At 43.2% G+C, this 72,089-nt stretch overlaps 2 protein-coding genes and 1 pseudogene across 2 annotated transcripts; 1 reads left to right on the top strand and 2 right to left on the bottom strand.

The window, feature by feature from the left end:
* On the top strand, positions 36,890-37,934 carry LOC8062717 (RNA polymerase II transcription factor B subunit 5). Its single transcript, XM_002440936.2, has 2 exons — positions 36,890-36,924; positions 37,026-37,934. Exons 1-2 carry the CDS (start codon positions 36,890-36,892, stop codon positions 37,201-37,203), a joined length of 213 nt encoding a protein of 70 aa, XP_002440981.1. The 3' UTR covers positions 37,204-37,934.
* LOC8062716 (40S ribosomal protein S4) lies at positions 37,753-40,369 on the bottom strand. The gene is made up of 5 exons (XM_002439633.2): positions 40,215-40,369; positions 39,223-39,300; positions 38,951-39,131; positions 38,759-38,856; positions 37,753-38,406 (listed from the first exon to the last, which is right to left on the bottom strand). Exons 1-5 carry the CDS (start codon positions 40,215-40,217, stop codon positions 37,975-37,977), a joined length of 792 nt encoding a protein of 263 aa, XP_002439678.1. The 5' UTR covers positions 40,218-40,369; the 3' UTR covers positions 37,753-37,974.
* LOC8062715 lies at positions 49,148-50,530 on the bottom strand (annotated as a pseudogene).

Here is a 72,089-nt window from a genome sequence, read left to right as displayed (position 1 = left end):
CTCGGCAAAAGCCCATATACACACGGCAAACAATTTGCCGTGTGTGACCGACAACAAACACTACACGGTAAATGTGGTCACGGCATAAATCCACTTTGCAATCCGTCGGCGACCCTCGGCAAAAAAAGACTAACGGACTTTGGAGGATCAGGAGGTATACCTTATGGAAGAGCATGTATGGCTTATGTTTGGAGCTGTACAAATTAACTTGTTTACATCCAAATTAAACACATACTGATTTCAATTTTTCCTATAAAAAGAGATCTAGTGGTCCTCCTGAAGCCAATGATGTGTTGGAGGAGGAGAAAGATGATGCTACAAATGGTAATAACAACTATTGTGCTAGTTGCAGTAGTTGTTACAAGGCAAACAAATTTTAGATTAGCTGCGATGAGTGTGGAAAATGGTACCATAGAAAATGTGTAATTATAACATCTAGTGAAGCGGAGCATACGGAACGCTATGAGTGTCCTGATTGCTACAATGAGAGGGTTGGTTAGTCATGATTACTAGACCCTATGGTATCAAATTTGCCCTAGAGATACTAGACAGCTTGGGTTTGTATGAACTCTGGTTGACAAGATTTTGTACAAAATTTCTCTAGTTTGCATATGTCTTTGCATGTGCTATATTGAGAAGCTAGAAGAAACTAAAAGATATAAGAAGCTACCAAGTCGTATTGGCTTCTTGTCATGGTCTCATGTGTGTGGTTGTAGGAATGTGCTTATGACACGCTAATTAACACAAGTATATACATGTATGGCAGCATGTATACGTGTGCGCCCACGTGACACTACCAAATTCTAGGGCTTTGTCGTGTGCCCGAAGCACTCGGCAAAAGCCCATATACACACGGCAAAGTCTTTGTCGTGTGTGACTGACAGCAAACACTACACGGTAAATGTGGTGACGGCATAAATCCACTTTGCCGTCCACCGGTGACCCTCGGCAAAAATAGACTAACAGACTTTGGAGGACCAGGAGGTATACCTTATGGAAGAGCAGGTATGGCTTGTGTTTGGAGCTGTACAAAATAAGTTGTTTACATCCAAATTAAACACACACTGATTTTAATTTTTCTTATAAAAAGAGATCTAGTGGTCAAATGAAGCGTTGGAGGAGGAGAAAGATGACGCTACAAATGATAATAACAACTATTGTGCTTGTTGCAATTGTTGCTACAAGGCAAACACATTTTGGATTAGCTACGACGAGTGTAGAAAATGGTACCATGGAAAATGTGTAAATATAACATCTTGTGAAGCAGAGCATAAGGAACGCTATGAGTGTCCTGATTGCTACTATGAGAGGTTCGGTTGGTCATGAGTACTAGACCCTATGGTATAAAATTTGCCCAACAGATACTAGACAGCTTGGGTTTGTATGAACTCTGGTTGACAAGATTTTGTACAAAACTTCTCTAGTTTGCATATGTCTTTGTATGTGCTATATTGAGAAGCTAGAAGAAACTGAAAGATATAAGAAGCTAGCAAGTCGTATTGGCTTCTTGTCATGGTTTCATGTGTGTGGTTGTATGAATGTGCTTATAACACGCTAATTAACACAAGTCAATACGTGTATGGCAGCATGTATACGCGTGCGCCCACGTGACACTACCAAATTCCAGTGCCTTGTCATGTGCCCGAAGCACTCGGCAAAAGCCCATATACACACGGCAAATTGTTTGACGTGTGTGACCAAAGGCGAACAGCACACGGTAAATGTGGTGACAGCATAAAGCCACTTTGCCGTCCGCCGGTGACCCTCAGCAAAAAAAGACTAACAAATGGAGAACTGAAGGCCGTGACCACAGCTTTGTCGTGTGCCGCACACGGCAAAGTTTGTCATGAGCGTGTCGCAGCACTCGGCAAAACATGTATCTAGGCAAGAAAAAAAAGAGAAAAAAAATATTTTGTCGTGTGCCACGTTTGCGGCACACGGCAAACCTTGAGCTTTGCTAAGTGTTATGGTTCGTACACTCGGTAAACCACCTTCCCAGGTTCGTAGATATTGCCTCTTTGCCGAGTGTTATCGCTCTGACACTCGGCAAAGAGGCTGTTTGCCGAGTGTTACACACGACAAACCCTGTCGAGGAAACCTTTTTTTGTTTCTTCACTTCCAACCAGTCAAACAAAAAATACATCAATATATGTCACAATATATCACACCATTCCACAAATATAGCAACATTCCACACATATATCACAATATATCACACAAACATCACATATGTCACATAACCCACAAGTTCATCTACAAGTACCATACAATCACATCAAGTCCATCAACAAGTTCATAACTAAGTTCGACCATAAGTTCATCACCAATCCACAAAGTTCATGACCACAACCATGCAAGTTCACCAACCAAAAGTACCATTTGTATTGCCCCAGTTCGATGGAGGTGTTTGCTCATTCGCATTGGCATCCCACCCACCGATTGAGGAGTTTGCTCATTCGCCACATCTTTTGAAGCCGCCGACTGATTCTTCGCAAAGTATAAGATAAACATACGCGGGCTGTCCAAGAAACATGGACAATCCGAAACAGATACGATCGGATACACACACTGATCTATATGCATCCAATCGTATCTCTTTCGGACGGGAGACGCCTAACTCATTAACGCATTCTACGACAAAGACAAAGGAGTAGAGCTTGTTTATACCTAAGGTGGCGGTGGAGAAAGGGTAGCGAGGCAGTGACGAGTCGGGGCAGTGGCGAGTAGCAGCGGTGCAGGCAGACCAACAGCACCGACGTAGACGATCAGCTCCTCCGAAGCTCCTCTCACGTCCTCTGCTCTGTAAAATAAAAAAACATTAGTTACAAATTTCGGCAGAACCTCCCCTGTACGGGGAGGTTCCCAAACCCTGCAAAACAAAATTGACTCGACGGCCGACACAGAAACACGGCACGACGGCCGATATATTATCTATAGGAGGCACGAAGGTCATCCGCATCAAAAAAACGGCGCGATGGCCGAGAACCTACTACTACTACTAAAAATAAATTTTTGAACCTAACTAAAATTTCTAACTATACTAACAAACTAAAAATTCCAACTATACTAACTAACTAAAATTTCTAACCTAACTAACTAACTAACTAAACTTTCTAACCTATATACTAAATCAAATCAACAGAGGGGCTTACCTGAGCAGCAGGGAGGGAGATCGGGCCGGGCTCCACCAACGGCGGGGTGGAGCTTGGGCGGCCGGCTGCGGGCGGTGCTCGGGTGGGCGGCTGGCGGCGGCGTCAAGGCTCCGGCGAGCGGCGGGCGGGGGGCGCGCGGGCGGCGGGCTAGGGGCGCGCGGGCCGACACGGCGCGCGCTGGGCGGCCTGGCGAGTGCGGGGCGGCGAGCGCGAGCAGCCGTGAGCGGGGCGGGCGCGAGCGCGGGCCGGCGAGTCGGCGTGCGGCGAGCGGCGGCGGCGGGCGAGCGGGCGCTGGGAAGTCAAATGACCCCAGCGCCCGCTCGGGCGTTTTATTACGGTGGACCTCTTTGCCGAGGGCCTAGATCCAGGGCCCTCGGCAAAGAGTTTTGTTATTTTTTATTAATTTCTTTGCCGAGGGCTTGACCTAGGGCCCTCGGCAAAGATTATTTTAAATTTTTTTCCCCCGAGTTAGTCTTTGCCGAGGGCCTTGAATACGCGCCCTCGGCAAAGATACTATCTGGTGCCACGTGGAAACTCTTTGCCTACATGGCAAAGTTTGGTTCATTTTGAAATAACTTTGTATATTTTTTGGATTTTTTTAAATTTGTTGAATTTTCGACAAATTTCAAATTCAAACTACATGTGCATTAAATAATATTATTTAATTATTTCAATCTTGACATTCATGATTGTTATTGTATTTCCAGGCCGTATGCAGAAAGACACATGAAATATCGAACGTTTACCCCGCGAAACATGTCGATCAAGTTGCGTGAAATCGTTTTTTTAAATATATAAAATGAAAACAAACTCAGAAAATCACGAAACTTGGCGACATAACATGTTATCACATGTGGATGCTATGATAAAAATTTCAAAAAATTCTAAGTCTGTGGTAACGTCTGGTGCATAAAACCCAAACATCTCACATGTGATAACATGTTATGTCGCCAAGTTTTGTGATTTTCTGAGTTTGTTTTCATTTTATATATTTAAAAAAACGATTTCACGCAAGTTGATCGACATGTTTCGCGGGGTAAACGTTCGATATTTCATGTGTCTTTCTGCATACGGCCTGGAAATGCACTAACAATCATAAAATGTCAAGATTGAAATAATTAAATAATATTATTTAATGCACCTGTAGTTTGAATTTGAAATTTGTCGAAAAATTCAACAAATTCAAAAAATCCAAAAAATATACCAAAGTTATTTCAAAATGAACCAAATTTTGGCATGTACTTGTAGGTGTGCCACATAAAGAAAAAAACATGGATCAAAAAAACAAAAAGAAAATTTGCCGAGGGCCCACGCCAGACCCTCGGCAAAGAGGGGAGTTGCCGAGGGTAGGCTGGCGGGCCCTCGATAAAGTTGGACCTCCGGCAGTGCTTTGCCGAGGGCTTAACTACGGGCCCTCGGCAAAGCCTAACGCCCAGAGCCACCGTTACTCTGGGCCCACACCGCTGAGCGCCCCTTCTTTGCCGAGGGCCCGGCCCTCGGCAAAGATGGGCCTTGACCGATGGCGTTTCTCTGCCGAGGGCCCGGCTGAGAGTCACTCGTTGTCGAGGGTCGGCCCTCGGCACAGATGGCCTTTGCCGAGTGCCCGATATCTGGCCCTCGGCAAAACAGAAAACCCTCGGCAGCGTTGCTGTTTCCAGTAGTGACGAAACCGGCTCTGGTCAGTGTAGGACTGTCACGAGGCGGTGTTGTTGGTGTAGTGGAGGCACTCTTTGGTGATGTCGTACCAGAGCATCCTTGGTACGACGGCGATGCTTGTTTCGTCTGGACGTCTCCTGTCTCTCACAGTGCACTTGTTAGCCGCGTGAGTCTAAGTGTCTCCCTCCGGCGCAGCGTACTCATCAGCCGTCGGGGCGTGTCCTCTGGCCCAGCGTCACTCATCCAGCATCAAGGCATCTCCTTTAGCTCGGCGTAGTCGTTAGCCATCGCTGACGCCATCTGATCTCGCTTCCCTGGTGCTGGAGCGATATTTGCGTGTTACTGGTTGCTTCGTGATCAGGTTGAAAAGATCTAACTTATCATGATTCCAGGCTCTGTAGATATCCATCGAGGTTATCCATCCATCCATAGGATTATCAGCCGTGCATGTCTATGCGTATTTGGAAGACGTATCATGTGGGTGCATGCACATACATGCTGCCTGCTGCCATGTATATATACTTGTGTTAATTAGCCTGTCATAAGCACATTCATACAACTATATACATGAAACCATGAAACAAAGCCAATACGACTTGGTAGCTTCTTATATCTTTTAGTTTCTTCTAGCTTCTCAATATAGCACAAACATATGCAAACTAGAGAAATTTTGTACAAAAACTTGTCAAACAGAGTTCATACAAACCCAAGTTGTGTCTAGCATCTCTTGACAAATTTCATACCATAGGGTCTAGTAGTCATGACCAACCGACCCTCTCATTGTAGCAATCAGGACACTCGTAGCGTTCCTTATGCTCTGCTTCGCTAGATGTTATATTTACACATTTTCCGTGGTACCATTTTCCACACTCGTCGCAGCAAATCCAAAATGCGTTTACCTTGTAGCGACTATTGCAACTAGCACAATAGTCGTTATCATCATTTATAACATCATCTTCCTCCTCCAGCACTTCATTGGCTTTAGTAGGACCACTAGATCTCTTTTTACAAAAAAAAATTAAAATCAATATGTGTTTAATTTGAATAATGTAAATAACTTATTTTGTATAGCTCCAAACATAAACCATACCTGCTCTTCCGTATGGTATACCTCCTGTTCCTCCACCACCTCATTGGCTTCATCTGGGCCACTAGATCTCTTTTTAGAAGAAAAAAAAATTAAGTAAGCCCATGTTAGATTTGAACTTAAACAACTTAATTTGCACAGTTCTGAAGAGCTAGGTACCTTCTCTTTCTCTTCCTCAACCACCGCATTGGCTTCTGGACCACTAGAGCTCTTTTTTATATAAAAAAATAAAGTTAGTCTGTGTTTGATTAGACCATACAGCTTAATTTGCACAACTATGAATACAGACATGTACCTTTTCTTCTATATGGTACATGCATCTGGACATGTCGCTGTTAGCCAGTAATATTTCTTCAATTGATGGCAGATCGGCGAGCATAGTGAACAGCAGAACCCTACAATACAAAAACATTTTTATTAGTGAATTGGCAATAGCCAGAGTTTCACATACACAAACTTGAAATAAAAGCATGGTCAACCATTTAGTTGATCAATGAAAGATCACAGTTCTTGAAGAATACATATGACAGAATAGTTTCTCATATCCATGTAAATATCAAACTCCAAAAGAACCACTTAGATTTCGAACTAAATTTGTAGTGATGTTTAGTCTAATAACCTATAAAAAGTTAAGCATAACAATAATCCAAATAAAAGAACCAAAGAACACTACTACAGAATAGACAATCCCTGTTAGCTCTCACTGTTAGACAATTTTAAACTGATAGTAAAGCGGTAGGTCAATCAGTACCAGATTTAAAAATTAGTCGGCAGTAATAGGTAATTATCATATTCGGTTGGTAATACAACTTGTAGGAAAGCATTGGTGCACTGCTTGGATATATTGCAAATTGACAGTGATCATTTAATCCTATATACCTGAAATAACTTTTCAACAATCCCATTATCTCCCACTAACGTCCGCATAGCACAATCCACAATCCACACTATCTGATTCTCTCTCCCCTCTCTACCTCATTCTCTCCCCAACCCCTTTTCTAGAATATTATCTCTCCCCTCCTCCCCATCTCCCTCCCCAAATCTCCTCCTCCCCTCTATTCTCCTTTTTGCGAGCGGGCAGGCCCCCATGGGTAGCCTCCTCGTCCTCCTCCTCTTATGTACCATCCTCCTCGCAAGCAGTAACCCTAACATAGGGATACGAGCGTGACTACATCCAACCTGGAGGTCTCCTCCTCCTCGCGGGGAGGTGGCCTCAACAAGGGCGAGTGGGCCATCAACTCGGGTGCAACGACATCCTCACCAGCTCTCTCCTCTCCTCCGATCACTTCCTCCTTGCAAGTAGGTGGCACTGGCGTGGGAGCACTAGTGCAGCGGCTTCCGCCCCCCCCCCCCCCCTCTCTGCTCCTCTTCTCGGGCGTGCCAGGCCGCCTGTGCAAAGTAGCAGTAGTGGTTAGTAGACCAGGCGCAGGAGCGAGCATGGACTTTACACAGAGTAGCGGGCAGATCTAGTTGATATTTTTGGGAGCTTTTTTTATTGTTTTTTTAAAAGCTCGACACTAGCACTGCCAATGATAGCTTCACCATCATTGCCGATTACATGCTACCAGATGCAAAGCCATTATAGTAATAGTAGGCATTCTAGAACCCGGTAGTTTTTCTAATATAGTTTTTCCTAACTATGATGAGCATAAGAATTTATGATGAATGAAAAAATTCTTGCAAACATAGATTATACTGTCACAACATACACGTACACGTATTCTTAATCCTATGAGTGCACACGTGTACAACCAAGTGATCAGTTAGAAAGAAACAATACAATAATTGTATATAAACGTTGTAGACAAATATGCTAATAATTGGTGTGAGCAAGTTGACAAGAAGTGTTGTAGAAAACAATTATCCCTTTCAAATATGAAGAAATCATATAGATCTAATAATATTAAGATACAATCCATATTCTATGGAACTATGTCCTAGTATCATTTATATAGCAGGTGAACATGCAACATTGTTCTATAAGCAAAGCCAACTATCTACACAATTATATAAGCTACCCCGTTTTATAATTAACATACTATTATTAGGCCAGTCTTAGTGGGGTTTCACCAGAATGTCATGCATATTTATTAGAGCGCCATGTCAGCAAAACTGTACTTTTTGCATGAAACAAAGAGGAGAGAGAAGGAAATAGTTTCACCATGGTGAAACTCTGCGGGCGTTGTTTCCCACGCAGTGAAACGGGATGAAATCCCCACTGAGGGCCAAATCGTTTCACCATCTTGTATGTGATCCAATCATTTTGCAGTAATTAAATGCTTTGCTTAGTTTTGGAAACAACAAAGTGAAATGCTTCATTGCTGGGGTTATTTCATTGATGGATTCATTTCAATCTTGATAACGTGTTGATATGTGAAACCGTGCAGTCACACTGTCCATTAAGACTGACCTTAAGTGTATCCGTGCAAACAGAATGCATTAATATATCATGCTCCAATGCAGATGTTGAAAAACTAAAATGATATCATGTACGAAGAATAGTTAAATGCTAACATGAAAATTAGAATCTAGTTTCAACACATGTTTATTAATAAGTTCTTACATTTCACTAAATAACTGTATATAATCAATTAGCCTTGATACCACACATGTGGAAAGATGTTTTCTATCCTGCTAAACTATACATGACTATATGATTGCAAACATTATACATATATAGAAATTGTAAGGAAGCAAGTTTTCAGTTTTCATATATATTCTGTTTATCAGTTTTTTAAAACAAAAGATAGAGTTGTGTACCATTTCATTAAAGAAGATTATAAAGAAATTACAAGAGGGGTCCCAAGGACATGACCACACTACAACAGAGACGCCATAAAACAAATTACCATCAGACAAACACCCTTCCTATCACTGACAGAAGGAGCTCAAGGGTAGATGTTGAAAGAGATAAAATGATAGCATGTACTAAGTGTAGGTCTAAATGCTGACATGAAAAAGTAAAATCTAGTTGAAACATATGTTCCTGGTTGTTATACTTATTCATAAATTATATATTTTAATAAAAGAACTGTATACAAGGGTTATGATGTTACCACAGGTGGCAAAATGTTTTCTGCCGTCCTGCTAAACATTATAGAGATAGCATAAGAAAGCAAGTATATTATTCTGTTTTCTGTATATGATTAATTATGTTTAGCATTTTTTTCTCAAACATACAAGAGAGTCGTTGCATACCATTTCATAGAAAGTAAAAAAACTACAAGAGAGGGCCACCGGATGACAATATATATACAACAGGCGTGTGCCATAGAAAACATATAACAAATCATAACCCCCTCCTTTAGGACACTGATAGATGCACATTACAGCTCTCGATCCCCTGCTATTGCTTTTGTTTAATAGGATATATGAAACTCACCTATGAGAGCAAACTATATATGAACAAGGAACTGATGCATGTGCTGGAACCATTTCTACCTAGAATAATGTGCACCTGTACTCCACAAAATATTTTTAACATAGTAAAAAATACTGTTGTGATACTACATTTAAAATTTATTAATCTACTCATATCATTTTTCAAATCTGAACGTAGAGAAAAATGTCAGCTGCTTGAAATTGTTGGGGGCGACCAAAACGTCTATGACTAGAGGCAATACTAGCTAGACAATGAGATAAAAATCAATAGATGTTTTTAAAAAGTATAATGGTCTAGAAATTTCATCTAATCAATTGATTATCATAATGCATCAGATAACAATATCACTAGCTAAGTCATAGATTCATGTCTAATTAATTATCGAAGTAATAAAATACCGTTCTGTAGCTGCTATATATTTAGCAGCGAAGCCGGAAATCTTCATAAGCCATTCATCACAGTGCACAGCAACTTTTTGCAGCCACTTCTGCCGTTCCATCGTGTCCCTCCATATATTGATGCCAGGTGTTGGCTCAGGCAACGCTGGTGCTCGCAGCTTCAATGCTGGTGGTTTCAACTCCCAGTTCCCATTCGTGCCGCCATATAAGTGTAGGGGCTGCATACCTACAATAGTATAATAACAAAATAATACAATAAAAAGAAAACATCATGTTCACTTGATCACCTCATTTCATGCTCTAGAGAATTGATATTGATCCCCCAAGCACTTACCTGGATCACATTTCTGAAAGAACGCCTCTTCATCTGCATACCCACCACAAGGCTCCCATTAGATAGTAAATATTAAAATATTTTTAAAATGACTATATTTACTTGACAAAACAGGAAAACAACTATGTGCGAGTATTAAAACATTCGTACGTCATCAGTGTAAGTGCATAAAATAAAGGCCATCAAGGTTTATATATATTTATTCACATAATTGTTGAGATGAAGTGAAAATTTAGAAGGGGGCATGCAAATTTCTGGCAGACAAGCATGTAAAAGAAAAGAAAACAGAGAGAACAATCTAGTAAGTAGTAATGTGGACAACTCAATAATCAAGAGCTAGCAATGCATGTAACATTGTATCCTAGAAGCTCTGAAACTACTACTGTGTATATATTCCTCACACCCAGGCAATTGCCCTTGCACTGCCTCCATCAGAATATGCCAAAAAATATGCATGAAAACCTATGAGGTTTGTAGTGGCAATGTGGCATTGATGTTCCGGCAAGGACAGCATCGCTGGTAAACTTTTGAGGTATCCTCATGGATAGCAAGTGTTTTGTGTGCTCAAGGTAAGGGGGAGTGAAACAAATGGATGGTGATCTGCCATTTTTGGATTTAGCGAGCAAGACGATGAACGAAGGCTTTAGTGTTGTTACTGCTAGCTGGCTGGCATACCTTAGGGTTTAAGTAGCATGAAAAATACATGGTCAAGGAGGTAACTTGTCTCAGAGATCCAAGCACTTCCAACTTAAAAATTGTCAGCCTAAAAGAACTGGTGGATGAAGCTTCAATCGAAAAAAAAAAAAGAATTGCACTTTGCACTGTTATTAGTACCTGGATGCATACATCTGCACCAAAGTAGTGGTAGAAGAACTAACAAAATAACATAGATCGAATAGTCGATTGACAAAGTAAATATCATGCCATACTTGATGGGTGTTGGATATGATCCTTATATCATGTCATACTCATGATCGGATAGTGTAATCTTGCTGTTAGAGTGTAAACCGGCCCTAGGGTCTGCTGACCTAGGCTCCCCACCGTGCCTATATGTATGCACCTTTATTCAGTGAGTAATACATCAAGTATTGCGCAATTCCTATGTTCTCATGGTATCATCGAAACGATTCACTCCTGCGATCTCTCTCCACTTTCGCGAATCCTAATTGCACCGCCGTCGATCTCTCGCCGGCCGATCTACCAAGCTGTCATAGAGCTCCACCTGCTCGCCGGTCCTTCCCATCCTCGCGTCATTGCAGACTCATTCGCTGGCCCGACCACCTCCCATGCGCGATCCGTGCCTTGCCACCTGACCTGCCACCGCAGCCTCGTGTGCTCTACTGCTATTCCCGTATCCTCATACTTTCATCGCTAACTATCGTGACTCAGCCTCACATACCCGCACGCGCACGTGAGCCACTGCAGCGCCCCCACTTGTCATCGTGCCAGAGTCCCCGCTCATCATCGCACTGCAGCACCGGGCGCCTTCCTGCTGTCGTTGATCCTCCACTCGTCCTTTGTGCCATCACCCATGGCTAAAATTGAGGTCGAACTCCAAGTGCGGGAGCAGCACGAGGAGCGCGAGCGTGTCCTCGAGGAGGCCTTCGTCACGCCACCACCGATCACACCGCCGCCCTCGTCGCCTACGAGGCCAAGCATGCCGCTATCCACGCCCAGGCCATTGCTGTCGTCGACATCAAGGTCCTCGTGCCTCTCATGCTGGATCGTGCTGCCAACAACTACAATCGGTGGTGTGGTCTCTCTTCCTTGTCATCTTGGAAAAATATGCCCTAACCGATCACGTTCTCGATTGCACCGTCCTCACATGGATCTACGGCACCATCCACGCTGACCTCCAACAGTGGGTGGTGCTATGTAGGCCTAACGCATGAGGCGCCTAGAATTACCTGGAACATGCATGAGTTCCTCGGCTAGCTTGAATTGTGCGCCCTACTACTCTCTGCTGAGTTCCACATGGCCAAGCAGGGGGCATCCACGATCACCAACTTCTACTGCTGCCTTGAGATATGGCGGCTACGACCCTCACCGAGTTCAGCGACCCCATCGGTGACTGTACATGCGTCTTCACGCTGCTTCGTGGCCTCAACAACAAGTTTCGGCCTATGGTGTCCATCTTGAAGATGTGTCAGCCCTTCCCCACCTTTGACGCATCACCCGCACCCTCTGCCCTTATTGCTGCCCCAACATCACCCCACACACCTCTACAGGTGGTGGCCATTTGGGTGGCACCTACACCGGGCAGGGCAGCCAGGGCGGACAACCTTCCCAATGCTCCAGCTGCCACCATGGCAAAAGTGGCAAGCAGCAGCAGCATGGCTCCAACACCGAAGGTCCTCGTCCACTAGTGCCCTTCTCTGATCCATGGGCGGGCACGATGCAGTATTGGCCGCACTCGTACGGAGCCCCCGGGCAACATCAGCGGCCTCCACCTGCTGCGTTCGCCACACTATCCCAGCAACGGTCGGTGCCTCAGCAGCAGTACTTCTACTCTGGGCCACCGCCGTCACCTTGCGGCCTTAGCGTCTCTCCCGGTTTTGGCTACGGGGCATCCCATTTGCTTCCTATGACGCACATGCACCACCACCACAGCAGCCCTCCCCATGGACACCGATGCACGGGGGACCTAGGATATGACATTGCTCGTCAACAACTTTAGCACCATGTTGCTGAACTCACCGAGCGCATACTGAGTGGTATGCTGATTTCGGCGCCGGCTCTCATATGGTCAAGAACGCTGGTATACTATCTTTCCTTCATCCTCCTTCGTCATCCAATCCTTCATCTATCCTTAACAGTAACGGAGCGTTGCTTCCAGGTTGGTCACGCTCCTTTTTTCACTTCATGATATCCTCTTTTTCTTTCTAATGTTCTAGTCTCACCTAGCATTATTAAGAATTTGATTTCTATTCGTCGTTCCACCAGAGATAATAATTGTTCCATCGAGTTTGACGCCTTTGGCCTTTCTGCGAAGGACCTACGGAACAATGATCGCCAGGTGTAATAGCACGGATGACTTCTACCAGTTCTTTCCACAGCACCAGCCAGCACTGCTGTCCTCACTATTGCCGCGTCTTCCACCACCCTCTGCCATCGCCGCCTTGGTCACATCCCCACCTTACTACACGTTCCCAATTCATCCTAGTACATCGACATCTTCACCAAAGGTTTGCTGACATCCATCTTCACAGTCTAGGTTTTTGCGGTGCTCCCAGTACTAATTGCGGGGGAATGTTAGAGTGTAAACCAGCCCGTGGGCCTGAGATTCCCCACCGTGCCTACATGTGTGCATTGTTATGCACTGAGTAATACATGGAGTATTCCCTAATTCATACATTCCCACTTGCTAACCAGATCCACGAAATTTCAGAGGGATCGGATGTGCGCTAGAAAAATATAATCGAGACATGCACATAGGCTGTTTGTCGTTCATTACCTTCTGTGAGCGCACGGATAAGGTCTCCACGGCGTTTCTTGAAGTCGTCGAAGATACTCTCCACTGTGTAGTGCGGCGTCGGAGCCCGGCGTGTGGTCGGCTGGCGCCTCGGGCGGGCACCAGGTTCAGACCGAGGACTAGGGAGCGGCGACAGCGCCGCCATGGTGGGGGTGAGCACGTACCCGGCATCGGCCGCACCATCGTGATCCTGATCTGTGTCTGGTTCTGGTCGCGGCTTCTTGCAGCGGCGAACGACACAGAAAGCCTCTGCCGACAATTCGTCGTCGGAGTCGGAGGTGTCGGACTCGGGGCGGGAGCCCATGGCAGGCAGGCGAACGACGATACGGAAATTCTCTGCAAAGAACTCGTCGCCGGAGGTGTGGGAGGAGCCGCCGGAGTCCATGGCAGGCTGCGAGCGAGAGCAAGCGAGTGCGACTGGTTCCGAGGGAGGATTTGGGGGCACTCTCGGTAGGGACAACCTGTGCTGTGCCACGCTTCACGAGGGAGTGGCAAAGGAGCGGGGCCGGGGGTGCGTGGTGATAGACTGACAGGGTGGCCAACACACTCATGCTTTCCATGCGTAGCACCCGGCGGAGGGCTGAGGGCCGGGCGGCGCGAAGCTGCTGGGAAGGTTGGTAGGCCGTAGAGGAAGGCCCGTTGTCTGTGGTGACTGGTGACCTGCGTGCTGCCGTTTCTTCTAGGAGTAGTAGACGCCGAGTTTGGGCTGTGATCACATGGATTTGCCCTCCGTATAGCAGCTGGATTACAATAGGCTCCAAAGTCACATACGAACGTTAGAGTATAGTTATTATGGCTGTAAATTTAGTTAGTAGAGTTAGGTGGCATGTAAAAAATTATTCGCACAAAGCAAAGTTTGAATTATAAAGTTTTATATGTCATCGAGTCGAGTACTATAACTTTGGTTTAGATTGTATCTCTATCTGAGGTCATTTGAAAGATTCAAAAAATTTAAAGTTCAAAATTCTAATAATTTAAAACATATTTTATGGACCTCAAATAATTTCAAATGAAAATTTCATCAACTAAGAAGTTGTATATCTCTTCTGACTCTATAACTTTGACATAAACTTTGCCTCCATACGATATTAGTATGTTACATTTTAGATTTAAAATAACCAGGCATCTCAAGCTAAGTGCTAGTATATGCATTCTCTAATGCATAACAGCACAAAATTATAACTTTTATTGGATTAATTTACTACCAAAAAATATATATCATTTTTCAAACATGTCAATGGAGCATTTATGTCTATAAAATGCAATAACTAACTAACAAGAATGCAATGAGTTCACTATATTGGTGGTTAAGAGAAATATGACTATAAACTATTTTTTTCTTGGCAGCTACAATAATTTACTTGAGGGTTTGCACCCAAAGAAACTAAAACTTCCTTGGCAGTTTCTAGTTACACGCAAAGAAATATGAATTACCTTTGGTGGATTATAATAACACTCAAGGAAACATAAAATTACCTTGGCGGTTTCGACTAGCACTCAAGGAAATACAAATTTAACTTGGCGGTTTGGTTTAGCACTCAAGAATATGCATTTTCTTGGGGTTTTTATATAACCCTCAAGGTAATTGTATATCCTTGGGGGTTTAATTTCGCCCCTGAAGGATACTCAGTTTTCTGGTAGTGTCACTACTGCAATAAAGATTTGTAGTCAATTCAGGTTTTTAGAGGCTGTAGGTGAAAAAAAAAGCCCCCTTCCGCTCGCCATGGAGCCCTCGCCTGTGCTGCCTCCTTCGAAGAACCACAATGTGGTTGTTGTCCCGGTTGAAGCTCATCCCTTCCTTAGCCCACCCCTAACTACCTAGTGCCACGCGGTCTAGTCCCTACAAGCACGGCCGCCACATCATCCACATGTGTCCACTGCTTGTTCCTGATTCTTGGACGCCTCCACCATGAGGCTGCACATATGAGAGAGAGAGAGAGAGGAAGAGAGAGTGAGGGCCACAGTTATGAGAGGAGAGAGGGATGTATGGAGAGAAGAGATGAGGAGATCAGCATGTGAGGAAGATGATAGGCGCTCAGATATCGCTACCCCCTATAGGAAGATGCTTTCGATACTTCAACCTAAGAGTCAAGAGTGCAACACCCTCACCTGTGGCCTGATTGATGAGGGACGGGCCAACGCCATACGTGGGGAGCACAACAGTGGCAGAGATGGTAGCAAGGTCAGGAGATAGGAGCATGGTCACCGGTCGGGAGCATGAGAGCCGTAAGAGAGACAGGGCAGGAGAGAGGTGTGGTGCCAATGAGAGCAAAAGGGATGTGAGAGGGCAATAGCTGAGGGACTTGTGAATAGTGTTGCTGCAAACGACCGTGTAGACCATGTACACAACGTGTAAACGCTACTCAATGACATACCATGCAATTTAGGTCCTAAATGGTTAATTACATCGTTTGACTGTTTACATGGGTTGCATGGTCTACATGGAATTGGAAACAACGGTTTTACGCGGTATGTAATGGATCAATTTGGTTATGGAGTACTTGGACAGGATATTGAAAAATTGCTCACTCTCATTATTATGTTATATGTAACATGCTAAGCCTTTCTTATGATTCTTTGATACTACAACTATCGTTTTTCTTGATAGTACTAATATCTGTTGATTTTTAGTTGCATAACAACACAAGTAAACCATGTAATCCGAGTACACGTCGTCTATTACACACCATGTACACAGCCTACTCATTACTCGATGGGTGACTGAATGACTACCGTTTAGCATTTATGGCAACATTGCTTGTGAATTTTGATGATGGGCGGTTAGGGTTTGTGAGCCTAATGGGCCTAGGCCTAGCTCATTTGAAGAGGTTGGCTTTGATAAGGTGTTGTGCCTCTAAAAATGGCATTTATTTTTAGAGATGAGTCTCTTAAGAAGCCCGACTCTCTTAATCAAATTTAGAAGATGATATTTATCAAACTATCTCCTAAAATGCTCAGACTGCCAATGGCAACGCTAGCTCCGCCCCTAGCTAGGACTGGAATACACTCTTAGTTTGTGTTACCAACCAAAAGTGATACTTGGAGTATCATCGACTACTAGCACAAGGCATCAATTTATACCCGAGGTTATTTCAAAATTAAAGTGCATCCAAATTAATCATAAACTTCAAATACAACTTTCAGGTTTAAATTAACATTTATGGACACAATTGAAGTTGACATGAATCTTTTACACCCCAACTTTGTACACACACACACAAGGTAACATTCAAATATACACATGTCACTTATACACATAAGATCATCCATAGTTCATCATCTCCCAAATGATCCAAATAATGAAAATTTTGAGTTTGAAGCTTCTTTGTGTTACTCTAGGTATCCCTAGTGGAAACCGTCCATTTTTGTGTCCTGTTGAAGGTGGAAGAACCAGTTTGATCAAAGGTCAAATAACTCACCATTTTCAATGATAATTTGATCAAAGATGAATTCGATGAGTTGTTCTGATACTAAATGATGTTGATTTGTTCCCGCGCAAGTTAAGTACTATTATGTCATGTTTATGTGCTATCAATAGAATCAGTGAAAACTCCATCAATTTGTATATGCATAGAAAGTGGAATATTATGCAAGAGAGTTATTACTTATATACACTTTTATGTTTTATCTATGGGTGCATCTCACTATGTCAAATTATGTATGTAGTTCTATAGAGACCTTGCATTGGCGAAGACCAGCTTTACCAGGAAGCAATCGTGTATTGTCCCCAGTTGTGTCTGTATAATTGTTCAATAAATATATATAGGTCAACTGGTTAATTTTGTGAGGTTCATGTGTGTTATTTGTAGCTCGCATGGATACCCTTGCGTGATACCATCCATGGGATAAAGACTCATGTCCACCATAGGCCGGCCCCCACACATAATATTGGGCATTGAGACACAGCTGCTTAGCTTTTCAAGGGAACTAATGGTCGCAGGATTGTTGCTATCATGTGTCCTACTGGTGTTGTGACATTTGTCATTCCAAAACACTGATGCGTTAAATATGGAATACATTATACTTCTCTGGGCTACCTTGGTTCTCTTGCGACTCAGATAAGTGTTGAAGTCCCCACTGAATTATCAGTCTTTAGTTTGTAATTTTGTGTAATACCCGATTTTAAGGACAAAACCAGATATATACATATGTGAGTCTTAGAAGCCAAATCTCACATATAGCTACAAATAGGGGTAATATCAAAAGACAATGTATAAATATATAACGTACTTAGTATAAAAAGGAGATAACCTTTGATAGCAAACACTCCAAACTTCGGGTATTAACTTCACTCTACAGGATCCAACTGACTGGTTGACCACAAGCCTAAACTTCTCCTGAGGTTTGGGGGAAATAGCAAGAGTGAGTCCATGTCGAACTCCACAAGTATAGCAACTAGATTGTATAGATTCCACAATCTCATGATCAATGTGACATAAATAATGTAGAGCGCATTAAATAATAAATAATGGGCATATTTAACACACAAGAATCATCATCGTCGATGCAAGAATCCCCAAGGCCGCTCATGACCGTGAGCACGGCTAGTATACCAGTTTTACACTCTGCAGAGGTTGTACATCTTTACCCATGAGTCATGATTTACCCTTTCGCCCGAGGTAGCTAATCTCTTAACCCCCTTCCTAGGGAGGTCGGCAGGGATCACTATGAAGCCTTTCAAAGGTTTCGTCTAACAAGTTAGGGCCATTAGATTCACTCGGCAGGCAGATATAGAGCCCCCCTTCCATGGCACATAACTCGCAGCCTATACACACGAACAGAGTCCACACTATACCCAACGTGTCTAGCCATTCTTACGCCATTTAAGGTAGCCGCTAACAAGCTAGAAAAAGGTCCTCATACTGAGCTAAAGCCAGAGCCATTATAGCTCTCATGGTTGCACTGTTGTCCCGGTTATCACTTACAGATAAATCATCAAGTGGCTAAAAAGTCATTTTTATCATCTATTACTTATAATGTTTTAAATAGCGGGCTATAGAAAATAGCGTCTTCCTGTCCCAGACGCTATTTGCGCTATAGCGAACGCTATAGCGGCGCTATAGCCCCGCTATAGCGGCTACTATACACAGTAGCGTGTTGTAGCTATCCACGCTATAGCGACGCTATAGCGGCGCTATAGCGTGCTATTTATTTGGAAACAGACAAAATATATAATAGACAACAACAAGTTCAAACAACCATCATATTTCACAATCACAAATCACAAATCACAGGTGTTTCACAGTTTAATACATAACTCCTAAGCATAATGCATGACTGCAAAGTGCATAACCATAAGTGCATAAGCACATCACAACAAATAAGTGCATGACAACATGACACATATCACTTAACTACTTAACCACAACAAAAATTAAGTGCATAACCACAATAAGGCAATAGCGCGCAAATAGCGGCGCTATGGCGCTATTTCAGTTTAGCGGCGCTATAGCGCGCTATAGCGCCGATAGCGTAAAAATGAGGTATAGCTTCGCGTCGACTTATTCTGGCCGCTATAGCGGTGCTATAGCGCAAAAATAGCGCACTATTTAAAACATTGATTACTTAACATCAATCTAGTCACAGGATCATGGTCACATAAATTAAAACCCAAATGCTATACTTGCCTTAATCCAATTGCTCTTGCTGATCCTTTTGGTTCTGCTGGTCTTACTAGTTGTCCAAAGCTCTGATCTTGATCACCAAAAACTGCTCTCTGTCTAAACTCGATCATCGATCACACAAATAATCGAAGAAAACATACACGAAGCAAACAAGGCTACAATTAGAACAGTACACCAAACATATAAAAACAGTATGAAAAGTTTATAAATAATTCTACGCATCGCTACGATTTCATAGACGTAAAGATCACGAAAATCGGAGTTGAAACGGAGAAGTTATGAATTTTCTAAGATTTTATATAGAAAAGTAATTAATTAAATAGAGTCACGAAAATAAAAAGTTCCAAACTGAGTAAACAGTGCTACTAAAATGTAGATCTTGTGATTACGAATCTAACGCAATTTGAATGAATTAAATCGGATTTAAAACGAAGATTTTATGAGCTAAACAAATCTAGTGGCAATTTTGTAATTACTGAAAACATATTTTGATTTAACCCGAGCGGTTTGCGTTTTCAGAAAAAGGAAACGTATTCTGGAATTACGCTATAGGACTGCAGGTTCTATATATAACAAATTGAGGGGCTCTTTAGCAAAACTCCAGACCGAAAGGGTATCGGCCATCCTGGTTCATTAGATCTCGAATGGACGGTCAGGATTAAACAGAGAGGGAACATCGGCCGGCCGGCCACCGGAGCAGAGGTCCGGTGCGGCGGCGCCATGGATAGGGCTCGTCGGAGCTCGTCGATTGAACGCTATGGTGCACCAAAAACAAAACCGAGAGTATGGGGAGAAAGAGGGAGACAAGGGGATCTCACCTAGGCGCTTGTTACGGGCAGAGGGGGCTCAGGGTGGCCTGGCGTCGAGATGGGGCGGATCCTTGGGCCCTGCGAGGTTCGGCGTGGATTAGGGATCGAATTAGAGCACGCGAGACAGAAGGAGAAAGCTTTGCGACCTCACGAAAACGACACGAAGCTCGGCGTGCGGTCGTTGACGAGCCTAGCACAGTAGAGAACAAGAGCGGCGGCGGCGGCTTCCTATTCTCTCTCGACGAGATCCAAAACCCGCCTAGAACACGTCCAGGGTCGTGGAAACGGGAAAGAGAAGCGCGGAGAAGGTTTAGGTTTTTATAGGGGTGACTTACACGCGTTTGGAGGCAGCAAATCCCGTGCCAATCGGGATTCGATGGTGCCTAAGCACGGAGTCCTACTCGAAGACGACGCGACGAGGAAGAAGGAAGGGGAGGTGTGTCGCTGACGTGCGGGCCCAGGTGATCAGTGACTCAGACAAGGGTGAAGGAAAAAAATTGCGGGCGGCTAGCCACTGGGCCGGTTGCCCCACTGTGGGCCGCGGCGCGAAGAAGGGAGGGGAGGGGATTGGGCGCGCTGGGCTGAGCTGCTGCTGGGCCTTCGGGCCAAAACAGAAGAAGGGGAGATTTCCCTTTTTCTTTTCTTTTCTTTTGTTTTTTTTCTTTTTGTTTCTTTTGTTTTTCTTTTATTCAAAAGTCATTTCAAGTCCCTTTTTTAAATCAGTTTTGAAATACTTTTGAACTTTACTCAAAGTCACACAGTACAAAAATATAAATGCTCCAACATGAGTGCACATACATGTTACTAAACCCTATGATAAATTTTAATTTAATGAAAAATATTATTCCCCTATGTTTCATGAGCATAAAAGTTCATAAATAAATCATTTTTCACCTATTTTTAAAATGAGCAAAATTTTGGGTGTTACATTTTGCTAGTTAGTGGATTTATCTATTAGGAAAATATGATATTATTCATTCAGTATGTTTGTATCAGCTATTTAGTCGATAGATTGTGCCTTTACGTGTATAATGTGCTTTCATAATTTTGTTGAAATATAGGAAGATCTATCAATCATTAACTTTTAGTTTAGGCCTTGTTTAGTTCTCAAAATTTTTCAAGATTCTCCGTCACATCGAATCTTGCGGCACATGCATGAAGCATTAAATATAGACGAAAACAAAAACTAATTACGCAGTTTACCTGTAAATCGCCAGACGAATCTTTTGATCCTAGTTAGTCTATGATTGATAAAATTTGCCACAAACAAACAAAAATGATACAGTAGTGAAATCCAAAATTTTTCCCAAACTAAACAAGGCCTTATTGTTCCACTGTCAGTGCTGCATCAACTGACATGTTGATAATACAATATATTGATTTTAACTGGTATATAGATTTATTTATATCCAATGGTTAAATGATGCCGATAGCCTGCGCATCGCAAGTACACTACTTTAATGCTTGTCTTGTACTTATCTTGGTTGATGAGCCAGTGTAGTAATTTACCATGATAATTAATAAATGCAATTGTTATCAACCACTGCTACAAAATCGGCCTTTAGTTCTGACCGTGAAGGGGCTTTAGCCCTGGATTCCGAGCCGGGACTACGCTTCTGTGACTAGTCCCCTCCCCCCACGTGCACCGGGGCCAAAGCCCCATCCTTTAGTCCCAGGCGGTATTACCAGCCGGGATTAAAGGGTGCTGCCATCGGTGCCACCTAAGTTACACGGATACTTCAGTGTACACGCGTATCCCGTATCCGATACGTATCCGATATGGATACGCTGCCGATACGCGGCCAGTACGTACTGGAGAAGTATCGGAATTTTGTTTTTTTTAAATAATGCGATACGTTTGCCTGATACGTATCCAGCACTAGACACGCGTATCAGGCAAGCTGGATACGGCCCAGCCCATTAAGAGGGCCATATGTGTCGCCTGGGACGGACGCGCAGTCGCCCGACTCGCGCCGCCTCTTCCGCGACGGGTGAAGCACTGAAGCCGCGAGGCCCCGACGCCCGCCGGCCGCCAGTGCCGTCCCTGCTCGCCGGCGACGAGCACCGTCCTTGCTCAGCCGTGGAGCCGCCTGTGGAGTTTCTGCGCGCGTGCTCCTCTTCTTCAGTTCTTCCCGATCCAGATCCCGTGACATCGCATCCGCGCTCGCCGGCCGCGGACCACCTGCGACGAGCCTCTGCTCGCCGGCGACGAGGCCTGCTGGCGCGGAGGCAGCGGCGTGGTGGGAGCAGTAGGAGGCCCGCATCCCCTGCTCTCGCGCCCTGATGTTGGGAGAGATATACGAAAGGGAGAAGGGCGGGTGGCGGAGAGGCAGCAGTGTGGTGGAAGCGATGGAGATGTTACGGGAGAAGTGTCTGGATTGGAGAGAGGACATGGGAGACGTGGGCTGTTGTTGGGAGGCTGGGAAGAGGATAAGATCGACAGCAGAGTGGGGCAGCCAGGTCGACAGCTGTATTCTTTTGTCCTCTTCCTCCCCTTTCTATTTCAGAGTTCAAGGTGATGTAGAACTGCTACTTTCAGGATTCTAATATGTGTCATTATTTATTTATTTTAAAAAATAGTAAAACGTATCCGCGTATCGGGTTTTTTAGAAAATTGCCGTATCCACGTATCCGTATCCTTCCGATACCGATACGCGTATCCGTATCCGTGCTGCTTAGGGTGCCACGCAGCAGCACCCTTTAGTCCCGGGCTTTTTCTTTTCTTTTCAGTTCTGTTTTTTAGTTTTGTTTATTTATACAATAGGTTTTCCAATATGTATTCTTTGTTGCTAATATATATATATGACAATAAGCTTATTTTATACATATATAATTGAATTATATAACTATATATATATATATAAATATATGCACATAAATATATAGAAGTTGTTCTCCAAATCTATTACTGCACAAGTTGTACTCCAAAGTTAATGCTCTAAACCTATTACAAGTTGTACTTCATCATCCAAAGATCTACAAAGCATACAAATGATCATCATTGTTTGGAATCATCTTCTCGTTAGGATTATAGTGGAACTCGCCGCTTGGATTTATGACTTGTTCCCGAAGAAATTCTGCTATTGCCTCTTGTATTGCTTTGAGTTGTTCATGTTGCATGAGTTTTTGCTTCAACCATTTAGTATTCAATTTGAATTAAAAGAAGGTATTAGTTATATCAAGATTATCAATAGTAATTTGAGAGAAAATGAAAAGAGACATGCGTTACACACTCTGAGGTATTCTTCAGGAATTCTATTTGTTATTGTCATAATATACTCGCAAACGTAGTATCCACATAAGTTATTCCCCGGTTCTTGTCTCAAGATCCACTGTAGGATGTAAAGATTCATCTCGTAAAAAAGACAAGATATAAGATATACCACGTACATTGACAAGAATGATAAACTTACATGTAAATTCTTGTTCAGCTAATGGGTGATATCATGACACACGGTAAAGCCTCAGGGTTTGCCATGTGCGGGTGCCTACGGGCACATGGCAAAGATTAGAAGTTAAAAAAAAACAGATCAGCAACAGGGGAAGGAAAGAAAAGGAAAAACATTTGCCATGTGCCAAATCGTGGGCACGCATCAAACAACCATGTTTGTCGTGTGCCAAATTGTGGGCACACGGCAAAGCCCCGTCCCACCACACTTAGCCGAATCACGCCAACGCTGCCTGCCCATGCACAGAACACACAACACATAGACACGCCCACCAACGCGTCGTGCAACCTTGCCCGCTGACGCGCCCACGCCACCACAGGCCACCATCGCCGCCGGTCCCGTCCCAGCCCTCGACCCACCCCCTCGCCACCCCGCCACCGCCTGCGCCACCGCGTCGCCTGCCACTACCGGTGCCGCTCGTGCTGCCAGTCCGCCCCCGCCGCCACCCCCCCCCCCCTCCCCCCTCCCCTAGTTGTTCCCCACCCCGACCAGACCCCCAGCTCACAACCTCGCCGCCGCCTACACTGTTGCATGGCTCGCCACTACCGGCACCGGTCGCGCCCTACCTGAGGAGTGGAGGTGAGGGGGAGGGGGAGGAGATATTTGCGCATCGCTGATCAAGCTGAAAGGATCTGGTCGCTAACTTATCCAGATTCCAGACTTTGTAGATATCCCTCGAGGTTACCCATCCATCCAGACGATTACCAACCATGCATGTCTATGTGTATTTGGAGCGAAGGAACGTATTACACTACCAGAAACCTTGAAAATGTTGTGTGCCCAAGTGTTTGCCGTGGGCGCAAAGTCAGGCACACAACAAATAGCGCATTTGTTGTGTGCCGCTTCGAAAAGCGCTCTGCAAAACATAGACACACGGCAAGCTGTTTGTTGTGTGTCTCCAACGGAACACATGGCAAAGGCAAATTTTGCTGAGGGCTGCCCTCAGCAAAGAGGCAGCACTTGGCTTATGGTAACTGCTGTTAGCTCTAGGCAGCCACCATCAGATTTTGCCATGAGTAGCGTGTGGACACACGACAAAGTGCGTGTGTTTGTCGTGTGCCTATTGTTGGCCCATGGCAAAGCTAGGTTTGCCATGTGCTAAATACTAGGTTTACCATGTTTGTCGTGTGCCAAATCACGGCAGAAGGCAAACCCTCGTCCCCTCACACTTAGTCGAATCGCGCCAGCGCTGCTCGCCGACGCACACAACACACAAAACACAGACACGCCCACCGACGCACCGTGCAACCCCACCCGCTGACGCGCAAGGGAGGTGCTGCCAAAATTTTTATTTGATAATATTTTTTCTCTCTTTTTTGTAGGAGAAGGAAGGAGTAGAGGCGATCCTGATTATCTTCCTCCGTGCCACGGGTCTACCTGCACCGTGTCGCCTCGCCACTGCACCGACCCACCACTGCCCCGCTAGCCTAACTCCAGTGCCACCCAAGGTATAACCCCTCATCCCATTGGGTCGTAGATGACGTAACCTTGTTAGGCGTCTCCTGTTCGAAAGAGATACGTTGGAAATATGCAGATCTTTCCATATCTATGACCGTATCTATTTCAAATTGTCTATGTTTTTTTTGGACAGCTCGAGGATGCGTGGATGGAGTTAGTTCCTATGTCTACTCTGATCTATACTTGCAAAGTATTGGCGCTCAGATTGGTCGACCTCCTCCACCTAGCCTCCTATTTTCTCCACCTCCTCCACCTGGTGCTAGAAGTACTCCTGTGAGTTTGCCTTCACTTACCATGTCTATTGCTTTGCGAGTATGACCTCACACATGCAATCTCTAGCTTTAACTTCAACTCCTTAATCTCTAACTTCACTTACCACATGTTTATCTTATCCTTTGTGCAGAATCAGTTGGCGGCCTCAAATGATGTGGTCAATGAGCAAACTCCTCAATCGGTGGGTGGGACGCCAATGTGAATGAGCAAACACCTCCATCCGGCTGGGGCAATAGAAATGGTACTTTTGGTTGGTGAACTTGCATGGTTGTGGTCATGAACTTTGTGGTTTGGTGATGAACTTGTGGTCGAACTTAGTTATGAACTTGTTGACGTACTTGATGTAATTGTATGGTACTAGTTGATGAACTTGTGGTTTATGTGATATATGTGATGTTTGTATGATATATTGTGATATATGTGTGGAATGGTGCTATATTTGTGGAATGGTGTGATATATTGTGACATATATTGATGTATTTTTTGTTTGACTGGTAGGAAGTGAAGAAACAAAAAAAGGTTGGTTGGACAGGGTTTGTCGTGTGTAACACTCAGCAAACAGCCTCTTTGCCGAGTGTTAGAACAATAACACTTGCCAAAGGGGCAATATCTAGAACCTGGGAAGGAGGTTTACCTAGTGTATGAACCATAACTGTAATACCCGATTTTAAGGACAAAACCAGATATGCACCATATGTGAGTTTTAGAAGTCAAATCTCACATATAGCTACAAATAAAGGGTAATATCATAAGACAATGCATAAATATATATCGTACTTAATATATAAGATATAACCTTTGATAGCAAACAGCAGATAGACAACTCCAACCTTCGGGTATTAACTTCACTCTACAGGATCCGACTGACTTGTTGATCACAAGCGTAAAACATCTCCTGAAGTGCGGGGGAAAATAGTCTATGTCGAACTCAACAAGTATAGCAACTAGATTGTATATATCCCACAATCTCATGATCAATGTGACATAAATAATGTAGAGCATTAAATAATAAATAATGAGCATATTTAACACACAAGAATCATCACCGTCGATGCAAGAATCCCCAAGGCCGCTCATGACAGTGAGCATGGCTAGTATACCACTTTTACACTCTGCAGAGGTTGTACATCTTTACCCATGAGTCATGATTTACCCTTTCGCTCGAGGTGATCAGCCTCTTAACCCACTACCAAGGAAGGTCGGCAGGGATCACTATGAAGCCTTTCAAAAGTTCGTCTAACATGTTAGGGCTGCAAGGTTTCCTTCGCGAGCAGATATAGATACCCCCCTTCCGAATGGCACAATGACGCGCAGCCTATACACATAGGGACAGGGGCTCGCACTATACCCGTGTCGGTTCAGCCCCTCTAGCGCCCTTTCGGGTAACCGCTAACAAGCTAGAAAAGGTCTTCATACTGAGCTAAAGCCAGAGCCATTATAGCCCTCATGGTTGCACTGTTGCCCCGGTTATCACTTACAGATAAATCATCAAGTGGCTAAAAAGTCATTTTTATCATTTATTACTTAACATTAATCTAGTCACACGATCATGGTCACAGAATTAAAACCCAAATGCTATACTTGCCTTGATCCAAATGCACTTGCTGATCTTGCTGGTTTTACTGGTTGTCCAAGGCTCTGATCTTAATCACTGAAGCACTCTGGTTCACCAAGGATTGCTCATCGTCTAATCTCGATCATCGATCACACAAACAATCGAAGAAAACATACACGAAGCAAACAAGGCTACAATTAGAACAGTACACCAAACATATAAAAAGAGTATGATAAGTTTATAAAATGATTCTACGCATCGCTACGATCTCACAGACGTAAAGATCACGAAAAACGGAGTTAAAACGTAGAAGTTATAAATTTTCTAAGATTTTGGATAGAAAAGTAATTAATTAAATAGGGTCACGAAATTAAAAGGTTTCAAACTGAGACAACTGTTACTAACAAGTAGAGCTCATGAAAACAAACCTAACGGAATTTGAATGGGTCAAATCGGAGTTAAGATGAATATTTTATGAGCTAAACAAAATCAGTGGCAAACTTGTAAATACTGAAAGCGTAAACGGAGTTGAACCGGACCAAAATACGTTTTTAAACTTAGAAAGCGTAAACTATGAAAAGCGCTAGGAACCGCAGGTTGCATAATGAAATTCTCCAGAGACTCTTTAAGAAAACAGCCGGGCGAAGGGGTATCCTCCTCTTTCGGCCGTAGGATCTTGATTGAATGGTCCAGATTAGATCTAGGGGAAAGAAGGGAGGGGCGCCGACAACGGCTGGCCGGAACAGGGCTCCCCACGGCGGCGCCATGGAAAGGCTCGCCGGTGCTCTAGGCTTTCTCGCTACCGTGAACCAAACTTCGAAATAAAAACTCTGGGAGAACAAGGAGCTCACCGCGGACTCACCTAGTGACTTTTCTCGGGCCGAGAAGCAACGGAGAGGAGCTCGCGACGCGCGGCAGCTTGCTCCCTTTCGGCGAGTTTCAACCGAGCGCAGCTAGGGCTTGGTTTTCTTGGTTTTCGCAGCGCGGGTGGAAAAACAAGATGCGGGGCCAGATTGGCGGTCTTTATAGGGACCGGGAAGATCGAATCCCGCCGAAATCGGGATCGACTGCCTCCCTGGCAGAGACCGGCTCGGTTCCGAGACAAGGAAGAAGAAGACGCTGCGCGGTGGGTCCCACGCGGTCAGAGAGAGAGGGACGGGGCCTGGCTGTCAGTCGGAGAGAGGGAGGAGGAACGGTGCCCACACGGCGTACTGGGCCGGTTGCGCGTGGATGCCAATGGGCCGTGGGGGAGAAAGGGAAAAGGCGCTGCGCGCTTGGGCCAGGAGAGGAGAGTGGGCCGCGGGGGGAGAAAGAAGGGGGAGAGGGAAAATGAGCTGGGCCTTCGGGCCAAAGTCTAGGGAAGGAGGGATTTTCCACTTTTCATTTTCCTTCTTTTTTTCTTTATTTCAAAGCCTACTTCAAAATAAATTTTGAAAATCATCTAAAAAATCAGTTTGAATCATTTTGTATTTAGGGATAAACTCACTCAGCACAACAAAATAAATTCTCCAGCATGAATGCACATTCAAGTTACTAAGTTCTATGATAATTTTTTATAATTTAATGAAAAATATTATTTTCCTATGTTTCATGAGCACAAAAATACAAAATTAAATTATTTTTTCACCTATTTTAAAATGAGCAAATTTTAGGGTGTTACAATAACACTCGGCAAAGCTCAAGGTTTGTCGTGTGCCGCACATGTGGCACATATGGCACAGGAGGGCGCTTTGGTCGAGTGTCGTGTGCCTCCCATATGACACACGACAAAATATTTTTTTCGTTTTCTCTTTTTTTGCCTAGATACATGTTTTGCCGAGTGTTGCGATAGGCTCACGACAAACTTTGCCATGTGCGCCACATGGCAAGGCTGCAGTCACAGCTGTCAGTTCTCTGTCCGTTAGTCTTTTTTGCCAAGGGTCACCGGCGACACACGACAAAGCCCAGGAATTAGTGACATGTGGGCGCATGTGTATACATGCTGCCATATATGTATATACTAGTCTTAATTAGTGTGTCATAAGCACATTCATACAACCATACACATGAGACCATGACAACAAGCCAAAACGACTTGGTAGCTTCTTATATCTATCAGTTTCTTCTAGCTTCTCAATATAGCACATACAAAGACATATGCAAACTAGAGAAATTTTGTATAAAATCTTGTCAAATTGAGTTCATACAAACCTAAGGTGTCTAGTATCTCTTGGGAAAATTTGATACCATAGGGTCTAGTAGTCATGACCAACCGACCCTCTCGTAGTAGCAATCAGGACACTCATAGCGTTCCTCATGCTCTGCTTCACTACATTTTATATTTGCTCATTTTCCACAGTTGTCGTAGCTAATCCAAAATGTGTTTGCCTTGTAGCAACTATTGCAACTCGCACAGTAGTTGTAATCATAATTTGTAGCATCATCTTTCTTCTCCTCCAACACTTCATTGGCTTCAACAGGACCACTAGATCTCTTTTTATAAGAAAAATTGAAATCGGTATGTGTTTAATTTGGATGTAAACAACTTATTTTGTATAGCTCCAAACACAAGCCATACCTGCTCTTCCATAAGGTATACCTCATGTTCCTCCTCCACCACCTCATTGGCTTCATCTTGTTTGTGTTTGGAGGAACAGGAGGTATACCTTATGGAAGAGCATGTATGGCTTGTGTTTGGAGCTATACAAAATAAGTTGTTTACATTCAAAGTAAACACATACTGATTTCAATTTTTCTTATAAAAAGAGATCTAGTGGTCCTACTGAAGCCAATGAAGTGTTGGAGGAGAAAGATGATGCTACAAATGATGGTAACAACTATTGAGCTAGTTGCAATAGTTGCTAAAAGGCACACATATTTTGGATTAGCTGCGACGAGTGTGAAAAACGGTACCATAGAAAATGTGTAAATATAACATCTAGTAAAGCAGAGCATAAGGGAATGCTATGAGTGTCCTGATTGCTACTATGAGAGGGTCGGTTGGTCATGACTACTACACCCTGTGGTATCAAATTTGCCCAAGAGATACTAGACAGCTTAGGTTTGTATGAACTCTATTTGACAAGATTTTGTACAAAATTTCTCTAGTTTGCATATGTCTTTGTATGTGCTATATTGAGAAGCTAGAAGAAACTGAAAGATATAAGAAGCTACCAAGTCATATTGGCTTCTTGTCATGGTCTCATGTGTGTGGTTGTAGGAATGTGCTTATGACACGCTAATTAACACAAGTATATACATCTATGGCAGCATGTATACATGTGCGCCCACATGACACTACCAAATTCCACGGCTTTGTCGTGTGCCCGAAGCACTCGGCCAAATCCCATATACACACGGCAAACTGTTTGCCGTGTGTGACCCACGATAAACACCACACGGTAAATATGGTGACGGCATAAAGCCACTTTGCCTTCCTCCTGTGACCATTGGCAAAAAATTCCTAACGAACTTTGGAGGAATAGGAGGTATACCTTATGAGAGCAGGTATGGCTTGTGTTTGGAGCTATACAAAATAAGTTGTTTACATCGAAATTAAAGCACATACTGATTTCAATTTTTCTTATAAAAAGAGATATAGTGGTCCTGCTGAAGCCAAGTGTTGGAGGAGGAGAAAGATGATGCTACAAATGATAATAACAACTATTGTGCTAGTTGCAATAGTTACTACAAGGCAAACACATTTTGGATTAGCTGCGACGAGTGTGAAAAATGGTACCATGAAAAATGTGTAAATATAACATCTAGTGAAGCGGAGCATAAGGATCGCTATGAGTGTCCTGAATGATACTATGAGGGGGTCGGTTGGTCATGACTACTAGACCCTATGGTATCATATTTGCCCAAGAGATACTAGACAGCTTAGGTTTGTATGCACTCTGTTTGACGAGATTTTGTACAAAATTTCTTTAGTTTGCATATGTCTTTGTATGTGCTATATTGAGAAGCTAGAAGAAACTGAAAGATATAAGAATCTACCAAGTCATATTGGCTTCTTGTCATGGTCTCATGTGTGTGTTTGTAGGAATGTGCTTATTATCACACGCTAATTAACACAAGTATATACATCTATGGCTCCATGTATACGCGTGCGCCCACGTGACTCTACAAAATTCTAGGGCTTTGTCGTGTGCCCAAAGCACTCGGCAAAAGCCCATATACACACAGAAAAGTGTTTGCCGTGTGTGACCGACAGCAAACACTACACGGTAAATGTGGTGACGGCATATAGCCACTTTGCAGTCCGCTTGTGACCCTGGGCAAATAAATACTAACAGACTTTGGAGGACCAAGAGGTATACCTTATGGAAGAGCAGGTATGGCTTGTGTTTGGAGCTGTACAAAATAAGTTGTTTACATCCAAATTAAACACATACTGGTTTCAATTTTTCTCATATAAAGAGATCTAGTGGTCGTGCTGAAGCCAATGAAGTGTTGGAGGAGGAGAAAGATGATGCTACAAATGATAATAACAACTATTGTGCTAGTTGCAGTAGTTGCTACAAGGCAAACACATTTTGGATTAGTTGCGATGAGTGTGGAAAATGGTACCACAGAAAATGTGTAAATATAACATCTAGTGAAGCGGAGCATAAGGAACGTTATGAGTGTCCTGATTGATACTATGAGACGGTCGGTTGGTCATGACTACTAGACCCTATGGTATCAAATTTTCCCAAGAGATACTAGATAGCTAGGGTTTGTATGAACTCTGTTTGACAGGATTTTGTACGAAATTTCTCTAGTTTGCATGTCTTTGTATGTGCTATATTGAGAAGCTAGAAGAAACTGAAAGATATGAGAAGCTACCAAGTCATATTGGCTTCTTGTCATGGTCTCATGTGTGTAGTTGTAGGAATGTGCTTATTATGACACGCTAATTAACACAAGTATATACATCTATGGCAGCATGTATACGTGTGCGCCCACGTGGCACAACCAAATTCTAGGGCTTTGTCATGTGCCCAAAGCACTCGGCAAAAGCCCATATACACACGGCAAAGTGTTTGCCGTGTGTGACCGACGGCAAACACTACACGGCAAAGTGTTGGAGGAGGATAAAGATGATGCTACAAATGATAATAACAACTATTGTGCTAGTTGCAGTAGTTGCTACAAGGCAAACACATTTTGGACTAGCTGCGACGAGTGTGAAAAATGGTACCATACAAAATGTGTAAATATAACATCTAGCAAAGCAGAGCATAAAGAACTCTATGAGTGTCCTGATTGCTACTATGAGAGGGTCGGTTGGTCATGACTACTAGACCCTGTGATATCAAATTTGCCCAAGAGATACTAGACAGCTTGGGTTTGTATGAAGTTTGTGTGACAAGATTTTGTACAAAATTTCTCTAGTTTGCGTGTCTTTGTATGTGCTATATTGAGAAGCTAGAAGAAACTAAAAGATATAAGAAGCTACCAAGTCATATTGGCTTCTTGTCATGGTCTCATGTGTGTGGTTGTAGGAATGTGCATATGACACGCTAATTAACAAAAGTATATACATGTATGGCAGCATGAATACGCGTACGCCCACGTGACACTACCAAATTCTAGGGCTTTGTTGTGTGCCCGAAGCACTCGGCAAGAGCCCATATACACACGGCAAAGTGTTTGCCGTGTGTGACCGACGGCAAACACTACACGGTAAATGTGGTGACGGCATAAAGCCACTTTGCCGTCCACTGGTGACCCTCGACAAAAAAAACGAACTTTGGAGGACCAGGAGGTATACCTTATGGAAGAGCAGGTATGGCTTGTGATTGGAGTTGTACAAAATAAGTTGTTTACATCCAAATCAAACACACACTGATTTCAATTTTTCTTATAAAAAGAGATCTAGTGGTCCTGCTGAAGCCAATGAAGTGTTGGAGGAGGAGAAAGATGATCCTACAAATGATAATAACAACTATTGTGCTAGTTGCAATAGTTGCTACAAGACAAACATATTTTGGATTAGCTACGACGAGCGTGGAAAATGGTACCATAGAAAATGTGTAAATATAACATCTAGTGAAGCAGAGCATAAGGAACGCTATGAGTGTCCTGATTGCTACTATGAGAGGGTCGGTTGGTCATGACTACTACTAGACCCTATAAAATTTGCCCAAGAGATACTAGATAGCTTGGATTTGTATGAACTCTGTTTGATAAGATTTTGTACAAAATTTCTCTATTTTGCATGTCTTTGTATGTGCTATATTGAGAAGCTAGAAGAAACTGAAAGATATAAGAAGCTACCAAGTCATATTGGCTTCTTGTCATGGTCTCATGTGTGTGGTTGTAGGAATGTGCTTATTATGACACGCTAATTAAAACAAGTATATACATCTATGGCAGCATGTATACGCGTGCGCCCATCTGACAGTACCAAATTCCACGGCTTTGTCGTGTGCCCGAAGCACTCGGCAAAAGCCCATATACACACGACAAAGTGTTTGTCGTGTGTGACCAACGACAAATACCACACGGTAAATGTGGTGATGGCATAAAGCCACTTTGCCGTCCCCGGTGACCCTTGGCAAAAAATTACTAATGAACTTTGGAGGAACAAGAGGTATACCTTATAGAAGAGCAGGTATGGCTTGTGTTTGGAGCTATACAAAATAAGTTGTTTACATCCAAATTAAAACACATACTGATTTCAATTTTTTCTTCTAAAAAGAGATATAGTGGTCCTGCTGAAGCCAATGAAGTGTTGGAGGAGGAGAAAGATGATGCTACAAATGATGATAACAACTATTGTGCTAGTTACAATAGTTGCTACAAGGCAAACACATTTTGGATTAGCTGCGACGAGTGTGGAAAATGGTACCATGGAAAATGTGTAAATATAACATCTAGTGAAGCAGGGCATAAGGAACGCTATGAGTGTCCTGATTGCTACTATGAGAGGGTCGGTTGGTCATGACAACTAGACCCTATGGTATCAAATTTGCCAAAGAGATACTAGACAGGTTGGGTTTGTATGAACTCTGTTTGACAAGATTTTGTACAAAATTTCTCTAGTTTGCATATGTCTTTGTATGTGCTATATTGAGAAGCTAGAAGAAACTGAAAGATATAAGAAGCTACCAAGTCATATTGGCTTCTTGTCATGGTCTCATGTGTGTGGTTGTAGGAATGTGCTTATTATGACACGCTAATTAACACAAGTATATACATCTATGGCAGCATGTATACGCGTGCGCCCACGTGACACTACCAAATTATAGGGCTTTGTCATGTGCCCAAAGCACTCGGCAAAAGCCCATATACACACGGCAAAGTGTTTGCCGTGTGTGACCGACGGCAAACACTACACGGGAAATGTCGTGACGGTATATAACCACTTTGCCGTACGCCGGTGACCCTCGGCAAAAAAAGACTAACGGACTTTGGTGGACCAAGAGGTATACCTTTTGGAAGAGCAGCTATGGCTTGTGTTTGGAGCTGTACAAAATAAGTTGTTTACATCCAAATTAAACACATACTGATTTCAATTTTTCTAACAAAAAGAGATCTAGTGGTCCTGCTGAAGCCAATAAAGTGTTGGAGGAGGAGAAAAATGATGCTACAAATGATAATAACAACTATTGTGCTAGTTACAGTAGTTGCTACAAGGTAAACACATTTTGGATTAGCTGCGACGAGTGTGGAAAATGGTACCATGAAAAATTTGTAAATATAACATCTAGTGAAGCGGAGCATAAGGAACACTATGAGTGTCCTGATTGCTACTATGAGAGGGTCGGTTGGTCATGACTACTAGACCCTATGGTATCAAATTTGCCCAAGAGATACTAGACAGCTTGGATTTGTATGAACTCTATTGACAAGAATTTGTACAAAATTTCTCTAGTTTGCATATGTCTTTGTATGTGCTATATTGAGAATCTAGAAGAAATTGAAAGATATAAGAAGCTACCAAGTCGTATTGGCTTCTTGTCATGGTCTCTTGTGTGTGGTTGTAGGAATATGCTTATGACACGCTAATTAACACAAGTATATACATGTATGGCAGCACAAATACGCGTACGCCCACGTGACACTACCAAATTCTAGGGCTTTGTCGTGTGCCCGAAGCACTCGGCAAGAGCCCATATACACACAGCAAAGTGTTTGCCATGTGTGACCGACGGCAAACACTACACGGTAAATGTGGTGACGGCATAAAGCCACTTTGCCGTCCGCTGGTGACCCTCGACAAAAAAAGAATAACGAACTTTGGAGGACCAGGAGGTATACCTTATGGAAGAGCAGGTATGGCTTGTGATTGGAGTTGTACAAAATAAGTTGTTTACATCCAAATTAAACACACACTGATTTCAATTTTTCTTATAAAAAGAGATCTAGTGGTCCTGCTGAAGCCAATGAAGTGTTGGAGGAGGAGAAAGATGATCCTACAATTGATAATAACAACTATTGTGCTAGTTGCAATAGTTGCTACAAGACAAACATATTTTGGATTAGCTACGACGAGCGTGGAAAATGGTACCATAGAAAATGTGTAAATATAACATCTAGTGAAGCAGAGCATAAGGAACGCTATGAGTGTCCTGATTGCTACTATGAGAGGGTCGGTTGGTCATGACTACTACTAGACCCTATAAAATTTGCCCAAGAGGTACTAGATAGCTTGGGTTTGTATGAACTCTGTTTGATAGATTTTGTACAAAATTTCTCTAGTTTGCATGTCTTTGTATGTGCTATATTGAGAAGCTAGAAGAAACTGAAAGATATAAGAAACTACCAAGTCGTATTGGCTTCTTGTCATGGTTTCATGTGTGTGGTTGTATGAATATGCTTATACCACGCTAATTAACACAAGTATATACGTGTATGGAAGCATGTATACGTGACAACACACGGTAAATGTGGTGACGGCATAAAGCCACTTTGTCGTCTGCCGGTGACCCTCGGCAAAAAAAAGACTAACGGATGGAGAACTGACAGCCGTGACCACAGCTTTGTCGTGTGCCGCACACGGCAAAGTTTGTCGTGAGCCTGTCACAGCACTCGGCAAAACATGTATCTAGGCAAGAAGAAAAAGAGAAAACTAATTAAAATATTTTGTCGTGTGCCACGTGTGAGGCACACGGCACTCGGCAAAAGCGGCCCCCTTTGCCATGGGCCACATGTGGGGCACACGAAAAACCTTGAGCTTTGCTAAGTGTTATGGTTCGTACACTCGGTAAATCACCTTCCGAGTTTCCTAGATATTGCCTCTTTGCCGAGTGTTATCGCTCTGACACTCGGCAAAGAGGCTATTTGCCAAGTGTTACATATGACAATTCTTTGCCGAGTGTTACACACGACAAACCCTGTCCAGCCAACCTTTTTTGTTTCTTCACTTCCAACCAGTCAAACAAAAAAATACATCAATATATGTCACAATATATCACACCATTCCACAAATATAGCAACATTCCACACATATTTCACAATATATCACACAAACATCACATATGTCACATAAACCACAAGTTCATCAACAAGTACCATACAATCACATCAAGTCCATCAACAAGTTAACTAAGTTCGACCACAAGTTCATCACCAAACCACAAAGTTCATGACCACAACCATGCAAGTTCACCAACCAAAAGTACCATTTCTATTGCCCCAGTTCGATAGAGGTGTTTGCTCATTCGCATTGGCATCCCACCCACCGATTGAGGAGTTTGCTCATTCGCCACATCATTTGAAGCCGCCGACTGATTCTTCACAAAGGATAAGATAAACATGTGGTAAGTGAAGTTAGAGATTAAGGAGTTGAAGTTAAAGCTAGAGATTGCATGTGTGAGGTCATATTCGCAAAGCAATAGACATGGTAAGTGAAGGCAAACTCACGGGAGTACTTCCAACACCAAGTGGAGGAGGTGGAGAAAACAGGAGGCTAGGTGGCGGTGGTCGACCAAGTGCAAATACTTTGCAAGTATAGATCAGAGTAGACATAGGAACTAACTCCATCTACGCATCCTCGAGCTGTTCAAAAAAACGTAGACAACTTGAAACATATACGATCATAGATATGCAATGATCTACATATTTCCAACCGTATCTCTTTCGAACATATATGACCCAATGGCATGAGGGGTTATACCTTGGGTGGCGGTGAAGTCAGGCTAGCGGGGCAAGAGCGGGTCGGTGCAATGGCGAGGTGACACGGTGCAGGCAGACCCGTGGCGCGGAGGAAGACAATCGGGTTGGCTGTTGACAAAAGCTAAAAGAAATATTTTTCCAGAGCACGGACAAGATGGTCAATGCTATCAAGGGGTTGTTCATCTCCTGGTATGCTGCCGAGAAAAGCTAATCCATCTTTGTTGTTTTTCCTTTTGTCCTTCTGAAGTTCTTTATAATACACTCATGTTATTCCTTCTTTTCTTTTTCAGTGATGTGCCAATGGCACAGTTCATTGTTAATTTGAATGCTTCCATGCCTGCATCAGAGAGATTCATCGTGCACATGCTTGATCCCACACACATGTTTGTTCAGCCTCATGTGGCAGAGATGATCAGAAGCAAGATAGCAGAGTTCTGGGATCAGAACAGCTATGAGAAACCTCAGTAAAGCATCACCCTACCGTGCATTTCCGTTGTCACCGACCATTTGGAGATACTGGCTCATGTCAGGAATAGATGGATGGCATCCTCCATCCCCCTCCCCTCGAGATGATCTATTTGCATATTGTATTATATTATATATATGCTGGGAGCCTGTGAATTGTTGCGTCCCCAGACTCTTTGGTGAAGCTTTTATGCATCACTTTGATTTGTAAATTGTTGCGTCCCCAGACTCTTTGGTGAAGCTTTTATGCATTATTACTTTGCGTGTGTTGAATTGTTTATGAGTATTCAGTTGGGGGCAGAATGGCACAGAACTACAGTCTATCGTGTGGCCAACATGCTAATGTTTCCGTTGGAAAAATATAGCTGGAAATTATTCAGTTTCAAAAAGAATCTGCTAGTCCACACTAAAGCTCTGCACCAATGCTATCATCAAATGAAACACAAACATGTATATAGCAGATAAACAAGCCACACATGTACTACAGGGCTAAACCTAACATGGATGGAGGTGCTTCAGGGAGCAGAACAAGTAGAATAGCATCATAACAAGTGAACAAAGGTCGCCAAACTTGTAATGTTTCATTTGCTCAATAAACGAAAACTCATGATAAATATAGTATCCAAATCACAAAGGGGGGAAAAAAAGAAATGTGAACCAGCAGCTTCGGTGTTCAAAACAGCTCCATGATAACACTAGTGTACCATTAGTCTCATGTCTGCACCTATGGAAAATGCTTACAGCAATGGTTTATCTGTAGCTAAGTTGTGAGAATCAAGCCTCAGCAGCAGCCTCAGCATTGCGCTTCCTTGCCTCCTCAATGATGCTAAGCTTGATACCCTTGCCCTTGGGAAGAGACACCCACGGTTTCTTGTCCTTGCCAATGGTGAACACATTGCCCATGCGGGTGGCAAACTGGTGGCCAAGGGAATCCTCAACGTGGATGGTCTCGAAGCTGCCCTTATGCTTCTCCCTGCTCTTTATCACCCCAACACGCCCAGTGTTCCTTCCACCAGTCACCATCACGACATTCCCAACATCAAACTTGATGAAGTCAACAATTTTGTTGGTCTCCAGGTCGATCTTGATGGTGTCGTTGGCCTTGATGAGGGGGTCTGGGTAGCGTATTGTGCGGCCATCATAGGTGTTCAGGAAAGGGATGCCCTTCTGCCCAAATTGCACAGACCGCACCTTGCACATCTTGAACTGCACAACAGTTCCCATCATTAGATGACATTAAGCAAATTTTGCAATGGACTAAAGGAAAAATAATATTTCAGGAATCAAACTACAAACAAACATGGAGAAACTACATTGGCACAAAGGGGCGCCATATTTGCTCCATTACACAAACATAAGCTGCAGGGAAGCTATTAATTTCAGATAAAAATCCTTGCACACATGAAAACACATACAAATTGGATGTCTTACCACAGTTACTTGGTTAAAAGCAACAAAATAATCGCATCATTTCGTAGGTATAGATAAACAGTGACAGCACAGACCATCAAAAGCAGGGAAAAAAAGAATACTTCTATTGGAAGCTGTGATGCATTACCTTGGCCTCATCATCCCTGATACTGTGGAGACGGAAGCGTCCCTTGGTATCATAGAGAAGGCGGAAATTTTCCCCAGTCTTCGGAATTGACACAACATCTGCAGGATTCAGGTAAACAATAATTTAATCTGTAACTTGCAATAGCCATGATAATAGACATATGCCCAAAATAACATCTGGCACGCAACCTACCCATGAATCCAGATGGATATGTCTTATCAGTCCTGACCTTTCCATCAACCATAACAAGTCGCTGCATCAAGATTGAAATGACTTCACGGTAGGTCAGGGCATACTTCAACCTGTTCCTGAGGATGAGGATCAAAGGCAAGCACTCCCTGGCTTTGTGGGGACCAGATGAAGGCTTGGGTGCCTGCTCAACAGAAAAAAACACGAATGAGCACAGAGGAACCAGTATCTGGTAAGTAATTGAACATCATATTACAAGTCTAAGACAAACATACAAATGCTCCACCAAGCTTGTCAAGCATCCAATGCTTCGGAGCATTGAGCCTCTTCAGATGTTTCTTCAAACCCCTCGCCTGTTAAGTGTTAACAACAGGGAAATTAACAAAACTCTACAAGCCATAAGATGATGTTGAATAAAGCTAACACTGATTATATGCAGAAACAAAAATAGCAAATTATGAACAAAGACAAATTGTTTTAAACTCCTTGAACATCTTGGGACATAATGGCCGAAGAAAAAGCAAATAGCATAACCACAGCACTAAATGAGAATTGGTTTCGACAGGACAAGAAAAACAATTCCTAATACTCCACAACAGAATTGGCTGATACTAGTGGACTAACCAAACAGAATTGGCTGAAATTGACAATCAAATTATATTTTGTAAAACAAAAGCTTGCCCTACCATTCTGTTTCTCTACAGCTCCATCATGATGCCGGTAACAGAATCCGATCACACCTAGACTAATCACTGCTCAACCCATAGTATAATTCAACTAAAATTAGAAAAAATAACTACATTAAAAGAGAAAATTATTGCCATCGCATCATAAGATCTATGGAGAAGCACTAAAACAAAGGAAGCAATCTCATCTACATATCTAACTAGCCATGATACATCAAACATCACAGGAAGCAATCTCATCTACATATCTAACTAGCCATGATACATCAAACATATATAGATCCAATCTGAATGGACTCTGTCCACAGAGCAAATATAAGCCAAACGCGTGACCTAACGAACACTACACAAACGATGAATCAAGAACTCGGAACAGGTAATCATAACAGGCAACGGACAATACAATGCACACATTCCTAAGGTTACCCGGCGACTCGCTGAATCGAATCAAGAACCGATCATATAGTAAACGGTGAACCGAAGGGGAAAACAACTACCCCGAAAAAAAATCAGAGAACAAAAAACCGATGGAAACAAGTACATAACAATAGTGTAGAACGCAAAGGCTTCCGCAATCTTACCATCTTGCTCGGTGCCTACGGCTCCTTCGCGGGCACGAGCGGACGAAAGATGGCGGCGGCGGGGCGAGCTCGCTGCGCGGGTGTGCGAAGGTGCTAAACCCTAGGAAATGCGACGGCGGAGTGGGAATGAGACCTCTTTATTGCCCGAGCCTGTGCTAGTGGCCGTCTGATGTGGCGTTAACGGCGCAGATCTGTGTTGTGGAGCTTTTGGGCTCTGGGTTGGAGCGGGCCAACACAAGTGAGGATTTCGGAAGGACTCCCAAAAAAAAAGGACAAGGGACTGCATGCATACTGGGCGTGCGGATGGGCTTGACACCAAATTATACGGGCCAAGAAGGCCGAGAAGGCCCACGTGTATCATGTGGTTTTCTTTTTCTTTTCGTTTTTCTAATCCTCAATTCTTATTCTCTATCTCTAGAAAAAACAATCCTCAACTTCGTGCGTTGTAATGGGAGAAAAACATCAAATGACTATAGAAAGTGATGACATAATATTGCATATCTATTTATATTTATATTTTTTATAAAATTTAAAGTCCACAATTTATTTTATTGATAACCATGACATCTATGGTATTAGATAGTTAATATTTATAATAATATGTATCTTAGAGACATATTTATTTAATAATAAAAATAGAAATTAGGCAAACCTTATCTTACTCTAATATTATCTCTTAATATACATTAGTATTATATTAAAACATGAGAAGTTTGTTGCTAGCTTTATTTTTTATTTAGATCGGGATTCCTATGAAATATGATATATCAGTTAAATGTATGTAGATTATGAACACATGGGCTTATAAAGTGTTCATATGACATAACAACACATCGTGCAAAGGTAGTGGAAGCATTTTTTTTATTTTTACATACTTAAATTGATTGTAAACTATTTAGCAAGCATAAATCTAGGTAAATTAGTAAATTAGTGAGATATGCAGGAATGGTGCTAAAACTTTTGCCACAAATCAAGCATCATATTAAATAGCCTACCATAAAATTTTCATAATAATTGGAGCAAGATAACTACAATTTTAATTTTACATTGAAAAGCATAGGCAAGCATCTCCAGCAAAAAAAGTACTAAAATTTGTGATATTTTTTATTTACTGCATGGATCTACATATGTGGAGCTGAACAAATTTTATTTTGTAATTTTTAAATTTTCTATGAATTACTACGCATTTATCAAATTTAAGCCGATTTAAATGTATGTAGATTATGAAAACATAGACTTATAAAGTGTTCATATGACATAAGAACACATTGTGCAAAATGTAGTGGAAGCATCCTTTTTTATTTTTACATTGTAAACTATTTAGCAAGCATAAATCTAGGTAAATTAGTAAATCAGTGAGATATGCAGAAATGGTGTTAAAACTTTTACCACAAATCAAGCATCACATTAAATAGGCTACTATAAAATTGTCATGATAATTGGAGCAAGATAACTACAATTTCAATTTTACACTAAAAAGCATAGGCAAGCATCTACAGCAAAAAAAAATACTAAAATTTATGATATTTTTTGTTTATTGCATGGATCTACATATGTGGAGCTGAACAAAATTTGTTTTGTAATTTTTAATTTTTTCTATGAATTACTATGCATTTGTTAATTTTCAGCCGATTTAAAGAATAAAAGAAAAGTAAACTAATAGGACAAACACTTTGCACCTAGGCCCCTATACTTTTCTTATTCTCAACATGCTCTGATGTGTATTGTCAATAATTGTTAATATATTAGGAGATTTTGCATTGAGAACCCTAGAAAAACTTCTATTCTCTTTTTACTCTTCCACGAGCGTTGAAGCACGGGACGGGCCGACTCCGAAGATTGACGAACAGCGGGCCGATTTCGAAGATTGACAGACAGAATAATAAGGGAAGACTGAAATTTTTATAACTATATATTAGGGATAGAATTATTCATCAGCAACGCAAAGCATGAAAGAGTTTATTCCATTCATATGCAGTAAACCGTAAGCAATGATTTTAAGTGATTAGATTATTTTGAAGAGTCAATTTCTTTATTTTCCAGTAGCTAAATTCACATACTCGGCGTATGATAACCTAGCAAAACCAGCACGAGAATTCACAAGTAAGCTAGTCCAGTTTTTAGGTGAATAGTCTGGGCCCTAATGAATCGAACCGCATATGGCTTTATCTATCAAAAAAAAAAAGAGACGTTCCTCCAAAGAAAACAATAGGCCAGAAAGAAAAGAAATTAACATAAAATTAATTTCCTAAATTGGAGGGAAAATGAAGTAAATATTGGGTCGAGTGAGAAAGGAAGAAATGGTGGAGTAATTATGGTTGTGTTTGGCTTACGTTTTCGATCTGACCTATTAGGCAGCTAATTAAGCTAGGACAACTCCAAGGCTAATTCTCCCTATACAAGAGAATATCATTTGGTTTACTTGTCTTAGCTAAAGTCTGAATTGTTTGAATCATGTTTGATTGTCTGATTTAACTCGAATACAGTTACCTCATTCTTATTCTGATATGATAGCTAGCGTTACCTCTTTGAGACACTCTGCCGAAAGGTCAGTGAGTCGGCCACGATCCCTCTGCTTTTGCAAAGACTAGGTTACATCCAACAAGCCTGATTGGGGTCTAAGCCATACAGCTAAGGGGGTGTTTAATTCCTATTTTTTTCAAAAAATTTAGGTTTGAGTCTATCATTTTGCAAAATAGAACTAAACATCATGCAAAATTTTTGACAAAAAAGGTAGTTATTCTCTATTTTGGATTTTGGCCTCAAGAGGTCAAAAAAACCCAAAATGAGCCTCAAGAGGCTTCATGAAGACAATAAATTCTGCATTTTGGATGAAACTATGACCTTAAAAATTTTGGCATTTTACATTTCATCACTCCAAAGTAGTTGGCATTTTGCATTTTGGATTCTATGGGAAACCCCCTTTTTCCCAAAAAAAGTTTAGGTTTTGATCCATCATTTTGCAAAATAGAATTAAACACCATGCAAAATTTTTAGCGAAAATGTGGTTATTCTCCATTTTGGATTTTAGCCTCAAGATGCCAAAAAAAACCCAAAAAGAGCCTCAAGAGGCTCTCTTGAGGACAATAAATTCTGCATTTTAGATGGAACTATAAACATGACTCTGAAAATTTTGGTATTTTGATCATCACTCCAAAGTAGTTGGCATTTTGCATTTTAGATTGTAGGAAAACTAACACCCGCTAAACAAAACCTATACTACGAAGTGGGTTACATCCAACAAGCCTGATTGGGGTCTAGGCCACACACAACTAAACAAAACCTATACTACGAAGTGGCTAGATCTTATAGGGGGATCAAGTCTATTTGTTTGGCGCACAAGATTGGCATGTTCCGCCGGCTAAACGACCATTGACGCACGCCATGCCAGGCTCCTTTGGCCGGTGACTTTTGGCGCGCACTCTCGTAATCTCGTTGCGGTCTGCAGTCTGGATCGTCTGGAGTGTCGACGATGCCCTACAGATAGCTTCGTCGTTCGTAAGTGCAGCAGATCTTTTGCTTGCTCTTGTGCTGTACTACTGCAGATCAGATGGCCACTGACGATATATAGATGATCTGCGTGTTGTGTACTAAACGTCAAGAATTTCAAGTATGGAGAGAGTATATAAACCACTCCGATCCAGTCCAGTCCAGCAAATAAATTATAGCTAGGCGGGAGCATGACTGAACACCTCACGTCGTCATAGTATACCATATCACCACTCTAGTTCCTTTAAACTAAGTGGACCTCTTTTTGCATTGTTGGGCTTGTTTTTCTTTTGGAGGGGCGTCAATGCGTCATCAGGCCGTCGGCGAGAATGACGCAGCCGCGGGTGACGAAAGAATCTCGGATCGACAATTGACGCGCGACGCGCGAGGGCCGGCTTCCACACGAACCCGGAGCATGCTTAGCTTTCACGGCTCGTCGACGTGTGACGTTATAATCTTGGGTTAATTGGAACCACGTCATATTCGAACCGTGCCACACTCGTCTGTTCGCTGGTCTAAAAAATCATTGCTAAAATTACTATTCGCTTATTTATTATGAGAGGAAAACACTGTTGTCTGGTAAAAAACGTACGGCTTATAAGACAAACGAACAGGCTAACCTTAGTGTATTTTCATATGCCCAAAATACCTCCGCTACAGCCCCTCTCTCCATCTCAATGACATGTGGGGTCCACCCATCATCCCTACCTCTCCTTCCTCTAGTTTGTGCTTAACCCTCCACAGGCCAGTGCCCGTCGTGGGGACGGAGGGCGGTGGTGCATCACAATGGACGATATGGGAGGCAGTCGAGAGTAGCACACAGGCAGGCAAGGATGGCCAGGCGCGGAGACCCGTGAGCTTCACCCTAGCCCGACATGTGGGCAAGTGAGCTCGGCCCCAACGTGGAGTCGTGAGAGCTCCACCCCAGCGTGCGGGCGAGTGAGCTCGACTCGGGGTGGGTGTGTGAGCTCCACCATATACGGGGGCGGCAATGGATGTGGTGGCTAGGGTCAGCGAACTCGGCCTCACATGCCGCCACACAGGTCCATCGAGCTCCCACACCCTAAATCCCCCACTTTCGAGCGATGTGGCCACCGAGTGTTGCTTGTGTAGAAACGAGGTGCGAGGATGGGCGGTGCTGGCGGTAGTGATCAGATAGAGCACCATAGGGGCTCAGTCGAGGAGGTTGTGGCACAGTGCCGAGCTGAATATGTTCTATCCAAGGAAGAAGACGGAGCAACAAGGGGCGACGAAGAAGACTGGGTATTTTGGTCTATATGAAAATACAATGACCTATATGTGGGTCTAACGTCGTCTTAGGTGTACAAAACGGCACGGTTCAGTAAGATGTAATAGGATCGCTCCAATATGACGAATAGTGTTGACGGTTTTTCAATCTGCAACCCTATGATCTTATATGGTGGTATGCACGGTGTCCTCCGCAATGTAGGAATTTTGCACCATCACTCAAAATTGAATTGGTCTAATTTCCATGAAATGAGTCGATCAGTAACTTTAATAGGCTAGTTTCGGACAACGATATATAGAGAGAGTCTATTTGTTTGTCTGAAAAGTCATGGCTGAAAGTACTATTTATTGTTCATTAATTTGTTATGAGAAAAAAATACTACTGAATGACCGTCAATTTCGACAGATAAGCTCAAGCAAACATGACCATATATATCTAAATTGTTTCTCACGAATATCTTACATCAAAAAGACATCGCTTTCAAACAACCGACAGGTGCAACCTCTCTGCAGAGGAGAGACGAGCCTGCTAATTCGTTTCCTGCAAAACTTGCGTATTAGTTTACAGTTTTTTTTTTATATTGAAATCGTAAAAGTAGATAAAAAAAAAAGAATCTTGTTGTCCTACACTTTTATGTTATTTTGCTGATACGAAGAAGATAACGACATTCCTGATACGAAGAAGATAACAACATAGTATCACGTTAACATGCATTGGTATAGATTCTCTCCCGCGCGCAAAAATATCAGAAATCATGTAATGCTGATTCTTTGCTGCAACTGAAAGAAACCACGGGGATCGGAAAAAAGACGGGGAAAAATATCGTATCAGTTGCATCATGCTACTACGTACAGCAGCTCCATCGATCATCGTCGGTTTAGCACAGCGACAGCGAAACTAGGCAAGTACTTCATCACCACCGGATTGAAACCAGCAGTGAAAACCGATTAAAAAAACAAAAAAAGAAAGAATCCCAATCGACAGGACCACCGATGATGTCCGTCTGCGTCTGCATCCACACGGCACCGCCCTCGTCCTCGCACTGTGTGCACTGCCGTCTCTGATCTATTCTAGTCTAGGCTATTAAAGCATCGTGCCCTCTCGCTACGCCCACGCCCGCCACTAGGTGATAACTAATTAATGACGTTTCTTAGAATCAGAATCGGCGAATTTATAATAGCATGGTTCTAATTAACCTACTACTATTTACAAACTCAACAAGGCTTAGGCCCTGTTTAGTTCCCCACCAAAATTTTTTTCATCCATCCCATCGAATCTTTGGACACATGCATGGAACATTAAATGTAGATAAAAAAATAAACTAATTACACAGTTTAGTTGAGAATCACGAGACGAATCTTTTAAGCCTAGTTACTCCATGATTAGCCTTAAGTGCTACAGTAACCCACATATGCTAATGACAGATTAATTATGCTTAATAAATTTGTCTTGCAGTTTCCTGACGAGCTATGTAATTTGTTTTTTTATTAGTTTCTAAAAACCCCTCCCGACATCCTTCCGACACATCCGATGTGACACCCAAAAAATTTTCATCCACAATCTAAACAGGCCCTTAAAATATATGTGTTCAGAACCTACATGATGAGAGACGTTTGGACAATATATAACTTATAGGTGTCAATCATAGTCATCTCGGTTTCTCTTAGAATTTAAGTGGAGAGATTGACCCCGAACTAAGGCCAGTCTCGATGCATGTTTCATGAGAGTGTCATGCACATTAAATAGGTGCCACATAAACAAAATTGCTGACTTGGCAGAGTCATTAAATGAAGGAGTTTCATCAGATGAGAGAGGAGTTTCATCCCATGAAACTTTTGTGGCTCGGTTACCTAGTTTATAGTTTTGGTAACTGTGTCATGAAACTATGCATTGAGACTGGCCTAAATGTAACTCAGCTAGTTAACCTTGGTGGGTGAAACCTATTATAACCGGAGTTCCGATCTCTAAATCAAAATAAATGTTTATTATTCCTGTGATGGCAGTTGATATACCTATTAACAACCAGGTAACTATAATGTATTGGTGGAATAGTCATTTTCGTCCTCGGTTATTGCTGTTCTGGACTCAGTTTGATCCTAGAACTATCAAATTTTAGGACAAATTTCAACCATAACTACTAAAGTACATTAAACTTTTCTTTTTGGCTCAACATTATCCATGTCCTACATGGGACGCCAAAATGTCGCACCTGGTTAACTGTAGGACCATCCACCATTTGAGATGAATGGTCATCATTAGGTACCAATTTTCTTGGTATTGTCCCTAGCTCAAATCACACAACACACTTTCAATATTTATATCCATATTTAAAAATGACCATAATATATATCCAAATATCCTCGAATATGAATAATCATATGTTTGGATCCAATATCGTATTGTTCAATTACAATCTTATTTTTCATTTCAATAACTAAATATTATTTTATCTTATGGATAAAAACATATTATTTTTATTTGAAATCAGTTATTAGTCAAGCCTGACACTAGAAATAGCTAAGGAAAAAATTGTAGATCGATTGTTGTTCTTATTAATCAATGTGTTCCCAAGGTACTAAATAATGTTTACAGTAATTTAGTTACTCCCACAAAAGCAATATTAATATAGTGCATTTGGCACAGCTCTAGCTTTAAGATCTATGATGGATCTATAGTTTGTAGACTAAATCAAAGTGTTTTAGTATTTCCATTTAATCTAATATATATAAATGAAACCAATCATGTGAATGCACTTAATAGCCTGGAATTCTAGATCTAGGATTTCCTAGAGCTACTGGTGACCAACACTAGAAAAGCCAAGTATCCTTTAGCTAGAGCTCTACCAAACATAGCCATATAGAATGTTAAATTACAAGGTAATATTTAAAATAGCGCATTAGAAATATTATTGGCTGCTAAAGAGGTTTAAGTCGTCCACTAATGATGTTTTTATTCAAATATTGTTATTTTTGTCTTCAATATCCCAGGCGGTGTTGGAGCTTACTAGGCATGACGGTGTATCATTCCATGTACTAGACGACAAATAAAGTTGAGCTCAAAAGAAAAGATTACAGATAGAAATACACTTTGATAGTTCATGAATAAAACTTAGTCCAAAATGCAAGGTTTGAGAATTGAAATGGTCACTTTAATAGTTCAGCGAGGAATTTGAGTCTAAAAGTAAATTTTAAGGATCAAAATGGTCATTTTTAAAGTTTATGGGTCAAATTGAGTCTCACGTGATAGTTGAGGGACTGAAATGAAGTAATGAATCTGTTAAGCTTAAGAGCCTATTTGGATGGAAGGGCTAATTATTAGCTAGCTAAAAATTAGCGCTAGTCCATGAAATAGAGGGCTAATAGGCGGCCTAATTTTTTTAACCAAGGCTTCAACTAGTTATTATCCAACTAGCTAGCCAATCAATCTAATTTGGGCTAATTTTGAAGCTCGAACCAATAACTAGCTCTAGCTAATGAAATAGATCGTAAGATACATCATCAGTCCACTCTTTCAAATTAGGGTCTGTTTAACGGGTGGTACCGTGTAAAAACTCAAAACCTGTTTTGATGAGTTAGAGGCTAGAACTAGCTATTAGTTAGGTTAAAAATTGGCTCGAATTAGTTAAGCTTGATAACTAGTTAAAGACTTAGCTAAAAATTAACACATATGTAGTCCTAATCCTCCTATTTAGATATAATTAATTTTAGTTAACTAGCGATTATCTCTTATATTCCAACCGCCCCTTGGTCAGGCCACTATATATATACTTCCTCTGTTTTTTAAGTGTCATATTTAATTTATCTTAAGTCAAACATTGTAATCTTTGATCAACCATTTTTAAAAATCGTTATAGCTTGACAATATAAGGATTATACGTTATGATAGTACTTTTTTAGTAAATCTAAAGATTTAAATATTATAACATAAAACTATATACATTTTTTGAAATTAATGGTTAGATATACACATTCAACTTAGAACGAACCAAATATGACATTTATAGAGAAACAGATAGTAAAATGACCTCGGTTTCAGCAATCACCGTCGTCTAAGAGCAGGTATAATAATGAGCCTATAAAGCTAATACTGATACGGAGGAGAGAAGATAGAAGATAGATGATAATACAAGCACCAAACTGGACACAGATGCATATGTAGTGGTGCGCTTAAATAGCAAGTGTTGTGAGGAGGAATATGAAAAAAAAAATCTTAAAGATAAATATAAATATATAACTTAGCTCTAATCACGTGGCTTATAGTCAAGTACTGATTCTATTATTATTGACCTGGCTCTAACGGATTGATTTACGTGATGTTCCCCCCGCGATTGATGATGCAAGGATGCGTGTTTCACATGGTGTTTTCATCAACTCATCACCCCACACCCCCCACGCGCCTGCTCGCCTGTGGGACCCATCGCCGCGTGGCAGTGGGCACTACTCGTACTAGCGCGCTATACCTACCGTGACCCGAAATGGCGCCATTCATGGCAAATCACACACCTGTCCTGTGCTTTTTCTTGTTTGACCAGATCGATTTCGTACGAACATCACACCCAACAACAGTAAAGACGGATCGGTCACACGTCACACAACGCGCTTCCTGCCGCTGTCGAGCCGTCGTACACGTGCTACCGCGGCGACGGCAGCGCGTGCTCCTGCTCCTGCTCCGCCGCTCCCCTCACCGCCGTCCGCCTCCGCCTCCTGCCCGCGCGTCCTCTTGGCGCGCGGCGCCGCGACGTCGGACAACGACGACGACGACGTCGGAGCTGGCGCCTCGAAGTCCTCTAGCCTGAACGCCGGCCTCCACGGCGGCTCCGAGCCCCGCAGCCGCCGCTTCACCCTCGCCCCGCCGCCACCACCTGTGTCGACGACGCCGTCGTCCAAAGCCCCAGTGCCGTCGCCGGACCCGTACGCGCCCCGCATGGCCCGGATGTTGTCCAGGAGCGCGTAGAACCCCTCTCCACCTGCTCGTCGTCGTCCTCCTCGCCGCCGCCGTTGCTCTCTTCGCCTGGGGCTGCCGTTGCCGCCGCGGGCGCGTCGACGTCAGTCGACGCACAAGCAGCTGCCCCAGGCAACGTCGCCTTCCTAGCCCCTCGAGCAGATGTCGTGGCGGCGGAGGCGCCGGCATCGTTCATCTCGGCCGGCACCGGCAGCACAGCCTTCTTCCCGCCGCTGCCTGCCTTCGTGGTCGGGGCGCCGCCATCCATGCTTGCGTGTGCTGGCCACGCAAGCTGTGAGCTTTGCTGCAGCTCGGGGTCGGCCGGGGTAGTGTGGTCTTAACAATGGCGCGCGCGCGTGAGTGTTGAGGTTGAGGTGGTTGGTGCTGGATGCGGAGAGTGGCGATGGCGATGATGAGATGTTGAAGAACGGCGAGGGATTTGTTAAATTAATAAGGACGATCTTGCCTTGCGTGTTTCGCGCGCGACGAGAGAGTTGTAGAAGCGAAGAATATGTGGCGCACGCCAGCACCACGTCAGTAGCATGCAGCACGTTCCTTCTTATATGTTGGATGGATGTGTGGATTGTAAGTATATTTGTATTGTTCCATTACTTACAATTAGGCCTTGTTTAAAAGTGAAAAGCTTTCGATACTGTAGCACTTTCGTTTGTTTGTGATAAATATTATCCAATCATGGACTAACTAGGATCAAAAGATTCGTCTCTGATTTACAGCTAAACTGTGTAATTAGTTTTTGTTTTCGTCTATATTTAATGTTTTATGCATGTGCCACAAAATTCGATGTGACGGAGAATCTTTGGTTTTCAGGGTGAACTAAACAAGACCTTACTGTGTTTGGTTGGAGGTCTTAAAATTTAACAGGTATTTAGCTCTTTCATTTTATTTGGTAATTAGTATTTAATTATAGATTAATTAAATTTAAAATATTCGTCTCACAAATTATTCTCTAACTGTGCTTTTAGTTTCGCAAATAGTTTATATTTAGTACTATATAATATATGTGTCCACATATTCGATACGATAAGAGTTAGAATTCACCAATGTAAACAAAACAGGACCTTAGCTCAGTACGACCCCAGCATTAAACCATCGAAGAAACGTGCTAAACGTTGACGTTTCTAGATGCTGAGGGTCAATCATTCGCTAATTGAACGGTAATTGCTCGAAGCAAAGGACACTCCGGATTAGCCATCTACCTAAGCTGCTCTGGACAAGTTCAAAATCGTGCTAGTACTCCTACCCAAGTTCAAATCTGCATTCGTATTTGGTTTAAGATGGAATATACTCACATCGGTCAAAAATATGTGTCATGTCTTTTTTTTCATCATTATACATTTTTTTAAGTTTGGGTTTGTGAGCGTGTTTCTCTAATGTGTAAAAGGATTCTTTAAGTTTCTTTCATGATATATCCTTAGGACATATATTTTATTACGAAGAAGTAGAAGTTTTAGAACAAATTGAGCCAACGGTAATCCAAGGATTACACCATTAACGCAAAAAAACATCAAGAACAAGCAGGGGAGGGCCCTCAGCCTCGACACCCAACAAGCAGACCGAGACATCAATGCAACATTTTTCTATAGAGAAATTAATTGTAGCTATAATGGAAAATCATCCACACAAAGGAGATAGACACAAACATCCACAATCATCAGTGGCAAAGCATCCACGGAGGAGAGCCCCAAATGACTACGGAGGCAAAGCATCCACCACAGGAACACGATTTCTCGGTAGCAAAGCATACACGGAGGCTAAAACGACCCTAATAGCAAAACATTTGCTATGAAGAGATCAATGGTGGCTAAGTATCCGTCGGGAGAGATATGGTAGTGGCAAAGCATCCGCCACCAAAGTTGAACGACGACACAAAGCATCCGTTACGATGACCCAAACGTAGGACCAACCATTACAAAGACGAACAATAAGCACACATACAAGCACAAATAGGTCGGGAGCTTCAACGTGGATCGATGACTCTTCAAGGACCATAGAAAACGAAGACTCCCACAGGGTGACAGCCGAAGGCCACAGGGACCAAGGCACAAGACCAGAGGAGTGGTCCTACAACGATGCCCCAAGGAGGAACATGATGCTGGGAGCAGCATCGCCGCTGATGTCGGCTAACAGTTGAGCAAGGCTTTCATCCAGGAACCACCACTGCAAATAGACTCTATCCAAGCCACCCGTAGCCACTGTTGACACCGTTTTTGGGCACGTGTCCATGTTTGGTAGAGTGCAGGCAGGCAGGACAAGACGGCGGTGTTTTGTCTACAGGATGGTTGCCGATAAAGGAGGGGTTGAACATGACTAAGTCTATAGGTGGTAATGTGTCTGTGCCGATGGCTACGACAAGGAAGTCTGCCGTTATGACGGGGGAGTCTGCCGATGATACGGAGGGAGAGTCCGGAAGCTGCCGATCGGTTTGTGGAGGTGTTCCAGTTTTTCATGGGGGGATAGCTTTATGTTTTCCTTAGTTATTTAAATCGTTTTGTATACGGATTCTGTGTAATTTGGAATTCGAATTCTAGTCGTGTCTGGTTGTAGCTCTTTGAGCAAGGTATAAATATAGACCCTAGGGCCTTGTAATGAGATATCTATCAATCAATCAAACACACGTTTTTACTCATATTCCAGTATCTACTTTTTTGACAACTTCGTCATATTTTTTCCTTTCCATTACGAGTTCTTAGGAATTTGTCGACTTAAGCTCGGCGCGTTCTCAAGTTCCGCGTGAGTACCTCTTAGCCGTGACATCCGGGCGCATCGCTGTTGTCAGGACTAAAGTATTCGAGTTACCACCTTTGCCGATAGCAAGGTCAAATCGGCTGGCACGCCTTAACGTTTGAATCGGATATTAGCCCTTTGTGTTTGTAGATCAACTTTTGCACCAACACATCTTTTGGCACGCCCGGTGGGACCGATTCAAGATCAAGATCAACATGTCGACTTCTGAGTTTGATCAAGAGAACGTCATCCCCGTGACGGAAGCCAATCTCAAGGATGAGCAGAAGCAAGCTATTGCTAAAGCCATGGAGGATTACAAGCAGCAATGCCTGAGGTCCTTCAGCGTGAACAGGAGCGGTGAGGTGATTCAGAAGGATGCACTGCCGGCGCCTTGGCAGGTTACTTTTGAATCCAATCCTGGCAAACTTCAAGAGATGGTTGACAGCGCTATCAACCGTGCTTTGTTCAACCAAGCTGGTGTACTGTCTAATACGGTTTTCAATGCCGTGGCAAGAACTTTCAAGGAGGGACAATTGCCACCAGATTATGTGGGCCCTACTTATCACCAGCCAAAGTCACCAGTGGTCACAGCTCCATCGGCTGCTACGGCCGCTGTGGGTATGGAGATTCCTGTTCCGCCAAGCACGTTGGGAGTCACCAATGGACAATCTATGCCGATGACAACTAATCCACAGACTTCAGATGGGCAGATTAAACTTGCCATAGATCTATTAGCATCGGCAATGACAGGGTTAACTCCTCCTCCCAACTGGTGGGGTTATGGCATGCCTCCAGAGTTAACGCCGGGTACATCGCAGACGACTGATATGAGAGGCAAGACTCCTATGGCATCTGCACCTCCCAATATGCCGATGAACCAGAGTCCCCAGTATACTACAACTACTACTGCAAGACCTCACACTGGGAATTCTCAAGCTCCAATGTTCCAGATGCCTAACGCATCGGCAGACTCGATGATGATGCAACAGAGGTCTATGGCTCAATCAGGGTATGTCAATTCAATGATGATGCCCAATTACCAGTCATCGGCAGGGCCTATGCCGATGAACGCTAATAATGGATGGCTTGGGCAGCAAGTTTTTCCGCAAGCGCCCCAACAGAGTCATCAGGCTACAGGGTTCCAGCAGAGACAGATCTATCCCGGGTTCCAGAATCAGGGGATCCCTAACCAGCCAATGAATCTCGGGCACTAGGTCAGCGGACAGCAGATTGGCGGGCAACAGCTTGGTGGTCCCCAGGTTGGAGGCCAGATGATCAACCCAATGTTCCGTGCAGATCATGCACCAAACAGATACGTGGAGGCTTACCAGCAGGCACCTGATCCGCAACCGCCCCATCGGCAAGATGCCGATGCATACTGGGCCGATAAGATTGCTGAAGTAATGAGAGACCAATTCGGGATAAAACCCAAAGTCAATACTTACTCTTATCGGACACCGTATCCTCCTGCGTACGACTTGATCCCGCTTCCACATCGGTACAAGGTACCGGATTTTACCAAGTTTTCTGGGCAGGATGACACGTCGACCATGGAACACGTCAACAGGTTCATCATTCAATGCGGAGAGGTTGGTAACAGGGACGAGTTAAGGGTTCGTCCATTTTCATCATCATTGTCTGGATCGGCCTTTACCTGGTTCATATCGCTACCTCCCAACTCAGTGATTACTTGGGCCGATCTGGAGAAACAATTCCACAAATACTTCTTTTCTGGAGTTCATGAGAAGAAGATAACTGATCTGGTCAAATTGAGGCAACGCAATGATGAATCGGTTGAAGGTTTTGTGCAGAGGATACGAGAAGTCAAGAATAAATGCTATAGTCTGGTTCTGGATGATCGGCAGCTAGCCGATTTGGCTTTCCAAGGTTTGCTGCCACACATCAGGGATAAGTATGCCTCTCAGGAGTTTGAAAGCCTAAGTCATTTGGTGCAAAGGATTTCTGATCAAGACATCAAGCCGTTTGAACCCAAGAGAGCATGGAACAAGAAGGTGTCATTCGTTGATGAAGCAACTAGCTCAGATTCCGATGAGGAACCAGTCATCGGTTTGGAAGAGTGGGTGAAAAATAAGAAGCCGGTGTCTTGCCCTTTTGGGCAGAAGGAACCAGAGAGGTTCGCCTTTGACACCGCTAAGGCCGATAGGATATTCGACTTTCTACTTCAGGAAGGTCAGATCAAACTGTCTCCTAATCACGTGATCCCATCGGCTGAAGAATTGAAAAGGATAAAATATTGCAAGTGGCACAATGCAACTTCTCATGACACTAACGAGTGCAAGGTGTTCAGACAGCAACTGCAGTCGGCTATAGAATCTGGGAGAATCAAATTTGACAACTCCAAGACCCAGAAGCCAATGAAGATTGACCAACATCCTTTCCCAACGAACATGTTGGATGCTAAGAGAAAAGCCAAGGTCTTAACCTCAGAAGCGGCCGAAAGAAGTGCATCGGTGGATCCTCAGCATCAAGTTACTACTGCCGATGCGAGAGGAAGGGGCTTGGTCCAGGAAGGAACCAGCTCAGGAAGGCCTCCCCGATCTGGGATTGTAATAACTCACAGAAGACCTCGGGAAACTTGGCAGCAACGAGAAGATCGATACCGGCGCCAGCAAGAAGATTATCGTCGGGAAGAAGAAAGACACCGGCAGGAGTGGAATCAGCATAGGGATCACTAGAATTGCCCGTTCTTCATCCATTGCTGGGAGGAGAATATCAAGCTTCCTACTGTCAGAGATTGCCCTGAGTGCAACGGCTACGATCGGTACGACAGATCCGATCGGAACTATCGTGATAATGATCGACGCTTTGATGGGCCGATTAGTGGGAGAGCATCCGTCCATGATCGGCTGGGGGGCAGACTTAGTGTACACGACAGGCTTGGTGATCGTGTCCTGTATTTTCCCAGGAACCAGGGAGAACTTGAGGAGATGGCTAATGCACGAGTTCCCGACGAATTCATATTTTGCAGGGATGCCAATACGTATCGGATGGAGTCAAGGGAAGATCATCGCCCAGCAGCAAGGCAGAGGCCGCTTCCTCCATGGTGTCCAGAGGGGTTGACCAAGACACAGAAAAGGAGGTTGCAGCGCGAAAGGCGAGAAGGGATAAGCAAGGGTGAGAACCCTGGTCAGTCTGGAGATCAGCAGCAATCAGATCCCAAGGGGGAAGGTCCATCGGCAGATGTCAACATGGTCTTTATGTTGCCGATGGAGTTTCTTGCGCCATCCAGTGATGATGAATTGGAATTTTCCGACCAAGTAGCTCAATTGGCCCTGGATCCGATGACAGCTATCTTCGAGAAACCTGCCGATGACGAAAGACAACATCTGAAGGCTCTGTTTGTCAAAGGGAGGGTTGATGGGCAGCCGATGACCAAGATTCTAGTTGATGGTGGGGCTGCTATGAACATCATGCGGTATGCGGTATATCGGAAGCTTGGGAGAGGAGATCAGGATTTGACCAAGACCGATATGATGCTTAAAGACTTTGAAGGCAACGTGTCTCCAGTCAAGGGGGCAATATGTGTAGAGTTGACCATCAGCAGCAAAACCTTGCTGACAACCTTCTTTGTGATCAGTGGAAAGAGTGCTTACAACTTGCTGTTGGGAAGAGATTGGATTCACGCTAATTGTTGCATCCCGTCTACAATGCACCAATGCTTGGTTCAGTGGGTAGGAGACAAAATTGAGATTGTCCCGCGAGATTCTTCTTATGTTATTGCGTCGGCAGAGGCGGACACCTATGAGAGGACTAGGTGTATTTCAGGAGAAGTTTGTGAGAAGGATTTTCTCAAGGTTGCCGATTACGAGATTGTAAGGTCCAAATGGCTAGAGGGGGGGTGAATAGCCTATTTAAAAATTCTACAAACTTCAACTAGACAAGTTGATTAGTAAAACAAAAGGCGAAGCTATTCTAGCACTAGCACAACTAAGCTATGCAAGCCACCTACACAAGTCTAGCAAGAAAGCTAAACACTAGTTACAATAAGAAAGCACAACTAGAAGCTAAACAAGCTACACAACTAGCAAGGTATACACAAAGGTAAGAGAGAGGGGAGTGATTGTTATACCTACGTTGTAGAGTAGAAATATATCCAATCAATCACGTGTACAATCACAAGAGAAACCTCGGCAAGAGATGACACAAGATTTTTTACCGAGGTTCACTTGCTTCCCGGCAAGCTACTCCTCGTTGTGGCGATACACCCACTTGATGGATCACGAGCTAATTGGCAATCCAAAGCCAAACCCTCAGCGGGTGCCGCACATCCACTCACAAGATGGGGATCCTCCAAGCCACGAGCAATCCACTAGAGTAGCCAATTGCGATCTCCCGCGGGGAAGGCTCAAAAACCCCACACAAGTCACTTGGTGAGGCTCGAAACAATCTCCAATCACGAGCTCAACACCACCGCTGCTCCAAGCCGTCTAGGGCGTCGGGAAACACCCAAGAGTAACAAGAAATCCGCAGCAAACTCAAGAATCAAGTGCCACTAAATGCAACTCTCAAAGCAATGCACTTGAATCTCACTCAATCTCACTAGGGTTAGCAATCAAGCAAGGAGATGAGTGGAGGGAGTGTTCTCTAGCTCAAAGTATGTCTCAAGTAATCAAATGTACAAGAGGGAACCTCCCAAAGCCGGCCACCAACTATTTATAAGCCCCTTAAAGAAACTAGCCGTTGGCCACTTTCACTGGGCTGAAACGGGGGCACCGGACGCTACTAAGTGAGCACCGGACGCTCGACCCCCTGCGCCGAGCGTCCGGTGCACTGGAGTTGGCCACGTGTCGAACTTGAATCTCGTGCGTCAGTTTCTAACGGCTACCTGCAACATACCGGACACTCTGCAAGTCCACACCGGATGGTCCGGTGCTCACCGGACTCGTGCGCAGAGAGGGTGTCAAACTCGCGACCTCACCGGACGCTGGGCACCGGACGATCCGGTGCTCACCAGACTCGTGCGCAGAGAGGGTTGCAAAAACCCCTCACACCGGACGCTTACCACCGGACGCTCTCAGAGTGCGTCCGGTGTTCAACCCTAGCAGGGTCAAGCACACCGGACGCTGAGGCCAGCGTCCGGTGCCTCCGCACTCAGCGTCCGGTGAGTGTTTCTCCGAGAGAAAACACTCCCGCGACTTCTCCAAATTTCCCACGGGCGCAATAGAAAATATACACTTATTTTTCTCAAAAGCGCTGAATCAGAGAGGAACCCACACTCCTCTCAACCCTAGGAAATCCACCTCCTTTGTAAATGTGCTAACACCAACAAGTGTCCACCACCGAAGTGCAAGTGTGTTAGCTTTTCACAAACATTTTCACCAAAGGAGTTAAGTTAGCACTTTACTAGATCCTAATGCATATGCTTAAGATATGGACCTAGTAGCACTTCGAGAGATGACCGTGATTTCCCCTCTTGATAGTCGGCTATCTATCCTAAACCCGGTCAATCACTTCTCTACTCATCTTAGACCGGCGAAAGTAAAAGCCTATGTTTATACCTTTGCCTTGATAATTTTGCTCCCCGTCTATCATCATGATCTCCACATCAAGCTTCATCTCTTTGTAGTCATGTGGCCATCTTTCCATGCCACCATGCACCTTCATCACATGTGTTGCTATGCCTAACTCAAATCACTTAAACACAAGGCATTAGCAACTTGGTGTCATTAATTACCAAAACCAAACTTGGGCTTTCAATCTCCCCCTTTTTGGTAATTGATGACAACCATCACAAAGATATGAAATGAAATCATAATGAACTTGAATTGCTTGTCCAAAGCATTTTTATCATGAGACAAGGTTGGACAAACATTTCAATTTCGGTTTTGGTAGTACTAGCTCCCCCTACATATGTGCTTCCAAGAGTTTGGTTCAAGTTTGCACATATGCATGAATTAGAGTTTTGGGAGATTTATTACTACCAAAATGATGCTAAGGTATATAGAATGGACCTTTGAAGCGTGATACCAATCGGAGTTGCCAATATACCATCCTTAGCACCAATGTAGCTAGACGTACATCAAAAACTCAAGATACCTCGTGAGATCACATTATATGTCTAGATACCATATGAAAATAAAATTCTATGCTAGAATTCAAAACATCATTCAAGTTCTATTTCTAGCAAGCACCAATCAAACAAGAGTAGTATATTTAAACTTGCAATGCATCACCTCATTATGTTAGTGCACATTCAAATGCAACAAATGGTTCATGAGCTTGCTCCCCCTATTTGTGTGCTCAAGTTTTAATTTAATTTTTTCAAAAGTTATCTCTCCCCCTTAAGCACTTTCTCCTCCTTTATGACTTTATCTTTGTTTCTCTCCCCCTTCGTCATCAATGACCACAAAGGTTCAAATTTTAGTGAGTATTAAGTCAATCAATATGAGGGTCAAATTATGGTTTAATCTAGATCACTTGCCTAGAATATGTAATTCGGTTTGATCCAAGGACAAGCTTCTTCACACCTCATAAAGTATAAGGGTTATCTTGACCATGTTGAATTACACATCTTAAGCTCATATTCTAGATCCAACACTAGGCTTACAAGCTCACAAACATGTCATATGCTACCACTAGATCAATCAAACATAGAAGCAATAGTGGTACCATACATACATCAAAAAAACTTTTGATTTTCATGAATGAGCCTATTGTCATGCAAATATGTCTATATGTTCTAATCATGTCCTTAGCAAGTATGAATGCTGTGTCAACCAACTTTACCTTTCTTTGTTGGATGAGAGGCATATCATATATAAGTGTGGGGGTGCACTCATCTCAAGTTGGAGAAGTCAAGTATGTTCAATTCATTTCTTAACTTGCAAAATCTCTTCTCATCAAGTGGCTTTGTGAGGATGTCGGCTAGTTGATCTTCGGTGCCAATGCTTTCAATGCTAATGTCACCCTTTTGTTGATGGTCCCTTATGAAATGGTGCCTTATGTCAATGTGCTTGGTTCTTGAATGTTGAACCGGATTTTGTGTCATCTTGATTGCACTCTCATTATCACATAGCAAAGGCACATTCTTGAATTTGATTCCAAAGTCATTCAAGGTAGCTTTCATCCAAAGCAATTGTGCACAACAACTACCGGCACTAATGTATTCGGCCTCGGCGGTTGATAGTGCAACACTATTTTGTTTCTTTGATGACCATGAGACTAGAGACCTTCCTAGCAATTGACAAGTGCCACTTGTGCTCATTCTATCAATCTTGCATCCACCATAATCGGAGTCTGAATAACCAATCAACTCAAAGTTAGACCCCTTGGGATACCATAATCCAACATCATGAGTGCCTTTAAGATACCTCAATATCCTCTTGGTTGCCTTCAAGTGACTCTCTCTAGGTGAAGCTTGATATCTTGCACATTTGCACACACTAAACATTACATCCGGCCTTGATGCGGTGACATAGAGCAAACTTCCAATCATGGACTGATATAGCTTTTGATCTACCATGTTGCCACTTGCATCACTACCTAATTGATCATTTGTGCCCATAGGTGTGCTCATTGGTTTAGCTTCTTGCAATCCAAACTTCTTGATCATGTCCTTGATGTACTTGCCTTGACTCACAAAAGTACCATTTTTCATTTGCTTGATTTGAAGACCAAGGAAGTAACTAAGCTCTCCTATCATGGACATCTCAAACTCATTAGCCATCATTCTTCCAAATTCTTCACAAAAGTCTTGATTGGTTGATCCAAAGATGATATCATCAACATAGATTTGCAACACAAACAAGTCATTGCCTAGCTTCTTGGTGAAGAGGGTAGTGTCAACCTTTCCCATCTTGAATCCTTTAGAGAGAAGGAAATCTCTCAATCTCTCATACCATGCCCTAGGTGCTTGCTTCAAACCATACAATGCCTTCTTGAGCTTGTACACATGGTTGGGTTTCTTGTCATCTTCAAAACCGGGAGGTTGCTCAACATACACCAACTCATTTATGTATCCATTGAGAAATGCAATCTTCACATCCATTTGATAGAGCTTTATGTTGTGGGCACAAGCATAGGCTAATAATATTCTAATTGCCTCCAATCTTGCAACCGGTGCATAAGTTTCTCCAAAGTCAAGACCTTCAACTTGAGTGTAACCTTGTGCTACTAATCTTGCTTTGTTTCTCACAACTACACCATCTTGATCTTGCTTGTTTCTAAAGACCCACTTGGTACCAATCACATTGTAGTTCTTTGGCCTCTCAACAAGCTCCCACACTTGATTTCTTGTGAAGTTGTTCAATTCTTCATGCATGGCATTTACCCAATCGGAATCCTTCAATGCATCTTCTATTCTCTTTGGTTCTTCAAATGAGACAAATGAATAGTGCTCACAAAAGGATGCTAGCCTTGATCTTGTTTGCACACCACTTTGAATACCACCAATGACTTGATCCAATGGATGATCCTTTGCTATGCTTGTAGGTTGGAGTATTGGGAGTTGATTGCTTCCACTAGCTTGATTTTGATTTTGATCATCATCATGAGAGCCACTAGTACTAGCTTGATTTGTATCAATTTGCACTTCTTGATTGATCATGTGAATATCATTATCATCATCAACTTGCATTGGCCTTATGTCACCAACATCCATGTTCTTCATTGCATTTGCCAATTGATTTCCTCTCACATCATCAAGATTTTGAGCTTCATTTTGAGATCCCTCGGTTTCATCAAACTCAACATCATGGACTTCTTCCAATGTGCCACTAGCCAAGTTCCAAACTCTATATGCCTTGCTTGTGGTGGAATAACCAAGTAAGAACCCTTCATCACATTTCTTCTCAAACTTGCTCAACCTAGTGCCTTTCTTGAGAATGTAGCATTTGCAACCAAACACTCTAAAGTATGCAATGTTGGGCTTTCTTCCATTCAATAACTCATATGGTGTCTTCCCAAGCTTCCCATGGCAATAGAGACGGTTACTACAATAGCAAGCCGTGTTGATGGCTTCACTCCAAAATGAATGGCTAACATTGTATTCACTAAGCATTGATCTAGCCATATCAATCAAGGTTCTATTCTTTCTTTCAACTACACCATTGGATTGAGGAGTGTATGTTGGAGAGAATTGATGTCCAATGCCAAGATCATCACACAATTCTTCAATTCTTGTGTTCTTGAATTCACTACCATTGTCACTTCTAATCTTCTTGATAGTGGTTTCAAACTCATTTTGCACCCTCTTGACAAAAGATTTGAATAGATCACAAACATCACTCTTGTCATAGAGGAAGAACACCCAAGTGTATCTAGTGTAGTCATCTACTATCACAAATCCATACTTGTTGCCACCAATGCTAGTATATGTTGTTGGCCCAAATAAATCCATGTGCAATAGCTCAAATGCCTTTGATGTGCTCATTTCACTTTTCTTGGGATGTGCATTTCCAACTTGCTTTCCGGCTTGACAAGCACTACATGGTTTATCCTTCTCAAAGGTGACATCCTTCAAGCCTCTAACTAAGTCATGCCTCAATAGTTTGTTCAATTGTTTCATTCCAACATGACCAAGCCTTCTATGCCACAACCAACCCAAACTTGATTTGCTAATTAGGCATGATGTCAATTGAGTGTCACTATCATTGAAATCAACCAAGTATAAGCTACCATGCCTAAATCCTTTGAATATCAAGTTTGATCCATCAACACTAACCACCTCAACATCATCACTACCAAAGATGCACTTGAAACCAAGGTCACAAAGTTGTGCAATTGACAAGAGATTGAAATCAAGGCTCTCAACTAGCAACACATTTGATATGCTCATGTCATTTGAGATAGCAATTTTACCAAGCCCCTTGACCTTGCCTTTCTTATTGTTGCCGAAGGTAATTGAATCAAAGCCACCATTTTGACTAGTATCAATTGATTTGAACATACAAGACTCCCCGGTCATATGTTGAGTGCACCCACTATCAAGCACCCAATGCCTTCCTCCGGCTTTGTAATTGACCTACAAGACAAGATCAATTCTTTTTAGGTTCCCAAACTTGATTGGGTCCTCCAAGGTTAGCAACTAAGCTCTTTGGTACCCATATGGCTTTCTTCTTTGAGCCCATCCATGGTGCACCAATGAACTTAGCATGAACACCTTTTGTATCCTTGGTAAGTACATAGAAAGAATTAAGCTTAATTGAGGATACATTAGCTTTGGGTTTCTTGTTCATGCATTGTTGCTCTAGGTGACCAACTTGCTTGCAAGCTTTGCAATACCGGCCATTGTTCTTCACAAAACTAGTCTTGTGAGGAGCAAAGGCGGCCTCACCTTTCTTGGGGTTATAGCCTAATCCCTCTTTATAGAGAGAAGCTCTTTGGCTACCCAAGCACATAAGCAAGCGGTCCTCACCACCATAAGCCTTGGCTAAGGTGTGATTGAGCTCTTTCACCTCCTTCTTGAGAATTTCATTCTCAACTTTTAGTGTGGTGTCACATGTGAAACCATCACTACTAGATGAGGATGATGTAGATGTGCTACATGAAGGGTTAGTAGAAGCAATAACAATAGGCTTGCATAAGATATCACATGTTAGGCCTATGTTGCAAGTTTTAGCTTTTTCCATTTTAGTTGGCTCATTTTCGCATTTGTTGACTAGAGAGGAATGAGCTTCTTCAAGCTTAGTGTGAGCCTTTTGAAGCTTCTTATGGTCTTCCTTTAGACTCTCATAAGATGCTCTAAGCTCATCAAGTTCTTGCTCAAGGGTTTTCTTATCCTTAAGCAAGGCCTTGCACTCCTTTCTAGTTTCTTTATAGTGATGAGTGCAATCTTTTAGCATAGTGATTAGTTCATCTTTAGTTGGTTCATCATCATCACTATCACTATCACTATCATGGTCACTCTCATCATCGGATGATACCTTAGTGGCCTTAGCCATGAAGCATGATGGAGTGTCAAAGATGGAGCTCTTTCCTTGAATTGCAATGCTAGCATGCGCCTTCTTCTTGGTGCTCTCATCATCACTTGAGGAGTCATCACTATCCCAAGTTGCAACATGGGCATCACCCTTCTTTTTGTTTGAGCCTTCCTTCTTTTCTTGCTTCTTCTTTTGCTTCTTTCTCTCCTTCTTGATAGCATCTTCATCATCACTATCATAAGGACACTTGGCGATGAGATGATCCTTGCTATGGCATCTAAAGCACCTCATGGAATGGTCATTCTTCTTGGAGGAGCTTTTCTTCCTTCTTGCCCGATAGCCCTTCTTCTTCATAAACTTTCCAAATCTTTTGACAAGAAGAGCCATCTCCTCATCTTCATCACTATCACAAGAGCTTGCTTCTTCTTCACTTGATGATTCTTGCTTGGCTTTGCCCTTGGATGTGGTGGCCTTGAATGCCACACTTTTCTTCTTCTCATCATCTTTCTTCTCACCATCCTTCTTCTTCTTCTTGATCAACTCATCCTTCTCATCATCTTCCCTATAAGCATCATCGGTCATCACCTCTTGGAAGACTTGTTGGGGAGTTGATTCACTAAGTGTTGTCTTGACTAGCACGGTGATCAATGTGTCAAATCTCTTAGGCAAGCTTCTCAAGAACTTCATAGAGAATTGACTATCTTTTACTTCTCCCCCAAGTGCCTTGAGTTCATTCACAATGACTTGCAACCGGTGAAACATCTCCGGCACACTTTCATCTTCTTGCATCTTGAAGCTTGAGAACTTTTCCTGGAGGATGTATGCTTTGGCGGTCTTGGTTCCCTTGGTGCCCTCAAATGTTTCTTCTAGCTTTGCCCATGCATCATTGGCAACCTCAATGTTCTTGATTTGCTCAAAGGTCTTGTCATCAAGAGCTTCATGAAGAGCACTTATTGCAATGTCATTGCATTGAAGCTTCTTTTCTTCAACCGGTGTTGGTGCATTCTCATTTGCAACCTCAAACTTTGTTTCGGTCACCTTCCAAACTTCTCTATTGATTGACTTGAGATGGGCGGTCATCTTGACCTTCCAATAAGCATAATTGGTGCCATCAAAGTAAGGTGCCTTCTTAGTGTTGTTGATATGCAAACTAAGAGCCATTTCTTCACCGTAGGTTGTTAAGCCTCAAATAAACGGTGCCTCGGCTCCGATACCACTTGTAAGGTCCAAATGGCTAGAGGGGGGGTGAATAGCCTATTTAAAAATTCTACAAACTTCAACTAGACAAGTTGATTAGTAAAACAAAAGGTGAAGCTATTCTAGCACTAGCACAACTAAGCTATGCAAGCCACCTACAAGAGTAGAAATATATCCAATCAATCACGTGTGCAATCACAAGAGAAACCTCGGCAAGAGATGACACAATATTTTTTACCGAGGTTCACTTGCTTCCCGGCAAGCTACTCCTCGTTGTGGCGATACATCCACCTGATGGATCACGAGCTAATTAGCAATCCAAAGCCAAACCCTCAGCGGGTGCCGCACATCCACTCACAAGATGGGGATCCTCCAAGCCACGAGCAATCCACTAGAGTAGCCAATTGCGATCTCCCGCGGGGAAGGCTCAAAAACCCCTCACAAGTCACTTGGTGAGGCTCAAAACAATCTCCAATCACGAGCTCAACACCACCGCTGCTCCAAGCCGTCTAGGGCGTCGGGAAACACCCAAGAGTAACAAGAAATCCGCAGCAAACTCAAGAATCAAGTGCCACTAAATGCAACTCTCAAAGCAATGCACTTGAATCTCACTCAATCTCACTAGGGTTAGCAATCAAGCAAGGAGATGAGTGGAGGGAGTGTTCTCTAGCTCAAAGTATGTCTCAAGTAATCAAATGTACAAGAGGGAACCTCCCAAAGCCGGCCACCAACTATTTATAAGCCCCTTAAAGAAACTAGCCGTTGGCCACTTTCACTGGGCTGAAACGGGGGCACCGGACGCTACTAAGTGAGCACCGGACGCTCGACCCCCTGCGTCCGGTGCACTGGAGTTGGCCACGTGTCGAACTTGAATCTCGCACGTCAGTTTCTAACGGCTACCTGCAACATACCGGACGCTCTGCAAGTCCACACCGGACGGTTCGGTGCTCACCGGACTCGTGCGCAGAGAGGGTGTCAAACTCGCGACCTCACCGGACGCTGGGCACCGGACGATCCGGTGCTCACCGGACTCGTGGGCAGAGAGGGTTGCAAAAACCCCTCACACCGGACGCTTACCACCGGACGCTCTCAGAGTGCGTCCGGTGTTCAACCCTAGCAGGGTCAAGCACACCGGACGCTGAGGCCAGCATCCGGTGCCTCCGCACTCAGCGTCCGGTGAGTGTTTCTCAGAGAGAAAACACTCCCGCGACTTCTCCAAATTTCCCACGGGCGCAACAGAAAATATACACTTATTTTTCTCAAAAGCGCTGAATCAGAGAGGAACCCACACTCCTCTCAACCCTAGGAAATCCACCTCCTTTGTAAATGTGCTAACACCAACAAGTGTCCACCACCGAAGTGCAAGTGTGTTAGCTTTTCACAAACATTTTCACCAAAGGAGTTAAGTTAGCACTTTACTAGATCCTAATGCATATGCTTAAGATATGGACCTAGTAGCACTTCGAGAGATGACCGTGATTTCCCCTCTTGATAGTCGGCTATCTATCCTAAACCCGGTCAATCACTTCTCTACTCATCTTAGACCGGCGAAAGTAAAACCCTATGTTTATATCTTTGCCTTGATAATTTTGCTCCCCGTCTATCATCATGATCTCCACATCAAGCTTCATCTCTTTGTAGTCATGTGGCCATCTTTCCATGCCACCATGCACCTTCATCACATGTGTTGCTATGCCTAACTCAAATCACTTAAACACAAGGCATTAGCAACTTGGTGTCATTAATTACCAAAACCAAACTTGGGCTTTCAGAGATTCCACCGATCCAAGCAGTCGGTTCTGACGAAGGTTTTTAATGGACAGGTTCGCCGATGATGGAAAGTTAGGCCAGGGATTCACATCGGCCGATGATCTAGTGGAAGTAGATATAGGTAGTGGTGATAAACCTAGACCCACTTTTGTTAGTGCTAAGTTAGATTCTGAGTGTAAGCAACAGTTAACTGATTTGTTAAAGGAATATAAAGATTGCTTTGCTTGGGATTATACTGAGATGCCTGGTTTGGACCAATCAATTGTTGAACATCGGTTGCCCATTAAGTCTGGATTTCGGCCACATCAACAGCCAGCTCGCCGATGTAATCCTAACATCCTCCCTGATATTAAGGTCGGAATCACCAAACTTATTGAAGCTAAGTTTATTCGGCAGTGTCGGTATGCCGAATGGATTTCCAATGTTGTTCCGGTCTACAAGAAGAACGGGAAGCTTCGGGTATGCATTGATTTCAGGAATCTCATTAAAGCTACGCCGATGGATGGATATCCAATGCCTGTTGCCGATCTGCTGGTTGACGCTGCGGCTGGGCATCGGATCATTAGCTTTATGGATGGCAATGCAGGATACAATCAAATATTCATGGCAGAAGAAGATATTCCAAAGACTGCATTTAGATGTCCTGGTCATGTCGGATTGTTTGAATGGATAGTCATGACCTTTGGCCTAAAGAATGCTGGTGCTACATATCAAAGGGCCATGAATTTTATTTTTCATGAGTTCATCGGTAAGCTGGTGGAGATTTATATTGATGATGTGGTGGTTAAGTCTGGAGACTTCGCAAAATATCTTGCCGATCTGCGAAAGGTGTTGGAATGCACAAGGAAGCATGGTTTGAAAATGAATCCCAATAAGTGTGCATTTGGCGTATCGGCAGGACAGTTTCTTGGTTTCATGGTGCATCAAAGGGGGATTGAGATAAGTCGAAGATCTATCGATGCCATCAATAAGATCGAGCTCCAGTCCTTGATCGGCAAGGTAAATTTTATCAGAAGATTTATATCTAATTTGTCTGGTAAAATTCGTGCTTTCAGTCCTCTTCTTAAGTTAAAGACCGATCAAGAGTTTGTTTGGGGAAAAGAACAGTAGTTGGCTCTGGATGAAATCAAGAATTACTTAATAAATCCTCCAGTTCTAATTCCACCTCAGCAAGGAACGTCCTTCAGATTATATTTGTCTACCGATGGGATGGTCATCGGTTCGGCTTTAATTCAGGAGTTTGAAGGGAAAGAGCGTGTAATTTATTATTTAAGCAGGAGGTTGATTGATGCTGAGACTAGGTATTCGGCTATTGAGAAATTGTGCTTGTGCCTATATTTCTCTTGTGTCAAGTTGAGGCATTACTTGCTATCGGCCGAATGCACTGTTATCTGCAAGGATGATGTGGTCCGGTACATGCTGTCCATGCCGATTATGAGTGGCAGGATCGGTAAGTTGATTTTGGCGCTGTCGGAGTTCGATCTGCGTTATGAATCGGCTAAGGCAGTTAAGGGACAGATTATAGCCGATTTTGTAACCCAGCATTGCGGTACAGTGGAGGCTTTGGGAATTGTGCCTTGGACACTTTTCTTTGATGGGTCTACAAGTGACCGGGGGGCAGGAATCGGCATAGTACTAGTTTCCCCTCGGGGAAGGAAGTATGAGTTTTTCTTGCCAATTGTTGCTACATCAACAAATAATCAGGCTGAGTATCAAGCTTTAATAAAGGGATTAGAGTTGTTGAGAGAGGTTCATGCTGATGCTGTTGAGGTCTTCGGGGATTCTATGCTAGTTATAAATTAGTTGGCTGGGAAATATGAATGCCGAAGTGAAGTTCTCATAACTTATTACGAGAGGAGTATGCAACTGTTAAAGGAATTCAAGGATTTCCGATTAGAGCATGTTCCTCGATTGTATAATGAAGAGGCGAATCGGTTGGCTCAGCATGCTTCGGGATATCAGCCTATAATTAATGCAATATCGGCAGTTGGTGCCGATGATTGGAGAAAAGAAATCGTTGATTACCTGAAAGATCCATCTAAGAAAGTCGAAATACAAGTTCGGTTTCAAGCTACTAAGCATGCGCTCCTCGAAGATGAATTGTATTACCAAACTATCGATGGAATTCTTCTCCGGTGCTTGGGTGATGATGAAGCTAGAAGCTTGATGGGAGAAATCCACGAAGGGGTATGTGGAGCACATCAGTCAGCTTTCAAGATGAAGTGGATGATTAGGAGAAACGGATATTACTGGCCGACCATACTTGAAGATTGCTTTAAGTATTTCAAAGGGTGTCAAGGCTGTCAAAAGTTTGGCAACGTTCAAAGAGCACCCGCATCGGCCATGAATCCTATTATCAAACCTTGGCCGTTCCGGGGATGGGCTATTGATTTGATCGGCCAAATTTATCCAGCATCAAGCAAAGGACATAAGTTCATTCTAGTTGCCACCGATTACTTCACTAAATGGGTTGAAGCTATTCCTTTGAAGAAAGTCACGTCGGCCAATATGATTGATTTTGTGAAGGAGCATATTATTTACCGATTTGGGGTTCCTCAAACAATTACTACCGATCAGGGCACTATGTTTACATCAGGGGAGTTTGATGAATTCGCGATCGGTATGGGGATTAAAGTGTTGAATTCTTCTCCTTACTATGCTCATGCCAATGGGCAGGCCGAGGCATCTAACAAAGGGATTATTAAGCTTATTAAGCGGAAAATTGAAGAAAATCCTAGAAGGTGGCACACATTATTAAATGAAGCTTTATGGTCATACCGGATGGCTTGTCATGGATCAACCAAGGTTTCACCCTATCAGTTGGTGTATGGGCATGATGCAGTATTACCTTGGGAGATTAAGACTGGGTCTAGGTGATTATCTTTTCAAGATCAGTTGACTGCCGATGATTATGCTACTTTGATGACCGATGAGTTAGATGATTTGGCAGGACATCGTTTGAAAGCTTTAATGAGTATAGAAGAGAATAAGAAGAGAGTAGCTAGATGGTATGACAAGAAGGTGAAAGCTAAGGAGTTTGCCGATGGAGACTTAGTATGGAAATTAATCTTGCCGATCGGGACTAAAAGTTCGAAGTTTGGGAAGTGGTCTCCTAATTGGGAAGGTCCCTAACGGATAAGTCGATCGGCTCCTGGTAACGCCTACATGCTAGAAACTCTCGAAGGAGTTGAGTTTCCCAGAGCATTAAATGGCAAATATTTAAAGAAATACTACCCCAGTATATGGGTCGATGCATGAAAATTTAAATGCCGATAACACTCCTATCGGCTGGATTAGAATGTTTAGGGCCGGACTTAGTGTTTCAAAAGTTGCCGATAACAATCCTATCGGCTAGATTAAAACAGCTAGAAAGCTAGAAATGCAGAAGAGGCAAAGACGTGTCGCCGATGAGAGCTTCATATGTTCAGCAGCGCCTGGATCGCCGATATGGCGTGCAGCCGGATTTGGTTGGCTGTTTCTATCTCCTTGATATCGTCATCGGCAGAACCTTCTATCGGCTTCAGCTTCTTCTTTAACTGCAATGCCTTGCGACCGTGGATGTTTCGTTCTTGCTCAAGGAGCCTGATGGTCTCTGGCAGTTGGCTCTCTTCCTGTTGGGCTTGAGATAAAGCGTCTTCCACTCGCTCGAGTTCTGCCAGCAGGGCTTCTCTTTTTGCCGATAGGTCAGAAATCTTCTGCTTCAGCGCGTCTCCTGAAGATCTCAGGGTACCGATGCTCTTATGCTTCTCATCGGTCAGAAGTTTCTCTTTCATCATTTCTTCAGAAAGCTGAGTCTGAGCAGCTCTGTCGGCATGGCGCCGAGAAGCCCTCTGGTACTGCAGCTGACGACTCTCCAGATGTGCAGCTTGGAAGAGGATTTCTTCGACATCGGCTGGAATCTGGCCTCTGAGAGTCCTGAACAGAACCTTGGCTGGGTCGGAGTCATCGACCAGTTGTGTCGTATCCTGATGAAGGAGAGCCGATAGTTCTTCCAGCTTGGTTCTGATCTCTGCTGATGCAATCCCAATTGCCCGGGAGGAGCTCGCTTCCTCGCCTTCGTCATCGGAGATATCAATAGCAAAGGAGAATAGGCTGTCAGGAGAGTCCTACTCCTGAAAAGGAAAATAAAGTGAGTCATACCATGATCGAAATACCAGTAAAAATATTGATGGAGCTGGATAACTTACTTGCTTCAAGGCGATCTCTTGCCTTTGACTGGAAGATGCCGATGGAGCCGTGGGCTGATCGGTCAGAGATGCCGATGGAGCTACAGATAGATCGGCTAGGGTTGCCGATGGAACGACATCCGCTGAAAATTAATAAAAGTCATTATGAGATGAAAAGATGGGTTCATCGGTATTAACTTTGTAAATATGTTACCTTGAGGAAGGACGGTACTTGTCTGAACGGAGGAAACCACCGATGCTATAATGGAACCTGCTGGATCGGCGGTTGGTTCATGAACATCAGCCGATGTGTCTTCTGGCTGTGGTACTTCTTGTTGGGGTTCTTCCAGTTGAGTTTCTTCTACCTGTGGTGCTTCTTGCGTTGGAGGGGGAGATGGTGCTTGTTGAGTCTCTACGTCTGGAAGAGAAGGGGAAGATTCCACCGGAATGGGAGATACCGGAGGAGGAGGAGTTGCCACTTTCTGGCGCTTCGATTGTACCCTGGTACCTTTGGTGCCTTTTCTCTTCTGCTGGCTGGACTGGGGGGCATCGGCATCTTTGCCTTTGGTTCTTGCCGATGCACTGGTTTGCTGTTACAAAAGAGAATTTGTCAGTGCCAATATAGCCGACGTAGAAGTGAGATCGGTATAGGTGAAAAGGTTTAGCAGTTACCTTAAAAGCCTGTGCTAGGGCGGAAGCAGCTACCGATAGTGAAGTCTGGGTCCTCTTGGTGGTGACCTTCCTCAGGCATATACCTCGATGCACGATGGAAGCCAGGGTAGGGGCGTTGTGGCCGATTGAAGAGATTGGGCCTGATGCAAATAGATCAATCAGCTTGCCACTTTTGCTGACCGATGGAGGGGTATCATCAACCTACAGAAAAGTTCAAAAGTAAATTGCCGATAGAAACAGGATTGAAAGAATTGAAACATTAGTTTGAAAACACTTACAGTATCATTGGGAACTTCGTACTCAGGGTCAATCATGCCGCGGTACGTGAGGGCCAATTTACAGAACAGATGCTCCTTCCATTCTGCCCACCACTGCTTGTATGCCTGAGTGATGAAGGCGGCTGGAACCCACTCCGATAAATCCACGTCTGTATCGGCACTCGATGGCAGTTGAGCTACTCAGATCCATTCAAGGAGACTGTTGATGGTTTCCCTAGGCTTTATTACATCGGCGTAGCAGAGTGCGATCGGCAGCTGACCGAAAGCTAACTGACGGGCTAGTGTCGATGGGTTGTAAAATTCATAAGTCTGGGGAGAAGTTTTTTCACTACCAAAGAAATTCACTGGTATGGCTCTGGGAGTCACCATTGCCATCATCACTTCATTATCCCGGTCAAGAGCTTCATCGAATGGGTTGAAAACTAGGGGAAGCATACTGTCTGGGTCATCATAGGCCAACCATGCTCGCTCATCTCTGGCCAAGCCCT

The sequence above is a fragment of the Sorghum bicolor genome, chromosome 9 (assembly GCF_000003195.3).
Source record: "Sorghum bicolor cultivar BTx623 chromosome 9, Sorghum_bicolor_NCBIv3, whole genome shotgun sequence".
Classification (NCBI taxonomy): Eukaryota; Viridiplantae; Streptophyta; class Magnoliopsida; order Poales; family Poaceae; genus Sorghum; species Sorghum bicolor.
This window is presented reverse-complemented; position numbering and strand designations above follow the sequence as displayed.

Coding starts and splice junctions, on each gene's coding strand:
- LOC8062717 (XM_002440936.2), top strand. CDS start 36,890: ATGGTCAATGCTATCAAGGGGTTGTTCATCTCCTG. Junction 36,925..37,025: donor AAGGGGTTGTTCATCTCCTG/GTATGCTGCCGA, acceptor TTTCTTTTTCAG/TGATGTGCCAATGGCACAGT.
- LOC8062716 (XM_002439633.2), bottom strand. Junction 39,132..39,222: donor ACAAGCTTGGTGGAGCATTT/GTATGTTTGTCT, acceptor TCTGTTGAGCAG/GCACCCAAGCCTTCATCTGG. Junction 38,407..38,758: donor TCAGGGATGATGAGGCCAAG/GTAATGCATCAC, acceptor ACTGTTGTGCAG/TTCAAGATGTGCAAGGTGCG.